This window comes from Amphiura filiformis, chromosome 7, assembly GCF_039555335.1.
Source record: "Amphiura filiformis chromosome 7, Afil_fr2py, whole genome shotgun sequence".
Lineage (NCBI taxonomy): Eukaryota > Metazoa > Echinodermata > Ophiuroidea > Amphilepidida > Amphiuridae > Amphiura > Amphiura filiformis.
The window spans coordinates 21,883,436-21,946,284 of record NC_092634.1 but is presented as its reverse complement, the minus strand read 5'-3'; the positions used below and the strand labels follow the sequence as shown (position 1 = coordinate 21,946,284).

Sequence of the window (62,849 nt, the reverse complement as noted above, 5' to 3'; positions counted from 1 at the left end):
GAGCAAGTTTAACAAATCTAGTTGAATCTTCCACCATAAAATTGCACGTCAAGTCTTCGAGTTCAGATGATTGAGTACAGATTGAGTTCAGTTGATTGGCTTGACCCATGTGGTCTCTATCTGTCTATCATACTAGTTATTGGTTATATATTAGCTGTCGAGGTCGCTAAAGAGTTCATACTAATTAATGTATCAGTCGAACTGCGTTTTCGACAAACAAATACATCGATCAACGCTTGTCGATATCTAGGGCTGGTGACGCTGTAAATAACTGGATTGATCACAGAATTAACCACACCCAAACCGCGGACAATCTGCAGCAGCACTGCGTGCTTATCAGTACTTAACTGAAACCCAATTTGTTGGTTGCTGAGATCAAAAATACCATCATTTATACGTGTAACGAAAAAAGGTAAATTACAAAGAAAAAACACGACAGCAGTGATAATTAGCAGAGAAGCTACTTTGTTACGAGCTTTTTGCGCAGAGTGGTCAAATTTCAGCGGCCCTTTCACACTTTCTGGTTGATCTGTGCTTAGTTCATTTTGCAATGTCCGATTTTGCAGTGTCTTGATGATTCTGAAATACATCAATGATGTTATGACGCTCGCAGCGAAAAATGGTATACCATGAAGAATGAGCGGGATAGATCTGAAGAATGGGTGAAAATATGTACAAGCACTGAAAATGGTTGGTGCGTCATGGAATTTAGTTTTGTCTGGCCACAGAATGCAGGTTGTGGATATTTTGCCTAAACGAAGTATGTGTATGATGGAACAAACCAACCCCGCTGACCAAGATAGAATCACCATTTTAATAGCGTGTTTTCTAGTTGCTGATATACGGTGTTCTAGAGGTTTGCAGATGGCTAAGTACCTCTCCTTGCTGACGAAGACAATCAGGAATACAGAAGTAAAATGAACGATGTACAATGTCCCAAGAGCGGTTATGCATCCAAAATCTGTCCAGTAAGGCCAACTTTTTATCTGAGGTGCAATTAGATATCTGATAAGTATGTCGTAAGCTTGAAATAAGATAAATAAAATATCGGCTATGGCAAGGTTCGCCAAGTATACATTAGTTATCGTACGCATACTAGGAATCCGTGCGACAACAGCAAGAAACGCACAGTTACCGGTAAGACCAAACATCAGGAGGAAAGGATATAATATTAACACAATAAGCTTTTCACTGTTGGTGTAGAAATACTTATCTTTGATGATGTCTTCAGACACAAATCGTAAATCCAGTATAGTCATGTTAATGCACAAGTCAGGCACCGTTAAGGAGTGTGTTCCATCTGTCATTTTCAAAAGTTTAATTAAAGGGTTAAGAAAAAAATTGAGCAAGTTTAACAAATCTAGTTGAATCTTCCACCATAAAATATCACGTCAACAAGTTCCAAAAAAAGCAAATCGTCTGTAGCCAGTCTAGCACGCGACATAAATACGTTCATGACGGAAACTCGGCAAAATAACATGTAGAGGGCGACAAACGACATATCGTTGGTTAGTGGGGCTAAGACCGTATTTAAGGCGCTGAAGTGGGGTGCTCGTTGCTGAAACTGCTGATCCGTAACGACAACCCGTCAGTACATCTATGGCAGGATTTAGGTTAAGAAAAAATAAATAGAGCAATGACGATTCCAAATTATAATGAATGTGTGTTGTGCTGTTTTTTACAAAAAGAGCACAACACACATGCTGATAAAAAAAATCATGCTGTTAATGCTGTTAACATGCTGTTAATGCTGTTTCAAAAACAGCATTTTTTGAAATGTTTTAAAAAAACATTTTAATTCCATTTGCAATGGAAAATACAACCTGGATGTGTTGTGTGCTTCGTTTGAACAAAGCATGAATATTTCAATTATAATGGATAATACAAAGTTACTGTTTTATGGGCTATGTTTTAAAACAAAGTACATACCGGGTGTCCCACTAAAAGGTTACATGTAGATTTTTGAAAATAATCTAAGTTAATGTTAACAAATATAAATATCCTTTTCATGACATAATCTATGTACCCTCTACTAGTACCCCTGTGAATGTCAAGTTCACAACTTACGTACTTAGCCCGCATTTCAGGCATTCCTGACCAAGCTCTTTACGTGACATAATGCAACACGAAGTTCATTATCGCCACCGTGGCGGGGCACTTGAGTAGGCCGAGCCATAGCATGGCAGATGTAGTAGGCTATTTTGATAAACAAAGAATAAAACTTGTTCAATTCTATTTCAGTCAAAAATGTAAAAACAAACAGCAGCGATTTCAAGTCAACAAAATCCAAGCAAGGTCTAAATTTATTTCACTATGTTAATAACAGGAGATACAGCGTGCAGAACTCCTTTCACCAAAAACGTGTTCTTCTTTAATGACCATCTTCCTTAATTTTTACCAACAAGAGTCAAGAAGAAAAACTGATTTATTTTCAGTGTACAATATTTAATTTTTCAATATTTTCTTTTGTGCAATAAGTTCAATAATGAAAAATAAGAGAAACATAAAATATAATAAAGAAAAGATCTCAAACAAAGGTGTGCTTATGTTCAACTTTTGTTGTGCGATATCTTGATGGTTAGCCACTCTGGACACCCCTGTCATCTTAGGCTCATAAGTTAAGTTGCTTATAAGATACGAAAATGAAACCTATCAAACAGTTACAAGAAGGATACATAAATAATATCTGAAAAAATCACATTGTTTTGTTCTACCATCACAAAATGCGGTTCATTTTCTACATGTAACCTTTTTATGGGACACCTTGTACATTACTATTTCACGGATTTGCTAAGTCTCGTGCAATGTCTTAAAACAAGGCTTTTAGATTCCAAATGTAATGGATTATAAGGCATGAAGATTTTAACTGTAATAGATAATACAAGCCTGCTGTGTTTTTTAATATACATTTGAAATGTCTTGGATCCACTATGTTTTCTACCATGTCTTGAAACAAAGCTTGCAGATTCCAAATGTAATGGAAATTTACAAAGCATGACGATTTCAATTATAATGGATAATACAAGCTCTCAGTGTTCTGTGCTATGTTTTAAAACAACGTACATAAATGTAGCTTAACTATTGCAAATGTAATGACTTACGAGACTTTTTGTGTTTATGCTATATTTAAAACAAAGCGTTATGATAATTGGTAATTTAAGACTTGGTCTGTTTTGTATATATGTTTTAAAAGAAGGTACTTAGATTGCAAATTTCACAGATTTGCTAAGCTTTTAGATTCCGAATATAATGAATCATTGAATACGTTTAAAATAAATCTAGGAGACGTTTTCCAAATGTAATGGATTTCAAGATTTGATGTGTGTTGTGCTAGGTTTTAAAACGAAGTTCCCAATATAATGGGTTCTTAAACACTTGAGAACGTTCCTGCAATCTCATTGGTTCTTACCCGTGTGATATGACACGATATCACACGGGTCCCCTTACGAAAATGGCACGCAGTTTTTGAACGCATGCAGCATGCAAGCAGCACGCGTGCCGCACCGCATGCAGCACGCGTGCAGTTGGTAGCGTGCGGATGCGTATATTTGGAACGAGGCACGCATGCAGGGAAGCGTGCAGATGCTTGCTGCATGCGTGCAGGTCATGAGCGTGTGCAGTTTGCATGCAGCATGCAAATCCATTAGCGTGCACTGCATGCGTGCAGCACGTACTGGCCATATATATGCGAGACAAAATCATGAAAAAAAAATCAAAAATAATGGTTAACAGTGTATACTGTCCTTACAATTAGTCTTACATAACCTGGCTATCCATTTCACAATGAACCAAAATTGCCTAGCTTAATTTTATACAAGTCACTTATCTAACTTAACCTACCTGATTTTGAACCTGGGACCTTCTGCATGGGAGTCTGATGCTTTACCATTTGAGCTATTGGGGTATACACATTTGATTAAGTGTTTTAAGTTAATATAAGCAATATTTTGATGACTAAACCGGCCAAAGTGCATCATTTTATGAATATTGATAACATTCACTATAAAAATGTTGAATTTTGTTTTGATTTTTTGTAGTGCCAATTAACTGTTGATTCATGAATGGCATACCAACATTGGCCCAATATTGCAATGCCAACTATCGAAAAAGAAATGGCATTCCAACATTGGGCCAATGATGCAATGCCTACTATTGAAACAGGAATGGAATTCCAACATTAATTGGCCCAATGTTGCAATATCAACTTTCGAAACAGGAATGACATTCCAACATCGGCCTAATGTTGCAATACCAACTATCGAAACAGGAATGGCATTCCAACATTGGCCCAGTGTTTCAATGCCAACTATCAAAACAGGAATGGCATTCCAACATTGGCCCAAAGTTGAAATGCCAACTATCGAAACAAGAATTTGCTTGCCCTCCCTCTAGACCTGCCAAAAATGCTTGCCCCCTCCCTGTTGGCCTGCCAAAATTGCTTGCCCCCCCCCTCCCTCTTGGTCTGCCAAAAATCTTGGTCTGAAGGTTGGTCCGAAGGCTAACTTATTTATTCATTGTAAACATTTAAATATTTTCACTTCTAGATCATTGCCAAATTGTGACTTGATGTCAGTTGTGTAAAGGTGAATTAGTCATTGAAAATCCTGCATGCATGCAGCATTTTACCTTTACTGCTTCTGGAAACCCTGTATGCGTGCAGCATTCTAACTTTGTGATCTGGAAATCCTGCATGCATGCAGCAATATGCGTGCAATTTGCATGCAGTCCTACAGTCCGCACACAAGTGTAGTCTGCACGTAATTTGCGTACAGATTGGTAGTCTGCACGCAGGTTCTGCAAGCAAATTGTGTGCGCGGTGGATATTTGTGTGCGGTGCCTGCATGCACACAGCTGGTTCGCACACATGAACACGCTACCAGCAGGCCTTGCTTGCATGCTGCACACATCTGCATGTGTGCTGCACACTGCCGCACGCGTGCTGCATGCTTCCGCACACATTTTTCATTGCTTGCATTTTCGTAAGGGTCGGCGCGTGTTCATCAACGCGATACGCGTGCTCGCTATTTGAACCAATCGGAGGCGCATAGCAACAATGGGACTGATCGATTTTAAGCCCAAGGTAGTTCCTTGTAAAATGTAGGATTTAATTTGATTAAAATTACTTTATTTTTATTTGAATTGAAGTGTTTAAGAATGAGAATAAAGGTATTGTTTTTAGCCGCTGTCGTGCATCTATCGTCTCATACGAGGGGCAGTCAGTATGTTTTAAGAGTTGACTCGTGACGTCATATGTGGATTGTTTTCATGGCATTTCTCAATGATTACATAAACACTGTACCTTTGTCTTTCAAACAACATATGTAAAAATTATATCATACACATGATTACGTAACAGTATTAGCATAAAATCAATCTACTAGGGACACTGCCAAATCACGCAAAAAGGCGGGCCTTTTAAATTACAGAAAAAACACGTGTTTACAATGTCCGAAAACAGCAAAAGTACAAGGTGCATATGGCTAGTTTTGGGCAGGAATAACCACTAGGTCCTCCGTTTGCATTTGGTAAAATATGAGACTTGCCATTAAACTTTGGTGGAAATGGGACGTCTGGAAACTTCAACAACTTTAGGGCTTGAATGGAAGCAAAATTATTCTGCAAAAATGGCGAAAATGAAAAAGCAGTTATTACAAATGACATTAATTATCTCCAAAATGAAACAGACTAAAATATAATGACTGGTCACGTGTGAGAGCTGGTACTCAGTGCGATGATAACTGGTGCAAATGAAACAACAATCTGCGCATGCGCAGGTTGGATGACCGATACAACATGGTGGAAATGCACGAAAATTGCTAAATTCCATGTAAATAGGGCCTAAAATATTACAAAATGCTATGAAAATTGTAATTTAAATATTCATATGAATTTTTATGGATGATCTCAACCTGAAATGAACAGAAAAGTTTTAAAAATAAATTTCTCATTCAAACGATGGCCTCTCTCTTTGTACCACTACTTTTTGTATAAATGTAACAATGGTACAATAACAGTTATATTTTAATCATGGATTCAAATATTCTCTAGGGAGACTCCCGTTTAAATGTTTGGAGATTAGTCAACAGAACTGGCAAAAAAATTAAAATTTTATATTTTTGGCAATATCAAGATTTTTAAAGAAAGAAAAGCCTTGTTTTTGTCAAAAATAAGACATATTTGACCACGCATTTTAAATAAACTAAAACCTTTACAGCCCAACAAACATGGTTTAATGAACTGGTAGTTTGTGTTCTATTACTGTTCCAAAAGGCAGTATTCTCCATTCTTTAATTCCCGAGAAAATATAGAAAATACAACAATACCTCATTTCAGCCTCTTATTTCCCTTAACAAAAACGCCTCGATTTCACCAGGTGACTCTAGACCATTGATTTTATGCTAATGCTGTTACGTAATCATGTGTGTGATAGACTTTTTACATGTGTTGTTTGAAAGACAAAGGTACAGTGTTTATGTAATCATTGAGAAATGCCATGAAAACGATCCACAAATGACGTCACGATTCAACTCTTAAAACATACTGACTGCCCCTCGTATAACACGGGCGACATCATTATTTTTGGCGTAAAACAACTCGGTTTCGCCTCGTTGTTTTACTTAAAATAATGATGTCGCCCATGTTATATGAGACGATAGATGCGCTCCAGTGGCTAAAACCAATACCTTTATTCTCTAAATGTTTTAATGCAAGACTTGCTGATTTCAATGACAATGGAAAATTCAAGCCTGATGTGTTTTGAGCATTGCTTTATATAAAAAAAAAGTCCTAAAATATCAATTATTTTAAAGCTTTTGTAATACCCGTAGCTACCAGTCCAGTCTCTACGTTGATGATGCTCCCATCATGTTCTTCATCATGTCCAGGGTGAAACAGGGACCAAGCTGCTGCATTACCAGGACCTAAAACAATGGAGGCATGGGCCAGGATATGGAACGTCCGTATTAGTGCTGCCAAATGTAAGACCACCACTATCTTCAATTGTAAGTTTTCCATCAAAACATCACCTTCTTGAATGAAAAAAAAACCCAAAACAGCGTGTATCTTCTCGGAGTCGTCTTGAGAAGCGATTAAATTTTATGAGCCTTTTTTATTTTACATGTAAAGTCTATGGGGGTGACGATTAGAAATGGACGGCAATATTGAAAAACCCTCATTTTGGGCCATTTTGGGCCTATTACAAAAACAAAAAATGCCCAATCAGTAAATTATTTTTCCCACCCAGTAAATGCAACCTGCCTATGGCCCCAAAATTCCCACCAGTGAATATGTTTGCCCAAACAAATATGGACACCATAGACGGTTGAGGAGAGGTGATGGGCCATTACGCTCGTCAGCACAGAAAATAAGTTTAGAGCTTTGTTTAGGAAAACGGTCCAGGTTCTTTGATTTGGCTCTATACAGGAGTGCATTGCCGTAGTCCAGACGCAAGAGAATGAGACAGCGAACGGCATGATGTGTCCTGATCACGATACGACTGATGTTCCTTAAGCGTAAGTTGGCAGAAGGAATAAGACTTTTGGTGTGCTTTTTCAGTATTTTGTGTTTAAATTTTGTTACATATATACTGGTTTGTAAATGGTTAAGCACAGTGCAAAAAAAACACTACGTTTCGGGTATTCACCCTTTGATTAGTGTGAGCAAATGATAAAAATAAGCATCGGTTTAATACTTGTAAGAAGTATTATTGACTTGACCGAATTGGGATTTACTCTCTATCTGTCTACGGTATCACAGTTATTAGTTATTTTGCCTTATATATTCGCTGACGATGACGCTAGAGAGTTCATACCAAATAATGCGTCAGTCAAGCTGCGTTTTCGACTCGACAGACAAACACATCGATCAACGCTTTTCGATATCTAGGGCTTGTAACACTGTTAATAACTAGATTTATAGCAGAATTAACAACAGTCAGACCGCGGACAATCTTCAGCAGCATCCCGTGCTTATCGGTGCTTAATTGAAACCCAATTTGTTGGCTGTTGAGATCAAGAATAGCATCATTCATACGAGTAACGAAATAAGGTAAATTACACAGAAAAAATGCGACAGCAGTGGTAATTAGCAGAGAAGCTACTATATTGCGAGTCTTTTGCGCAGGGTGATCAAAGTGCCGTGGATTTTTCCTACTTTCTTGATCTGTGCTTAGTTTATTTTGAGATGTCCGATTCTGCAATGTCTTGATGATTCTGAAATACATCAATGATGTTATAACGCTCGCAGCGAAAAATGGTATTGCCTGAAGAACGAAAGGAATAGATTTGAAGAATGGGTGAAAATATGTACATGAACTGACAATGGTCGGTGCGTCATGGAATTCAGTTTTGTCTGGCCACAGAATGCAGGTTTTGGATATTTTGCCTAAACGAATCATGTGCATGATGGAATAAACCAACCCCGCTGACCAAGATAGAATCACCATTTTAATAGCGTGTTTTCTAGTTGCTGAGACACGGTGTTCTAGAGGTTTGCAGATGGCTAAGTACCTCTCCTTGCTGACGAAGACAATCAGGAATACAGAAGTAAAATGAGCGATGTACAATGTCCCAAGAGCGGTTATGCATCCAAAATCTGTCCAATAAGGCACATTTTTTTTATCTTAGGTGAAATAAGATATCTGATAAGTATATCGTAAGCTTGAAATAAGATGAACAAAATATCGGCTACTGCAAGATTTGCCAAGTATAGGTTAGTTACTGTACGCATACTAGAAATCCGTGCGACAACAGTAAGAACCGCACAGTTACCGGTAAGCCCAAACATCAGGAGGAGAGGATATAATATTAAGACAATGAGCTGTTCACTCTTGGTGTAGAAATACTTATTTTTGAGGATGTCTTCAGCCACAAATCGTAAATCCATTGTAGTCATGTTAATGCACAAGTCAGACACCGTCAATGATTGTGTGTCATCTGTCATTTTCACAAGTTGTATTAAAGGATAATGCTTCAAAGTTAAAAATAGCTTTTAGGACTATTTTAGTCGAATTCTCCACTATAAAATAACACGTCTACTCTATAAATTCCAACACCCAAAACTTCTGTGGTCTATGAAGCAGTATGGGTTTTATCAAAGCAGATCTTCTGTAGCCAGTCAAGAACACAACGAAAATACAGTACGTTCGTGACTGAAACTGGTCAAAATTCCCACCAGTAAATATTTTTGCCCAAACAAATATGGACACCATAGAAGGTCCAGGAGAGGTGATGGGCTATTACGCTCGTCAGCACAGAAAATAAGTTTAGCGCTTTGTTTAGGAAAACGGTCCAAGTTCTTTGATTTAGCTCTATACAGGAGTGCATTGCCGTCGTCCAGACGCAAGAGAATGAGACAGCGAACGGCATGATGTGTCCTGATCACGATACGACTGATGTTCCTTAAGCGTAAGTTGGCAGAAGAAATAAGACTTTTGGTGTGCTTTTTCAGTATTTTGTGTTTAAATTTTGTTACATATAATACTGGTTTGTAAATGGTTAAGCACAGTGCAAAAGATTCATTTTAAGAATACTGATAAAAAAACACTACGTTTCGGGTATTCACCCTTTGATTAGTGTGAGCAAATGATAAAATAAGCATCGGTTTAATACTTGTAAGAAGTATTATTGGCTTGACCGAATTGGGATTTACTCTCTATCTGTCTACGGTATCACAGTTATTGGTTATTTTGCCTTATATATTCGCTGACGATGACGCTAGAGAGTTCATACCAAATAATGCGCCAGTCGAGCTGTGTTTTCGACAAACAAACACACCGATCAACGCTTGTCGGTATCTAGGGCTTGTAACGCTGTAAACAACTGGATTGATCACAGAATTAACCACAGTCAGACCGCGGACAATCTTCAGCAGCATTCCTTGCTTATCGGTATTTAACTGAAACCCAAGTTGTTGGTTGCTGAGATCAAAAATACCATCATTTATACGAGTAACGAAATAAGGTAAATTACAAAGAAAAAACACGACAGCAGTGGTAATTAGCAGAGAAGCTACTTTGTTGCGAGCTTTTTCCGCAGAGTGGTCAAAGCTCCGTGGATCTCTCCTACTCTCTACTTGATCTGTGCTTAGTTCATTTTGAGATGTCCGATATTGCAATGTCTTAATGATTCTCAAATACATCAATGATGTTACAACGCTCGCAACGAAAAATGGTATAGCTTGAAGAATGAACGGAATAGATTTGAAGAATGGGTGAAAATAAGTACAAGCATTAAGAATAGTCGGTGCGTCTTGGAATTTTGTTTTGTCTGGCCACATTATGCAGATTGTGGATATTTTACCTAAACGAAGCATGTGTATAATGGAACAAACCAACCCCGCTGACCAAGATAGAATAACCATCTTAATAGTGTGTTTCTTTGTTGCTGATACACGGTGTTCTAGAGGTTTGCAGATTGCTAAGTACCTCTCCTTGCTGACGAAGAAAATCAGGAATACAGAAGTAAAATGAGCGATGTACAATGTCCCAAAAGCGGCTGTGCATCCAAAATCTGTCCAGTAAGGGCTACTTTTTACCTTTGGTGAAATGAGATATTTGATAAATATATCGTAAGCTTGAATTAAGATGAATAATATATCGGCTACGGCAAGGTTCACCAAGTATACATTAGTTATAGTACGCATACTTGAAATCCGTGCGACAACAGCAAGAAACGCACAGTTACCGGTAAGACCAAACATCAGGAGGACAGGATATAATATTAAGACAATAAACTTTTCACTGTTGGTGTAGAAATACTTTTCTTTGATGATATCTTCAGACACAAATCGTAAATCCAGTATAGTCATGTTAATGCACATCTCAGGCACCATCAAGGAGTGAGTTTCAGCTGTCATTTTTACAAGTTGAATTTACAGATTGAAGCTAAAAATACAGCAATTTTTAAATTTTATTGTATTGTAAAAGTCGAATCTTCACCATAAATTAATAATACGTGTCGTTTACTCTTCACTTCCAACACCCGAGCTTGTGTGGTGGCAGAAACAAGGATTTTATACTGCAGCGATATAACTAATTGCTATTTTTGTTGTTTTAAACGGAATTGGTTGAGCATTGTTAATGCCTATCGCCGCGCCGGTCCTCTCCATTTTGAAAGGACAATGATCTTTTGTAACATCAAATCATTATTATTTTGCACTGAAAGCTAGAAATTGTTAGTCATTAATAAGGTGTGATATTCATTAATATTACGAAAGGAAGACATAACAAAGTATTGGCCGTTACCTATTAACTTATGTTATTCGTGGGGTAAGCATTAATAAGCTTTTTTCTCATAATTGTAGTTACAAAAACATTTCAGCGTTGACATTCTGCCTCATACGTAATGGACTTTCATTGAAATAAAGGAAACAAAAATAGCGTCAAAGTACAAGTTATTTCACCCGTTCATTTCAGCGTTAATATTCTTCTGCCTTATATCATACGTAATGGGCTTTCATTAAAACAAAAAGAGAAAACAAAATAGCGTCAAATTACATCCGGTTTGTAGATCTCTCGGTGTTTTGGTATGTTATGGAGGCATATACACAAAACAATTCACCATTTCGCTCCCTGGTGGTAATAGAGCAGACTTCATCAAGCACATAGTTTGTTAAGGACTCATAAGCATCAGTAAGGACATTTGGATCCCCACAGTCAAGGGGGAATTCAGACATGCGCTTTTGCAAAAGTTTGGTTAACTGTTCAGGTTTCATTTGACCAAATTGGCGTGAGCGAATAACCGAATTGGAGGTTTTGCACCAATAAAGCGCATTTTTGGCACTTACAACGTTCAGACCGCTTTTAAACCGCTGAGAACAGTGAGACTGCACTAGCTCTGGGTGATCGGCTAAAACAACACACGTCACAGAGCAAAAGTGCGTTTAAGAGTTTAGCTGTCGCAGACCATCTTAAGAACACAGGTCACATATTGGACTCCCCCAATATTACGATTGTTATGAAGAAGGAAAGCAAGTTCCTAAATCGGGAGATAAAGAAGTCCATAGCCATCATATAGGAGTAACAAGTCAAGCTCAACAGAGACAGGGCCGGGATCTTCCTAGAATTTACGACTGTCTTCTAGAAACACTAAAATCATCAAAGTATGAAGAAGACAGTCATTACTGCCTGAGGATGGTAACAGTTAGTTACAGAAAATATTAGCAGGTAAATATTTATTTATTTGCCATCAGTTTCCGTTGAAAGTTTTTACATTTTATTGGTTATATGTAAAAGAGTTTATCTAAAAGAGTTATTTGTGGTATTATTTTAACGGTCACAAAACAGTATATAAACTAACATTTCATTGTACGTATCAATAATGAAACAGTGTTATTTATGGGGTAATACAAAATGTGACGTGTCATGTCAAAAGGAGACACTTTTGGGCAGGTTATCAATTTTGAGGTTTTAACCTATCTTAAATATAGAGATATTTTGCTCCACAACACCGTTTTCCCCAATGAAATCGGACATTCCTAATCGAAGATATTGAGTTCAAAAGTTTTGGTATTATAAAATTGTAAATTGAGATATCGGCCTTTAAAAATATTATTGACAATGTTGAGAGTAGGAATTACCTTGAAAATGTCTAAAAAAGTACAAGATGCCAGTTATATTCCAGTCTGAAACTCTCGGACAATATTTTAAACATCAATAACATCACAAATTCGCAACAAACCAAAATTGTGAAAAGTCACCCTCGGGCAGATTTTTGGATATTTCTCCATTTACGATCCTGCCCAAAAGTGTCTCCTTTTGACATGACACGTCACAAATATGGCACCCAGGGTTACAAAAAAGTTCGAGTCTTTACTGGAACGTTAGTATGAAATGATTTATGATATTCTTATTAAAATAAAAGCGATTATATTATTCATCATTTGATCGCAAACAGCATTTGTAGCAGCACATACAAGCAGTCGTCTGGCCGCTCTTAATAAGTCGTATAGCAGTTTTACGAAAGGAAACATTTATGAAAAGATAAATACAGACATTGCACCAGCTATTACAAAGCGCCAACCATTGCACTAAGAACTCCAACCACTCTGGAGGACGCTGCATTCTGATTGTATTGATGAGTGTAGTACATACATATGGCATCCAGGTTATTGTAAATACTATTGTCACGGTGCAAAACATTAAAAGAGCTTTCCATTCTCTCATAGATCGCCTACATCTGTTGGTAATGCTTGAAAGGGAGGCTCTTCCACTAAGAGAAAGTCTATCGCTTAGAGATGATCTTCCAATTAGGGGTGGCCTTCTACCATGTCTACCAGGTGCAGATAGGGAGGAAAGATGAGTTATATTCATTGCTTGGTCATCAGTCACTGTCGGTAGCTGTTCGTTTGAAAAAGATACCGAATTGTCTACGCTACATCGTGGCGACATAGTTTGGAAAGCATCCATCGCACCGATTTGCTTAACGTGTTGACGACTTATGCATAATAATTTCGAGTACGTACATACCATTACCAACATTGGGATGAAATACAAAAAGACAACCAACATTGTTACTTTTATTAAGTATTTTTCATCTTCCATTAGAGCTATGCAAAGAGCTGATGTTTTGTCATATTCCACTTTTGTATCGATTGAACACAGCGTGATGATAACAAATGATAAAATCCACATTATTACGATCACGATTAAAGCTCGCGTTTTGGATACTAATGTAACATGATGAAGAGGCTTCGTGACCGCTAAACAACGATCTATCGTGAGCAAACACAAAGACATAACAGAACATACACAGAAAGAAATAGAAAATGTACAACTCATTTTACAAATTACTTGTCCGTAAGGCCACCTGTCCAAAATCGCAGGAACTATAGAAAGTGCTCCAATAAAACCAACAGACAAATCCGCAACAGCTAAGGACATCATAAGGACCTTTGTGCCTTCATGAAGCTCGGGTGTATGTTGCAAAACTCGAATGCAAAGAAAGTTGCCGCATATGGTGAAAATCGAGTAGAAAATGACGAAGATTATCCGTAGCACATAAACTGTCAGCTGCACTCTGTCATTATCTCCAAGATCTTGTGTGTCATTATGTTCAGAACGATAGTTAAAATTCTTTTCCATTTTGTTCTGTTGAGAAATATGTGATGATGCATACACAACTCCGTGGGAAAAATTTACACAGTGAAGCTCATTATGAAGCCCAAGACACTGAAATGCAGAATACCAGAATATTGCAAACCTTAAACCGTTGCAGCCTGGTCAATATCCAGAGCAATCGTAAAAGCTACCTCTGTCCAATAGGTACTCGTATTGTAGTGGATTTTGCTACAGTTACTTGCTTTGTTTTTGGGCAGTACTGAAGTGATGTTGGTTTTACATATTACAAGTATATAATGGCATAAGCGTATCCATCACGTATACAGTCATTCATCATTTGACTTGGAGTGTTTGCTTTCAAGGCACACTTGATTTATAGCATTCCATAAATGTAGGTGTAACGCGGAGTGGATTACTTCATGGTAATAGTCGGGCCATTATGGTTTTGCTAGTTAAAGTGATTTGTTTTTGCCGATTTTTACTTTTTGGTTGGGTGGTACAAATAATATTCGGGTCGGTGTAAAATTGTCACCCTTGGGCAATTCGAGAATTTCAAGGTACATGCAGTATTATCATCCAACTTAATTCATCTTATATTTTATGTACTATTGCATGACGATTACATACTAACACATTATTAATGTATAACGTTTTAACTATGTAATTTTCATATATATTAAAGGGGCATTTCGTAATCCACAGCCTCATCCCCCCACTTTTCTCAAAAATTGAGATTTTTATATCACTGAAAACCTCTGGCTACATAATGTTTATGTACAAAATATTTCTTGCAGATTAATTCGTTTTGCAAAGATATCGTGAAATTTGAATTTCGTTCTGGTGCACCAGAACGAAATTACAACACATTGTCTATGGAGCAGTGTAATACACATAATCATGCATAACTCGCAAACGCAAAATCGGAATCAACTGTGGATATGTACTGAAAAATGTCATAAAAAGAGGATGCTAGGATCACGAAATCCTCCTTTAATACAATATCAAATTACAAATACAAACTCATTTCTCTAATGAGATATCAATCAATCAATCAAATTTATTCATCCAACAATGCATGTTCAATATAAATATAAATATAAATATAAGCATATAAATACAGTGTAATACAAAAATATATACTAATCTGTATAGCACAAATTATACTATGCAACATGCATGTAATTGCAGATGTTAGGGCCTATACATATTAAATAAATATTATATGCAAAGTATACTGAGAATAAGATATAATAAACAAACATACTATTATAGTATATATTATGGTATATGATAATAATGACATGGTAATGATGGTATTGAAACAATAGTTATAAATAAGTTATGTCTAATTACTTGTAAATAGCTACACTGTTTTTGAATGTACATACAATGGAGGATGAGGACACTGCTAAACGACAATGAGAGGCAGTTGTCCTTACATGGGATAAATGCAGAACTCAGAACACGGTATAAAATAGAATGAATACTATTTATAGTACAGTTCAGTTCAATCAACAAAAGTTTAATGAGTGCAACATACTGCAGTTACTGTCCGTTTTCCTATACACAATACACAGTGCACTCACCATTGACGTGTGACCTCAACAAATGATGTATGTTGGGAGAATGGACACTTGCCTAGTTAACATCACTGTGTGAAAAATAACCAGCCAATATTTTATTTATTCTCCAAAACTTCTAGCAAATATATTTCTCTAACATGACCTAAAATTACAGCTAGGTTAGATGTTCAGAAATGGTCGCACTTTTGTAAAATATGAGTGAGGGCAAGGCATAGCTAGCCAACTCCCCGTGTTAATTGAATGGAGATTTGACCGAAAATATTGGTATCGGACCGCTCACTTCTGAAGGATGCCACAAAAAACGGTAAAAGCTACATTTAAATTATTCTAAATAGGTTCTAGAAAATAAAGTTTTGTAACATGTCCTAAATTTTTAGCTAATTTAGATGTTTGGAGAGGGTCGCACTTTTGTGTTTTAGGAAGGATATGTAAACGACAGATAACACCAAAAATATGAAGAAATTATTTCCAAACTGTGTTAAGTCAACAATCATTATGTTGCTCATTTTGAAGAATGCTGGTTAACAAAAAGCAGGTCTTTGTGTCATTTCGTGAACAATGGTACACATACCATTGTTTCCTTTCGTTTCCTTTATAATCGGTTACCCAACTGAAGCTGTAATACCAGCTTTATTGCGATGTCGCACATTGAAAACAGACACTTGTACACAACCAGAGAAGATCTGATTTAATCAGTTGAGCTGCTTCAATGAGTGTTATCTTGGTTTAATAGCTTTTAATGGGGTTTAAGTCCTGCAAAGGTCGAGATGAATTCTACTGTAGACATGACTGCATCATGATCATTGATGAAAACCATTGATGATGCTTGCATGTGTGGTGTCATATTCAGTTTTACCTGAATTAACACCATACTGTCAGTCTGTCAGATGAAGTTTGATTTTATACATATTTTGACACAAATAACTGATAGAAAGTCTGGTAACAGTATATATAACAGACAGTATTACATACAAAAAAATGCTAAAGTAATACAAGAGATACAAATTCGGTAGATGAGATGATCATGTTTTGGGGTTAATAACCAAAAGGGAGTAAGGGAGTAAGATGGTACAAGCACTAGGCTTCTGCCATTGGCACAGGTCAAAACTACACCGGACTATTATGGGGAATAGTCAAGCCAATGAAAATGAAAGCATGCATGTAAATATACATAAGTGCCAAGGACAGAAGGGAGGTACTTTATACTCACAGAACAACAGCTTCTTTGCTAGGTATCAATGCATTTAATAACATTAACATCCAATGGAGTTAACATAATATTAAGAAGACTAATATTAGGTATGTCACAGTGGCTGCGCAATAATTCTGCCACACTGTGCATGCAAGCATAACAGTGAATTAAAAAGCGCGCGCATCAAAGTCGGCTGATTTTAGGAAAACATCAATGTCAAAAATGAATTTCCTTAGTATGTTCCATTTATCCCAATTGTTTGAAATTTTAATATATGGTATGTGAAACCTTTCTGAAGCTACCATTGAATCCGACAAAATTAAATTTTGCTTTGTTCAAGAATTACTGCCTGTTTAATGGATTTTTTGACGATCGCTCATAAATCAGTAAATATAGGCCTATTGAAATAGTCTGATCTACCACCATTTAGCTAAAATACTAATCTTTCTTAGCATGTAAATTATTTCCGTCTACATTGAATGAAGCACTTGAGGAACACTAGTTAAAACATAATATTATCAAAGATATTCCACAGGGAGTAGTTTTCCAAACCACAATAGCTTTAAGCCATTGTGTGTGTCCAAGGCCATACTAGTTTTGTATACGCGCTAGAGTGAAATGGCAGTTCCTTTTACCATTTGCCCTCCTACGTTAATCCAGATAACAAAATGTTAATTTTAAGTCTCATTGCAAATGAATTTTTATTTTTACCTTTCGGATTTGGCTTTGAGTAATGGTGACACATACCATGTTGACAGTAAAAAAGAAAATTCTATTCCAGACACCATCAAAATGTCAAACTTTGTATTTTTTGTATTATTTTTAAGTAATTAACTGCAGTTTCTTTATTCAACATCATAGCAGGTTCATACTTGACAAATTTATGGTGAATGAATAGACTTTCATTAAATATTAAAAAACACCAAAATTACTCATGCCTAATTTACATAATAATATCATGAATACATAATTAGCTGTAATTAGCTAATTTGCATAATTAATTACTTTTTGTGTGTTTTTTGTTATCAATTGAAAGAACTTCGTATACATATGTGTGCAAAAAAACCCGCACCCTGATATCATGTACGGTTTTCCACTGGCATCAATTTTGCATATTAATTAGCTGAACATAGTAATTTTTTCAGCTTTAATTTGTCTGCAGATTGGCCGAAATTGCTAAAATAGTACATTTGGTTAATTTATTATAATTATTCAATGATAAATTTTTTAATTTTGTTTTCTTTAACGAAGTCGGGAAAGATAGGCATTTAACCTGTGATACTTAAATTAACGCTGCTTTTTCAAGCAAGCGTCCAAATAAACCGTCAAAATCTCGGAATGTGCCAATTTTGTCATTGCAGCCATTTTGTTATATGACTACTGTATTTTGTTATATGACTACTGTATAAAGCCCGTTTGTTATGGATCTGGACGCGTAAGGCATCTAAACGGCTGCAGGGTCATCATCTGGCATCCTGAACTTCTGAAACCTACTGATTGTGCAGGCACTGATTGCTTAAGGTTTTCAGTTATTTTACTGGTTTGTCAACAGTCAAGTTAGCTCAATCGATAAGGCGTTCGACTATGGTGCGAGACATTGCGGGTTCGAACCCTGACGGTGCCTAATACGCTCCCGTGGAAAAATTGAGTTAGCTTGAAATTCCCTGGACAAGGAACTTACTGCTATATATTTGTTTCGTTGCAACCCGTACAAAAGGTTATTTCTGGAATATCTAGGGTGTGCGCTGTTGAAGCAGCAAAGTTCCTGAATTGTTGTTAAATGGTTTATGGAATGATGTGGGGCCGTAGTGGTCAGCAACAACCTGTAAAGTGTGCTGAGGCTTGTGGGTCAAAGTCTAGGCGTAGTGCCTTACTATAAATCACTGCGCTTTTCTTTTCTTTTTCTTTTTTTTTTTTTTTTTTTTTTTTTTTTTTTTTTTGGCTTTTTTTTTGTATGGATACAAAGAAGGGTAGGGATTTATGACTAATGATTTAAACGATTTAAGCTTGCAGGGCTAAGAAAGAGACTAACATGTAAGTAGAAGATAGTGAGCATTGAAGATCCAGTATGACCGTGAAGTTGCGTACTAATACCATTATATAGTGAAAGGGGTGTAGTTTCATATTCAGCTGGGAGCTATGGAAGTAACAAATACGGAAGTATAAAGTACAAAATTAGATCTGCTTCAATTCTTCGAGTGGGTACAGTGAAGCGCTCACATGCCGCGAAGATGCAATCGAGTATTGCAGCGGCTTTTATTTATCTTCATTTAGCTTTCATGTTTGCCAGTTGTCATTCAGTAGCACATCTGCAACAGACTGACTCTTCTTGCAATACCATTTAGTAAGAAATGTATAGGTGAACAAGCCTTCTCTGTTGCAGGCCCATCACTTTGGAACTCACTTCCGCAGCATGTAAGAAATGCCGGTTCAATTGCAGTTTTCAAAAAACTCTTGAAAACTCATTTGTTTTAATCTGAATTTGTATTTTTGCTTTGTATTATATTTCATGTGGTATTATTTGTTGTATTTTGTATGGCGCCTTGATCATACTGGATATTTATTCATGTAATGATTTATAATGCCGCTTTGGTGGCCCAAGTGTATTTGTTCATTATTGAATAAAAAATTCGTATATGTATGTATGTATGTATATCTATGCTAGTTCCAAATATCTGGATTTTGATGAATTCTGGGGTGTAAGGGTTCAGCAAATCACTGTTATCAGCTGCTAACCCATTCAGGGCTTGAAATAAGGATTTAATATCCAGGAGCAATTTTGGGTGTTTTGTGTAAATATTGCCCCTGGTCTATACAAATACACACAGTTCTGTTTCAGAACCAGGGGCATTTTGCCTTTTAGCAGGAGTAAAATTTCAAACAATGACTTACTAAAGAAAACCAAAATGAACAGGACAAGTGAAGAAGTAAAAAGAAGGAGGTGGAAATGGATTGGCCATGTGCTAAGGATGGAAGATAATAGCCACTGCATGACAGCACTTTCCTGGGCTCCAGAAGGCAGAAGGAAATTTGGTCGCCCTAAGACAACATGGAGGCGGACAGTGGAAAAAAAGAAAGGAAGAGATTACGGTGGAGGTCATGGAGTGAAGCCAAGCCAGTAGCTAGAGAAAGGGACAGCTGGAGGAGGAGACTTGCAGCCTTATGGGCCACAGGGCCCGAAGAGGATAGGTAAGGTAAGGTAAATTTGCTCCTTGCTTCTGTTCATTTCAAGCCCTAAACCCATTTAAATAAATTTTAATTTCATCATCAGTCCAGTTGTATTCTTAAATAACATAAGTATATTTATTAAAACCATCATATTGTGACCCGAAGGTCAAATTACATGTCAATGTACAGAGTAAAAGCAAAGCATTCATTAAAATTGATATAAATATGAAAAAAGTATATAAAATAACATAAAATGGCAGACACAAGTAAATACTATAAATTCACACTATTATTGCACAATAAATATAAAATGTGCGTGCATGCAGGAAAACCTGAATAAACGGCGCCCTACTTGTTTAATGCATCAACAAAATAGGGATGGGGCTGTTTTTGAAGCGAGATGTTCTGAAACGCAGCTGGGAATAGTGATGCGCATTGCGGAGATTGCGAGCATGACACGCCTGTCTGGTAGGGGGAGAAGATCATTGGTACGCGATGAGTTGGCAAGCCCTTCGGCAAACCTGCGGCAATGGTTCTCTCTCCTATCAAACAGGGATTCAAGCTCGCAAGTCCGCAAGGCCTCAGCATAGGAGGTGAAATTTTGGCCCAGCGTAATCCTGCATGCACGACGTTGTAGCCTTTCCAGGGCACTACTCTGACCAGCAGAGAGTGAGGAGTGCCAGGCTACATCAGCATATTCTAAAAGAGGGCGAATGTAGCCTTTGTATACGGTGATCAACTCATCTTCATTAAAGCCAAATTTTTTCAGCATGCGCAGCATGTATAATTTTTGGTTTGCTTTAGATGTGATCTGAGAGATGTTCTTGTTCCAACGGAGATCATTTTGGATCCACACGCCTAAGATTTTTGCTTCATCGACAAAATTCAGGGGGATGCCAGAAATATTTAAATTAGAATGAGCAGGAGGGTCTGTTTTGAAGCAGATCTGGATGGCTTGACACTTGGAGGATTTAAGCTAAGCTTGTTGGTGTTAGTCCAGTCATTGAACTTAGTCAGTTCTTCCTGAAGCTTGCTTGGTTGTGGATGTGAGCGATTCTCTGCAAGTGTCAAGTCATCCACGTACTTCCAACATTTGATATCAGACTCCATGTTTTGGGCTGCATCATTAATCACCACTTGAAATCCAATGGGACCAAGTTTAGTTCCCTGGGGAAGAGCTCCATTGAGGACCCTATACTCAGAGAGAGTTTGGTTATAGCGCACACATTGGACACGGTTACTGACAAAGTCACACAACCATGGAACGATGGATCTGCGGACTCCAAGGCGGATAAACTTACTAATGAGGATATTGTGGTCAATCATATCGAACGCCTTTGAGAAGTCCGTCAGAACCACCGTTCCAATGTTGTTGACTTTGTCAGCACCTTGGTGAATTGAGTGAAGAAGGCTGACCAAATAGTGCGATGTGGATATGCCCTTAATATTACCATACTGTTGGGGGTCAATCTTTTCCTGAATATCCTCCAGCACCCAGTCAGTGATAAACCCTTCACTGATTTTGGAAAAACAGTCTGTTAAAGAAATGGGCCTGAGTTTGTCAGCCCTAGGAGGCTTTGATTTGGGGATTGGAACCACTATGGCTCTTTTTCCATTGAGTGGGCACAACACCTTCAGCGTAAGAGCTGTTCAGAATATTAGTCAAGGGGACACTCAATTCATATGCAAATTCCTTAATTAATTTGGGAGAGATACCATCTGGTCCACTGGCTTTGGTAGACTTGACCTTTTTGAGCTCAGCATAAACATCCCAAGGGTAGAGTGATGGTGATTGATCCGGGGCCGGTAGGTAGGCCTCAAGAGATCCAAGATCCAGCGGAGGTATGTTAGACGAGATGCTAACAAATTGGTCGTTAATTGTGTTGGCAATTGTACCATGATCATCATCACTTACCCCTGAAATAGGAATACTGAGCTCAGATTTGGTGTTCCTGGTCATTGATCTTATTTGTTGGTGCCACTTCCGTGGCTCAGTGGCTTGAAGATTTCTTACTCTATTTGCATAATAATCAACCTTAGATTTCTTAATTGCACGCTGGACCTTATTGCGTAACATTTTATAACGCTCTACATCATGTGCTGCAAATGCTTTCTGACGATCTTTTACAAGCGACTTGATTTTCTGAGTCATCCATGGTTTATTATTGCTATGGACTTTGAGTGTGGCAAGAGGAAAGTGTGAATCAATAGCATCATGCAGAGACCGGTAGAGTGCATTTGCTTTCAGCTGTGTGGTACTAGCAGTAAGAACATTGGACCAGTCATGACCTTGGATCCATAATCCAAATTCTCTGATCTGGGAGTCTTTCATAGGACGATGAGTCCTTTTGTCATTGCAATGTTTGGCAATGTGAAGCACTGTTGGTCTCCAAATAATACAAATATGATCACTCTTTCCTAATGCCGAAACTGGTATGGGATCTTTGAAATGTGAGCTAATATTGGTCATGATAAGATCTAGTGTGGCTTCACCACGAGTTGGAAATGTAACTAGTTGCTTGAGGTTACAGTTCTTAAGAACATTGTTCACATTCATTCTGTTAAAGTCCCCCATTATTGTGAATCCTATTTCGGGATATTTGGTATGAAGAAAATCCATGGATTCCAGCAGATGTTGATCGAGAAGATCCCGATGAGGCGAGTCGCGTGGAATATAGACGCCACACACAGCGATGACAGAGACATCTCTGGGGAGTCGTTTGGGTTTTAATAGGACCCATAAGCACTCTAGTTCATCTGGGACAGCAATTTCCTGGATCTTACTGGCAGCAATATTGGATTTGACGTAAATTGCCACACCGCCACCCCTTTTTTGGTTGCGAGATTTAGTAAAAAGTTCGTAGCCTTCAATTGATAGCATGGTGTCAGGAAGGTCTTTGTGAAACCATGATTCGGTGACAACGCCAACATCTATGTGTTCCTGATCTAATAAGAGTTCAAATTCGTCAAATTTATTTACTATTGACTGAGCGTTTGTTAGCGTAAAGGTGGGAAAGTCACTTCTTGGGCGTTCATGTGGGATTCCACGAGATGGGGTTTGAGGTAATTGCCTCAGATTGGACAAATTAGCACCTTTCTGAGGGGCTGCAGGAAATTGATGATGGGCATTATGATTAGGGTTCACGATGACCTGAATTTTTCTCTGCAGAAATTTTCCCGCACGGCAACCACGGCGTTTAGTTCTTTTATAGCGTTGAAGCTCATCAAGTTTGATTTTAAGATCTTGTGATGGGATCAGGAGGTCACTGTTCAAGTTTTGAGGGCACACGAGGAATACGAAATTCTCTCCATGTTTACAGAAAACAAGTCGAGTAGCAGGCCTACAGATTGATGAAGTTTCTGTATGTTCACCGTCTTAGCTTAGGCAAATTAAACAGTCATTTTGCACAGGGCTGACATTCGTGACACTTGGGCGGTGGCGCTCGTGTTGACTGGAAATAGTAATGTCAACCTTATATACAATGATGTGTTAATAGGCGTACATGATATAGCGATGCAAAGGTGAAGAATTCTGACAGGTCAGAATGACAAGGAATGATTGTCACCAAAGTACACACCTGCAATGGTTCAGCTTTTAGTTTATGGAATAACTGCTCCGGAAAAGTTGATGAAGTATATTCATTGCACGAAAACAACACAAACAGACGAAGAATTGAGTGAAAATAAATGTTGAATCGGGAACCGAATATAATACGACCGGCTGCAGCTAAAGAGCGCCACCATGATATATGATAGAATATAGCACTCAAATTCATTCAACATGAACATGCAATTTGTAAAAGGTAAAAGAAGTCCATAGAAGGTAAAGAAGTCCATATTTGTTTCGTTTAAAAGGTTATATTTGCAATCCATTAATCTTGCACGCAATATCGTGTAAATGGATTGAAGTGTCATCTATCATATGAAATACTTAAGGCAGGAACCCGTCACTTCAACTGAATCAGCTAGGTAAATAACCGCTCTTACACAGCCAGACTCCGTCGACGGGGTACCTTTGAGGATATTTATTTGGATGCAATACGTATTCATCTAATACGGGTATTTTATGGGTTAGTACATTGAAAATGGCATGCAGGCTACATTTTTGGACGCATGCTCTAAAAACATAAAAAATAATCTACCTCTGTAATTATTATAGTCCGGCAACAAAGCAAGTTTCAATGGTTTTGCCAGTTAAAAGTTTGCTGATTATTGCACTTTGGTACAAAGTAAGATTCCGGTGGGTGTAAAATTATTACCCTTGCACAATTGGTGAATTCCCAGATCAAAGTTTAAAAATTCAAAACTGATCAATTTTTTTGTCAACAAAAGCTACCCCATAAATTGGGCTATTCCAGAAAATAGATGCACACCCCCTATAGAGGAGTTCGGATATCCGGACTTTTTGTCCAGTCGTGACTGTTGGAAATCCAGACTTTTAAAGTGTCCAAAAGCAAAAAAATCCGGCAGAAAAATAGTTTAAAATCAGAAATCCTCACTATGAGAGCTCATTTTCAACATTTCCGTGATTTTTCCTTTATTTGATTGGATTTCCAAGCTTTTTCCAGTAACATTGGCAACTGGAAATCCAGTCGTTTTCAGAAAGCAAACTTGGAAATCCGGACATTTCTTTGATTGAAAATTTACTTCTCTATAGGGGGTGTGCACTTATTTTCTGGAATAGCCCAATATTCCTTTGGTCGCACAGAATTGACGGAAGGAACTGATGATGGCATTGGCAATTGCCAAAGCCATCAATGATTCTTTTACATCAGTAACCCAGAGTACATAAGAGCATAATTACCGCAAAAGAGCCACCTCTGATGGAAGCTTTCCCAATGTATCACCAACTCATAAAAGATTACAGCTGCAATCAAAATAAATACATGTATCGAACAATAAAGAATTTGTCTGTGAATTCAGTAATCCAATAGCTGCGATATTCAAAAGTTTTCTTAAGGAAGAAAATGTTGAAAGATGTCAATACAGACTTCCTGTGATCTCAATTATGAGACCTATCGCCTCAAACCTGAATTGCCAAAGTTGTTCGAGGGTCTTCTCGACAAGACTGTGTTCCTGATGACATTCAGTGTGATATTGATCGATAAGACGGCAGTCTGGGGGATTCTTCTGATCGTATTGCTTAATTCTTGGTACAAGGAGTATTCAAATAAAAGCAAGTCATATTGTTGTTTCTACTGTCAGCAACAGAACTAATGGAGCTGTTGGAAACTGACAGAAAGAATCCTGAAGAGCCTGGTTTACTACATGTAGACAGGGTCGAGAATGAAGTTGTAACCGACCTACTTCTTCCAAATAGAGCCGATGGAAGTATGTTGATGATCTGATTGCTGATAAAACAAGATCTCCAAAGACGATGCTCAGAGTCAGATCACAGAAGACGCTCACGATCTTGACAATTGGGCCAAGGAAACTACCTGTATCTGAAATCAAAGAAATGTAAGCAAATGCAATTTTGTTTCAAACTTGATGGTCCTATACCATCTGCACTTTTAAAGTTGTATTAGCACCCTTGAGATGGTAAAAAAACCGAGGTTTTGGGATATAGATCCAAAGCAGTATAAAATGGGACAAACCAGTGAATATTATTTTGTACGACCCAAAGAGTAGAAATCGGCAAAAACAAAATACTTTAAATAGCAAAACCATCATGGCCGGACTACACTGTGAAGTCATCCATTCCGCGTTACATAATTATTATGGAATGCTACAATACAAGTGTGTCTTGAAAGCAAACACTCTATAGTCAAATGATGAATGACTATTACGTGACGGATAAGCTTATGCCATAACACACTTGTAATATGTAGAACAAACATCACTTCAATGCTGCCCCAAAACAAAGCAAGTAACGCTATCAAGACTAACTCGATCAACTACAATACGAGTACCTATTGGACAGAGGTAGCTTTTACGATTGCTCTGAATATTGACCAGGCTGCAACGGTCTTATAAGGTTTGGTATATAATTCTGATATTCTGCGTATCTAAGTGACCAGTGTCTTGGGTTTCATGACGAGCTTCGCTATGTAAATTTCTCCCACGGAGTTGTGCATAGATCATCACATATTTCACAACAGAACAAAATGGATAAGAATTTTAATTATCGTTCAGAAGAACTTGGAGATAATGACAGAGTGCATCTGACGGTTTATGTGCTGCGCATAATCTTCGTCATTTTCTACTCGATTTTCACCATATGCGGAAATTTTCTTTGCATTCAAGTTTTGCAACATACACCCGAGCTTCATGGAGGCACAAAGGTATTTATGATGTCCTTAGCTGTTGCAGATATATCTGTTGGATTCATTGGAGCACTTTCTATAGTTCCCGCGATTTTAGACAGGTGGCCTTACGGACAAGTAATTTGTAAAATGAGTTGTACATTTTCTATTTCTTTCTGTGTATGTTCTGTTATGTCTTTGTGTTTGCTCACGATAGATCGTTGTTTGGCGGTCACGAAGCCTCTTCATCATGTAACATTAGTATCCAAAACACGAGCTTTAATCGTGATTGTAATAATGTGGATTTTATCATTTGTCATCATCACACTGTGTTCTATCAATATAGAAGTGGAATATGGCAAAACATCAGCTCTTTGCATAGCTCTAATGGAAGATGAAAAATACTTAATAAAAGTAACAGTGTTGGTTGTCTTTTTGTATTTCATCCCAATGTTGGTAATGGTATGTACATACTCCAAATTATTATGTATAAGTCGTCAACACGCTAAGCAAATCGGCGCGATGAATGCGGTTCAAACTTTGTCGCCACGATGTAGCGTAGACAATTCGGTATCTTTTTCAAACGAACAGCTACCGACAGTCACTGATGACCAAACAATGAATATTACTCATCTGTCCTCCGTATCTACACCTGATAGAAGGCCACCCCTAATTGGAAGATCAGCGATAGACTTTCTCTTAGTGGAAGAGCCTCCCTTTCAAGCATTACCAACAGATGTAGGCGATCTATGAGAGAATGGAAAGCTCTCTTAATGTTTTGCACCGTGACAATAGTATTTACAATAACCTGGATGCCATATGTATGTACTACACTCATCAATACAATCAGAATGCAGAGTCCTCCAGGGTGGGTGGAGTTCTTAGTGCAATGGTTGGCGCTTTGTAACAGCTGGTGCAATGTTTGTATTTATCTTTTTATGAATGTTTCTTTTCGTAAAACTGCTATACGACTTATTAAGAGCGGCCAGACGACTGCTTGTATGTGCTGCAGCTGTTACAAATGCTGTTTGCGATCAGATGATGAATAATATAATCGCTTTTATTACACTTACTCATCGTACTGGGGGATTGGAATGCTAAGATTGGCAAAATGAAGGAGAAAACTGGGTGTATAGGCCAATATGGACTTGGGATCAGAAATGAACGTGGAGACAGACTAGAGGAATTTTGTGAAGCTAATAACCTAGTCATTGGGAACACGTTATTTCAGCATCATCCACGGAGACTGTGGACTTGGATGAGCCCAGGAGATAGAACAAGAAACCAGATCGATTACATCATGGTCAGGAAGAGGTGGAGAACATCACTCCAAAATGTCAGGACACGACCAGGCGCTGACTGTGGTAGTGACCATCAGCTACTTGTAGCCAAAGTAAAACTAAAACTGAGAGCTAAGAGAGACAATACACCACCTACCAGGTATGATGTTGACAACATTCCCACTCAATATTCAGTAGATGTGAAGAACAGGTTTGATGAGTTACTGAAAGTTAATGAAGAGGAGCAGACCCCAAATGAATTGTGGGAAGACATGAAAGAAGCAGTCCAGAGCACAGCAAAGAAGTACATCCCTAGAAAGATGAAACGGAAACAGCCGTGGATCTCTCTCAGCAGACCTTAAACCTAGCTGATGACAGGAAGAGAGCAAAGGCAGATGGAGGAAAGGAAGAATGGGCACGCTTAAACAAAGAGGTCTCCAAAAGTGTTAAGAAGGACAAAAGAAACTACATCGAAAGGAAGTGTGTGGAAATGGAAAGATGTAAGGGTGACTCAAAAATAGCTTTTGGTATTGCCAAAGAACTTACCAAGAAGTGGACCCCCAGGATGGATGTTATAAATGATGAGAAAGGTAACACTCTTACCGAAAGTGTAGACATCAAAAGGCGATGGGTTCAGTATAGTTCCCAGCTGTTTGAGGCACAAGATGACAAGGTGTATGTACAGTGTGAAATGAGTGAGGAAGAACCTCCACCATTGAGATCTGAAGTTGAGCTTGCCATGGAACAAATGAAAAATGCTAATACACCTGGCATTGATAATGTAGCTTCTGAGTTGTGGAAGGCAACTGGGAAAGAAGGGATAGACCTAATGTGGCGTCTATGTGGTATCATCTGGAAAAAGAAGAAATGGCCGAGAGACTGGTGCAGGGCAGTATTTATTCCACTGCCAAAGAAGGGAAATTTGAAAGAGTGTGCCAATCACCGGACCATCAGCCTGATTTGTCATGCAAGTAAAGTGCTTCTGAAGATCATCATCAAGAGAATGAAGAACAAAATGGAGCAGGAAATATCTGATGAGCAGGCAGGATTTCGTGAAGGAAGGGGTACTAGGGACCAAATTGTCAATATCAGGAATGTGATTGAGAAATGCAGAGAGCATAGACTTCCTCTTTACATGTGCTTCATAGATTACAGTAAAGCTTTTGACTGTGTTAGCCACCCTCAGATGTGGGAAACTATGAAAAAGATGGGTTTTCCAAGTCATCTTGTGGATCTGATCAGCTGCTTATATGAAGACCAAGAATCGGCAGTCAGAACAAGTAGTGGAGACACAGATTGGTTCAAGATTGGAAGAGGCTTACGACAGGGCTGTGTGCTATCACCAAACCTATTTAACATCTACTCTGAAGACATAATGAGAACAGCTTTGGAGGGGTTTGAAGGTGGAGTGAAGTTTGGCGGTACAAGAATTACTAACCTGAGGTACGCCGATGATACCACTCTTATTTGTAGCAGCAGAGTAGAGCTGATTGATCTTTTGAAGCGCATCAAAGAGGCCAGTGAAGAAAAACACCTTCTCCTGAACACAAAGAAGACAAAAATAATGGTTGTAGACAGAGAGAGCAAAAGTGATGAGTTTGTGATAGATGGACAACAGATTGAGGAGGTGAAGCAATTTGAATATCTGGGTTCAATGATTAACAACAGTGGTGACAGCACAACTGAAATTAAGAGAAGACTGGCTATTGCAAGGACAACTGTGCAGGGCATGTCAAGCATATGGAAAAGCAGAGGCCTATCCATTGACCTCAAGGTACGCCTACTTCGTGCAACTGTGTTTTCCATTGCCACTTATGGATGCGAGTCTTGGGCTATGACCAAGAATGATAGGAAAAGAGTAGATGCTTTTGAGATGTGGTGTTACAGGAGGCTTCTACGAGTGACATGGAAAGACAGGAGAACAAATTCCTGGATCCTTGACAAGATTGGTACAAGTCTAACCATCAGAAGCGGCATAATGGAGAGAAAGCTGAAGTACTTTGGCCATATTGTCAGGAAACATGGAGGTGTAGAAAAACAGATTTTGCAAGGGGCCATGGAAGGCAAACGAGGAAGAGGACGTCCACCAACATCTTGGACTAATGACGTGAAGCTGGTTTCTAACCAGGGAATGCAAGGTGCAACACACTTGGCATCGGATCGAGTGAGATGGCGTACTCTTGTGAAGACCACAGCAGCGCTACACAGCGCCACCTGACACAGAGAGAGAGAGATTATAATAAGATTATCATAAATGAAAGGGCATAGCGTTTGAACCTGCCCTAGGAAAGATATCAAGTAAAGTTTTTCTGTTAGCCAAGATGTTACATATTCCACTGCATATCACATTTACACCATGACCCCTTATTTTTGTCTGAAAAGCAAAAATGCAATTGCTAATCATGGAAGACGATTTTACGCAATGTGAGCTTGATATGCGCGAAAATGTCAGAAGTGGCCCAACTCGTTTTCTGGACGATTTTGTTAATTGAGCATAGCGTTACTGGTTCCATTGCATATAACATTGTTGCCATGTATATTTTTTTATTGCCACAGTCTGTAAATATTTTACTGCCATTTTGTGGTCATAAAATTCCTATAAAGTAAGAGTTACGAATGCAACTGAATGGACGAAATCCATCGTTACCTATTGTTTGAACTATGAGGGTTAAAAACATATGGATGGAATTTATGGAAATTATTCACCAATGTGATTTGTTCCAAATATTATTTTGCATAGATTTTGTTACCATATTTGTGTGAAAGAAAGATGTATGTATATAACTATATAAATAAACATATAACAAAATATAAATTTAGAATAGAGTATTGGTGATCGTTATACAATTTCATATTCTTAATAATTTTGTGGTAGCCTAAGCCCTATGGTGATGTATATTCCGTTTTTTAAACCATTTGAGTAAATTAAACTCGGAACTAAATTGGAACTAGTAGTCTTTATATAATAAAATATTATTTAATGTATGACAAAACCAAAATGATTCTGAGCCCAGCTGTGGGCAAAGTTGTATACTTTTATCACATTCAAAGTTGATGCAGCTGAGCAGAATAATCACACGATTATACAGCGTTTGAAAATAAATATGTCCTGTCCTAATGTAGAAGGTGTTCCACACTGAAATGATAATTGAAGAGTAGTACCACTCAAGCACTTCTGTTCTACTCGCTTCTGTTCCTTATGTACAATGGGAAGAAAAGACAGTTTCAATTCATGGATCGTATTGGTGGCGGTTTCATTTTCAGAATTCTTTTCCATCGGCTCTATTAAAATGTTTGGTGCAATCTTACCGGCGTTGAGGGAGCAACTCTGGATACAGACATGGGTTGCTGGTTCTGCTATATCACTCATGGTAGCATGGGGATTTACATTGGGTAAGTTGGTATACTGCCCCCTAAAAGTATCATTACAGTCCAAACAAGATAAAACAAAGGCAATTTCTTAAAGACCCTTAAAACTTGATTACCAAAATAAAGTAGCCGATAGGTGGACAATTTTATTCTACGTATTTTTATACTTATTGGGCAAGATGCGATTTTCCACAACTTATACCAATTTGAATGAGTGAGCATCTTTTCTCTCTCCACACGAGATTGTGAATACAGCACATGATCGTTAAACTGGCTCAATGTAAAAGGCGGCGGGAACGGAGGAAATATTCACATTTGGCACATTCTCCGATAAAGTGTTCAAAAAGCCAAATCTGTGTCGCCCATAGTTTCAAGTCGTATTCAGACTTGTTTCGTCAGAAAGAAATGACTTTTATTAATATAACTAATACTTAGGAGTTGCTTTCTAAAATATGTGGGACTAGAGGTTGTAACATGCCTAGAAAGTATAAAACAATAAAGCTGATTATGCATATCCATTGTTTTCCTCCATGTCGCCAGCCAAGGTGCGTTCCGTATAATGTGTCCCTGTTCGCTATACATGCGCGCATAATAATGGATTATAGGTACTTTTCATTAGCTGGTATCATACCCTAATTATAAAGTATAAAACATCACAACGCAGGTTATTAAATTTTTCCAACAGGTCTTTGCAATTTTTGAGACTATGTCGCCAATATTGTTCACAGATACGTTACCATATTTCTAATGGATAGCAATCTGTCAAAATAACTAGCTATATGAATGTTCTCATATGTGATGGATCAAGCAGGCTCCATAGTTTTATTATTATGTGGTACATAACACAATGGTTTCAAAGTAAAAAAATCAGGTCTATTAATGGCAAAAAATCCTGACGTTACGTTCATGTCGTCACAGATACGTTACCTAAATTCTACTCCCCACGGAAAAAACGCTGTGATAAATGAAGCCAAATACCATACCAGACTTTAGTACATTGGGTGATGACTGATCAAGTATGAGTATTAAGTCGGAAAGTTTTTACACTTGCACGATTAAGACAAAAGTGTGAAAGGGCTTCACAGATACGTTACCACTGATACGTTACCACCAATGCGTACAAGTAATATTGCTCAAAAATGAAGTATTGTTGAAAAATCACCCATGCATTGTTTTGTGCTCTGAAACTATTAAAGTTTACTATTCTGAATGATTTTCATGAATTCTTCGTGGTTGGAATTTTGCAATTACCGAGACCAAACTTGAACGCTTTATCGGAGAATGAGCCATTTGTCTGTTTTGAAACTCTACCTTTGGTCATGCAAATGGGTATAACTTGGGGGTGTTAGATAAAATCGCATCGGTCCAATAAGATATCAACTGGTTTTAATTTTGTAATTTAGTTTAATTGTCTTTAAGAAATCACTTTTTAAGGGACCGGATAGCAACTTTTGCACAGTATTTTTTTTGTGGGACATGAGACCACATCAGACATATCGAATTGCATTCTGAATACGAGGAATTTATAATGAGAAACCGATGATCATTTGAAAAGCTTGGCTTTTTTTTTTTAAAGATACACATTTTTCCCTAAAATACCAATTTATAGGTCTTTTTTTCCTCCCAGCTAACACTTTAAGTAAACATCGTTAGATTTATAAAACTATGAAAATTTTTTAATAATTTGCCATAAAATTTGTATTATATCACGAATTTCACAAATTCAAACTTACTAGTATTTGATATCAGAAGGACATTCAGAGTGCAATTCAATATGTCTGATTAGCTCTCGTGTCCCGCAAAAATACTGTGCAAAGGTGGGTGACAGAGCCCTTAAAGGAGTATTTCTTGATCCTAGCATCCTCTATTTATGACATTTGTCAGTAGAGCTTTTACGATTGCTCTGGATATTGACCCGGCTGCAACGGTCTTATAAGGTTTGGTATATAATTCTGATATTCTGAATTTCTAAGTGACCAGTGTCTTGGGTTTCATGACGAGCTTCACTGTGTAAATTTCTCCCACGGAGTTGTGCATACATCATCACATATTTCACAACAGAACAAAATGAATAAGAATTTTAACTATCGTTCAGAACATAATGACACACAAGAACTTGGAGATAATGACAGAGTGCAGCTGACGGTTTATGTGCTGCGGATAATCTTCGTCATTTTCTACTCGATTTTCACCATATGCGGCAATTTTCTTTGCATTAGAGTTTTGCAACATACACCCGAGCTTCATGGAGGCACAAAGATATTCATGATGTCCTTAGCTGTTGCAGATATATCTGTTGGATTCATTGGAGCACTTTCTATAGTTCCCGCGATTTTAGACAGGTGGCCTTACGGACAAGTAATTTGTAAAATGAGTTGTACATTTTCTATTTCTTTCTGTGTATGATCTGTTATGTCTTTGTGTTTGCTCACGATAGATCGTTGTTTGGCGGTCACGAAGCCTCTTCATCATGTAACATTAGTATCTAAAACACGAGCTTTAATCGTGATTGTAATAATGTGGATTTTATCATTTGTCATCATCACACTGTGTTCTATCGATATAGACAGTCCTGTATTCACTATTTATAAATAGCTATTTATATATCATCATGGGGTACATGGGCCACCCCTCATTGGAAGATCATCTCTAAGTGATAGACTTTCTCTTAGTGGAAGAGCTTCCCTTTTAAGCATTACCAACAGATGTAGGCGATCTATGAGAGAATGGAAAGCTCTCTTAATGTTTTGCACCGTGACACTGGTATTTACAATAACCTGGATGCCATATGTATGTACTACACTCATCAATACAATCAGAATGCAGAGTCCTCCAGGGTGGGCGGAGTTCTTAGTGCAATGGTTGGCGCTTTGTAACAGCTGGTGCAATGTCTGTATTTATCTTTTTATGAATGTTTCCTTTCGTAAAACTGCTATACGACTTATAATAATAATCTAAGTCTTTAATTGAAAACAAAGTATGCTTGGTACATATAACAACAATATACACTAAAATCACACAATCAGTTTTACTCTATCGGTACTTAACCAGCGGTCTTCTTGTTGGTGATTCTAGAGTTCTTGCAATGTTCTGGACGACTGATGTAATATATCCTTATTCACTTGTCCTGCGAAAATCAGCTTGCATTTATAAATCCTTGCGTATAAAATCCTCATACGAAAATGATGATGCTTCCTCCAATCTCCTTTGCGCTGCTATCTCCACAAATATATCTCCTTGCGCTGCTTTCTCCACAAATATATCTCCTTGCGCTGCTTTCTCCAAAAATGGTGTTTCTTTCACCAACACTCTTTTCCCAGGGAACAGGTTTCTTTAACACAGCTCCGCTGTTTTTTGACAGATGCGTGGCCTTCACAAACCCAGCAAACTCCAGCAATTTGACAGAAGAACTTTTAATCCTTTGATGAGGAAGAGCACTTTTGTGTGCTCGCTGTCTTCTTTGTTGCTGTATTAAAATTAGCTCAATTATTGGCTATATAAACTGGTTAAAATGTACTTCTTTTTTGAAGCACGAAGACCATCACACACATGTGGAGTTTCTCAATCTCCCACGGCATTCTGTAAAGTCCCAACAAAAGCCTCCAGCTTTTTATATCAGTACTCATGCAAAAAAACCCATCATCTATTAATAAACCATTACTTCAATCACATTTTCACAACATTGCTGCAATCTTGGGATTTCCCAATATTAATTATACACATTCACCTTTCACATTACATCACTTCCTGGGGGTTTCTGACTATGGTGCAATATACTGAACTGGGGATTTCCAAGTTCCAAACATAGATCTGACTTTGTTTACAATAATTTGGGGGAATACCAAAATGACTTTACAGACCATTGTCTTGCACGTACAAGGGGGTTTCCCATCTCATGAAATACTTTCAGCTTGTAAACAAAGTTAAATAATTAAATTAAATCAATTACTCAGGGCACATCACAAGAGCGACCAGACTACTGCTTGTATGTGCTGTTACAAATGCTGTTTGCGATCAAATGATTAATAATATAATCGCTTTGAGGGGTATGAAGGAAATCCCTCCCATCTTTACATGGGATGATACCATCTTATCCCATCTTTGTCTATTCCATGCTTGCCTATTGGTTTGCTAGTTTAAAATATAGTAAACCAGGAACTTGTCGCTATGTGTGCATTGGAGCAAGATGGGAGCCAGCTAGCCAGCTCCCATGCAATTTTCATGGTATAGAGGTTATCCGTGTTCTATAAGCTGCATATCCTATCAACGACTGCTATACCTTGTTTAGGACTTTCAAACCTGCATGAGCAACCATGACTGTTTCAAAATAGCCCGCCAAAGTCATGCAGGTAACTCCGAAGTCACACATGAGTAAAGTGGATCTACCAAAAAACGTTTTAAAACGTAAAAAGTGGCCAAAGTTTAAAAATCTTTCCTGTGTGGCTTTTCACCCTTTTTAAACTTGGTCCCATTTGGTTAAGTAGTAATAACATGAAGAATGAGTCCTAATTTTTACATGTAACAATGTACTCCTTTGGGCCACTTTTTACGTGGTCTTAAAAACAGCAATCTATCAACACGCGATTTTCAAAATTCCCGCGCCGAAACTTACTAGAGCAATGACGTCATGGTTATTTGTGCTTATTTGTCGTCAGGCTTCATTGAATTATTAGGACCTCATTGCTCTAGACAATTTCGGTGCGGGAATTTTGAATATCGCGTGTTGAGAGATGGCTGTTTTTATTCGTTTTTATAGTTAATATGACTTTGTTTTAAATAAAACCATGTGATTCGTGCTTGATAATTATTTTTCTAACATATAAGACATAATGTTGTGATTGCCGGACACTTCCTTTAAGACAAGCCACGCGCTGGGTCTTTCGATCAACTTATTATGCGTGTTTGGTCAAGTGAGGATAATAAAGCAGCAAGTCATACACGGTGTGGTAATGGTGAGGATGTTGCCAATTTTGACGACTTCTGACTTTTTGTAAGCCCAAAATGAATCAATAAAATCGTGTATAAGATATTTGCGGAGATATTTGGGCGGGATTACAACAATTTAGAAAATAAATGGGCACTTCTTTGTTGGGTATTAAAGATTCTATAGAATTTAAATATGATATATTTTCGATGGTAAATATATTTTCACTTTCAAAGTTAGTAGTTTTCATAATTGCAATTTGTTAATATTATATAAAAAGCACATTATAAATATATAATTGTAAGAGTATGGGATCATTTTGAAAATTAATAATTGCGAAACGCCGGTAGAGATCAGCAATAAATGTGTATTTCAGGCATTGCCGCGATTCCTGCAGTAGTTTTTATGAATAGAACACAATAGCGGATACAATAGCGAATTCAATAGAACTCTACATGTATTACGGGTAAATAAACCTCGTCGCGCTGCTAAATTTCACTTTCTTATTTTTCATTAACTAACCGTTATTTCATTAACTGACCGTTATTTTTAAAACTTTGGAAAACCTCAACCAAGGTTTTTAATAACCTCTATTATAACACTATGCAACATTAGGCATTCGTCCTTGCATAAACACTCATTATTTGCGCTTGGTTAAACACCTTACAATTTATAAATAATTAAAATGCCATTGAATAAGCCTCTTAAAAGTATTTTTCAGTTTCTGAATATATATTGGGGTAATAGTTTATATACATGGTGTATCGAAATGATTGGTACCGGGATATGTGACATTTTCAAAAATATATCAAAAAAATCAATTGCTAATTAATTGCTAATTAATATAATTTTTGTACTATAAGGTGCACATGTTAATGTATTGATCTACTAATCTGAAGATAATAGGTTGATGCATCTGGAAGCTACTGTCAGTTAAACAAAGATCGTCGTAATCATAGTTAGTTTTACTTACACAACACAAGATGAATATAGGTTCACTGCTTGAACTACTAGTATTTATTGCATACATGCTCTCAATCAATATCTCATTTCAGTCTACATAGCGTATAATTGCTTTACATGTACTCTGCCTTACGACTATGGCAGGGTGAGGTAGAAACCCCATCTTGAATGAACTTAACACCTGGGATGGATCCATTCTGTAACTGCCCAGATCAAAATTTGAAACATTGTAAGTAGCTGTAAGTTATAGCATGTTTGCATGGGATACTCCTTGCACTTGGAAACTGTCTTCTAGATCTTATCTGCAGTTCTCCATGGCTCAATGTCAATCAGTAATTCTTCACTATGAAACCACGTTGACGTGTGGAATACTATGGAACCGTAACTCTTACCAGGTCTAACCTAACAGACACTGTCTGCAGTCTATAACCATTCTGCCACACCATCTCAATGCATCTTATGCTACAATTTAAATTACCGTCCTAAAAGGCATTACTCACAACCAATAAATATTGATTAGATCATTTATATACATTATGAATTAAGAAATAGGCAAAGAAAAAAATTAAACATTTCAAGATTTCAACATATCATTCATTCTCACTTGAAAAGTATTTGTAGTAAAATAGAGCTTTGAAATTGGTGCGCTACTGATCCAGCGTTGCGCCGAAGATTGTGAAAACACCTACTTGTCTTTAGAATCATGTAACTTCTGAACAAAATGCGCTAGCTTAATGATATAAAATTCGTAGAGAGGATAAAACGACTACAATTTCAAATATTAAAACAATTAACCCCAGACTGGTACAAAAATAGTTTAAAAAATTCTGCAAATATGAGAAGTCGTCGGTACCAATCATTTTGATACACCCTGTATTATATGGTATGGTATTTTAAAACATTAAGATTTCTAAAGGATAAAGTTTTATGTTTATCAGAGCTTTCAATCCTAATAATTTTGCTTGTAGAATACACTATGTAGGTTTATAATATGTATGTTGTCAACATTTAATGAAACATGATAATAGATTCCATTAACCTGTTAAATTGTGTCAACATCCTTCATACCCCTTATTGAAATAAGATTATCATCAATGAAAAGGTTCCAGTGAAGACTCGAACATCTTTGTAATAGTTAGGTCAAAAACTTCAATTTGGTGACCACTCTCTGGCTAGTAAGGTTTGACGATTGATTCGACTTCTATGGACCATTTAGAAAAAAAATAGCCCCATGTCCCTCGCGAAAATCCCGGCGTTTTTCGCTAGAGGCCAAAATCCAAAATGGCCTCCGCCACCATTTTGAAAATTTAAGTTTTGAACCAGAGGACCTAAAATCGTGTACAAAGACACTTTTTTGGATAAGTCGACCACAAGGATTTCAAATATGACATTTCTTTGACATTACGACCTCATTTTTACCCAGAAATCCAAGATGGTGGCCGCCGGCGCCATCTTGAAAAAATAAGTTTTGGCCCAGAGTACCTAAAATCTTGTACAAAGACACTTTTTCCGGTAAGTCGACCCCAAGAAATCCGAATCTGACATTAATTTGACGTTATAACATAATTTTTGCCCAGAAATCCAAGATGGCCCCTATTTGGTAGAGCGTAAATGTGATTTTTGAATGAAAGCAGTCCAAACCCCAAATAAGGCGCCTTAACCTAAATGAGGAACATAAACCTAAGATAAGGCATCTAAGCCCCACATAATTTGCCTTAATTCTAGATAAGGGTCGTTAACCCCAGATAAGGGTCGTAAACCTCAGATATGGCAGTCTTAACCACAGATAAGGCGCCGTAACCCCAGATAAGGGACGTGCACCTCAGATAAAGCAGTTCCAACCCCAAATAAGGCGCCTTAACCCTAAATAAGGAACATAAACCTAAGATAAGAGAAGTTAACCCCAGACAGCGCCTTATCTGGGTTTAGACTGCCATATCTGAGTTTACGTCTCTTATCTGGGGTTAAGGCGTCTTATCTTGGACCCTTATCTAGAGTTAAGGCACCTTATGTGGGGTTTAGATGCCTTATCTGGGGTTTATGTACCTTATTTAGGGTTAAGGCGCCTTATTTGGGGTTTGAACTGCTTTATCGGGGTCTACGTCGCTTATCTGGGGTTACGGCGCATTGTCTTGGGTTTAGATGCCTTATCTGGGTTTAGACTGCGATATGCTAAGGTTAAGGCATCTTAGGGACCGTTCATTATTTCTACCGGAGGGGGGGCCGGGAGCAGACAGAAAGTCACTGCCGAAAACTATATGACCCCCCCTTCTCCGATAATAAAAACCATATGACCCCCCTCCGAGCTACATGAAAATCATATGACCCCCCCACCACCAACCAAAATAGAAAGTATTGCTGCATGCTGCAGAGGAGTGGGGTCTTTGTAATTTTGGTTACAGGGATGTGCCACACAGACCTTTGAATGCCCCGGGTTTGAATGCTGACTTTCTCGCATCTGTACCATTTTTCATCACCATGTAGCAGTGATGTCAGTGTGCATTTCATTTATATTATAGGCACAGCTTCAAGTAGCTAGTGGAGTAGTGGACACTTAAAGCGCTGAAGTATGCACATGCGCAATGACGCGCAATAGATGCGCACATGGATCAGCTGCCTCAACGCATCACGTCACATATCAGACTGACAAATTATGCCTTTAAAAGGAATAAAAAGTAGAATAAAAAGTAGTGACATCTTACCATAAATCAATGATGTACAGTGGCATAGATTTCTTTTTTGACATGGGGCGGTATTACACGCAAATCGATAGAGAAAAAATTAATTGTGCACATTTCAAATCACATTATTAAGTATTATTGAGTATCGATTCGCGTGTAACACCTTTATTTTGACAAACTAAAAAATATTGTCACGTGTTCCCATGTAATAGCATGGTAATATTCGTATTGCGCGGACTTGGATGTCGACCTTTTCGCATGATACATCACGATTACATCGCAAACCGCTGGCGGCGCCCTTATTGTGAATAGCGAGAATTAGATCCATGTAAAATGTGAAATGATTATCTAAAAATGTCAAAATAGATCTCAAATTTGATTCAAAATTTGTTGTCATAATGATGATGATGATGATGTTATTTTTCTATATATGTATTTGAATACATTGCCCAAGTTTACTGTCATGGTGGTTTAGGCGAGTCTTTGTAGTTTAACTAGGGTATGGAAATGACACCTGTGTGGGGTGGGGTTTGATAGTAAAAGAACAAAGAAGAGTCTGACCACAGCATTACTGTGCAGCAGGTTGCAATTCTCTATTACGAAAATGGCAGTGTACATGTATATTTATGAAATATGGTTTCAGCAAATTTGTATTGTACATTTGGCAAATTAGAAGCAAAATCTAGAATTTTTCTCCATTTTTTGGAATGTTTTACCCAATGACCCATTTTTTCAAAATGTTATAATAAATTACTTACTTTTGGTGCAAATTTATGTCAATTCACACCGTGGCAGGTGAAAAACAGGTGAGGCCCGACTTAAGTCCGGACTAGGAGGACCAAAGTGTCAGCCGACATGCAAAGCGCAAATTTAATGGTCAGGGGTCATGGGGCAATGTTCCAGATGGGGGTCCAGGGGGCGAAGCCCCCGGAAGCTCTAGGATTTTTGAGATGCAAAACCATCTGACCCCCCTTTCAATAACTAAAAAACCAGCTGCCCCCCCTTTTTAGCCTGACAAAAACCATCTGACCCCCTATGTATTCTCCCCCCCCCCCTCCGGTGGAAATAATGAACGGTCCCTTAGCCACAGGTAAGGAACGTAAACCCAGGATAAGGCCGTCTAACCACAGATAAGGCGCCTTATCTCTAGATAAGGGATGTAAACCCAAGATAAGGCAGTTTAAACCCCATATAAGGGACATGAACCCCAGATAAGGCGGAAATGACACACTTATGCTTCTGCTCTCATTCAAAAATCACATTTACGCTCTACCAAATGGGGGCCATCTTTGATTTCTGGGCAAAAATTATGTTATAACGTCAAATTAATGTCACATTCGGATTTCTTGGGGTCGACTTACCGGAAAAAGTGTCTTTGTACACGATTTTAGGTACTCTGGTTCAAAACTTATTTTTTCAAGATGGCGCCGGCGGCCACCATCTTGGATTTCTGGGTAAAAATGAGGTCGTAATGTCAAAATAATGTCAAATTTGAAATCCTTGTGGTCGACTTATCCAAAAAAAAGTGTCTTTGTACACGATTTTAGGTCCTCTTGTTCAAAACTAAATTTTTCAAGATGGTGCTGGCCACCATCTTGGATTTCTGGGTGAAAATGATGCCGTAATGTCAAACTAATGTCAGAATCGGAATCCTTGTACTCGACATATCCGAAAAGGTGTCTTTGTGTGCATGATTATAGTTGCTGTGGTTCAAAACTTAAATTTTCAAAATGGTGGCGGCGGCCATTTTGGATTTTGGCCTCTAGCGAAAAATGCCGCCAGGGACATGGGGGCTATTTTTTTTTTTTTTTTTCTATAGAAGTCGAATCAATCGTCAAGCCTTTCTAGCCAGAGAGTGGTCACCAAATTGAAGTTTTTGACCTAACTATAATCACACAATTACATAGCGTTTGAAAATAATTAATGTACAAAGTGTGCTCACACTGAAATGAGAATTGAAGAGTAGTTCCACTCAAGCACTTCTGTTCCACTCGCTTCTGTTCCTTATGTACAATGGGAAGAAAAGACAGTTTCAATTCATGGATCGTATTGGTAGCGGTTTCGTTTTCAGAATTCTTTTCCATCGGCTCTATTAAAATGTTTGGTGTAATCTTACCGGCGTTGGAGGAGCAACTCTCGATACAGACATGGGTTGCTGGTTCTGCTATATCACTCATGGTAGCATGGGGATTTACATTGGGTAAGTTGATATACTGCGCCCTAAATGTATTATTACAAAATTAAACAAAGGCGATTTCTTAAAGACAAAAATTAATTACCAAAATAAAGTACCCGATAGGTGGAAAATTTTATTCTATATGTGTATTTTGATACCTTATTGGGCATGCGATTTAATATCCACATCTTATACCAATTTGAATGAGAGAGCATTTTGAAAATGACGAATTTACAGAAACTTTTCTCTCCCCACGCGAGTTTGTGAATACAGCACATGATCGTTAATCTGTTTCAATGTAATGAGCCTATTAGAAAAGGCGGCGGGATAGAATCGCCCTGAACAGTGGACTTCGAGTACATATATAAATGTGCTTTTATAAATGCGCACGTGACATCTACAAGTCGTCATACCGTGTTCAACGATGTAAGGTACCCGGATGTACACAAATTCCACACGCAAAAGTATAGGCGAAAATGACAGGTTACAAGGAAAATTGTTTTTGCAAAATAGTGGCATTGATTGCAAAGGGCAAAAAAATTTGAACGAAACATACACTCTTTATTTAGATTTTCCATTACGGACAAAAAATAATGACGGAAAAGCTAGATATAGCTGATTTAAAAACTTGTATTTCAGTATTTCCTGCTAAATGGGCGTGGCAATTGGCCATATTGATGACGAAATGTGATTCTTACTGGCATTAAGGTCAGAACTGAGTAGCTGCCGATGATGTTATTTGATCATTTTTGCACGTGATGATTACGGGAACTTAGGGGGCTGTCATTTTCTTCGGGAGGAATGGGTCATGGATTTATTTATTTGATGCACGGGAACTTAGGGGGCTGTCATTTTCTTCGGGAGGAATGGGTCATGGATTTATATATTTGGGAGTCAAGATAAGTATTTCCACCCCCCCCCTCCCGTAGTGCCGCCACTGAACATAACCCTGACCCTAATTTTAACTCTAATTTTAACGTAAATTGACGAAACTATAACTTTAGTCCTTTTCGGAATAATGACCCTCCCGAACTTAATAGGCTAGATGTCCCCGCCCGACCTCCTCAACCCCAACTTACTCATTCGCTCGCTCACATTCAATTAAGTATCAAAATGGACAAAAAAACAAATTCAAAATGTGTTTTTAAGCACCTTTTTGTGTCCCCATGCTAAATCGGTAATCCTTTGACGTACAATTTAGAGTATAAATACGTAGATGACTGTACATGATCTAATCATCCCGGCTGGAAGATGTTGAGGAAGACTCGTATACTATATATCACGCTCATACGTTATATGACAATTTGACGTACAATCACGTATGTTATGCATGGTCTATTCTTCTAGTACGGTCGTCATACACATTATTGTCATGGTATTATATATTGTAATTGTATACGTCAATTTGGTTCAGTTTGGTTCAAACGGCTTATAAAGTTTTAATTTACACGAAAGGGGAAACTTAACAAAAAAACCAATTAATTTATGAGTGTAAAAGGGGGAGGGTGGGTTTTGCCTAGCCGAAAGGGGGAACAAATAATATTGATAAAATTATAAGTAAGGCTAAGAAAAAAAGAAACTCTGTTCTACGGGCGGACGGACCTTTCAAGTAGGGTCGGTCGGTCGGTTTTTTGTTGTTGAAATAACCCAAAATCTGTAAATAATTTGCAATTTGAGAAAATAAATAAACATTTATTTGTACGGAAAAAAATTATTTCTCAATTTGTTCAAAATCTGGGTCGGTCGGGCCAGTAGAACAGGGTTTTCTTAAGTACATAAGTACATAAGTAATAATAAATAAATAAATAAATAAATAAATAAATAAATAGATAAATAAATAAATAAATAAATAAATAAATAAATAAATAAATAAATAAATAAATAAATAAATAAATAAATAAATAAATAAATAAATAAATAAATAAATAAAAATAAATAAAAATTAGTTATGTTTGTACATGGGGGGTGCTGTGCAATAATCATGATCCTTCGATATCCATGCTTTATCCTTGCAAATTTATAGCATCGAACCTCCAGCCAATGTTCCTTGCCAGTGCTAGCCACGAAACAAGGTCACAACTGTAGCCACTCCCTCAATGGTCGTCATTTCAGTGATTGACAGTGATGTAATGCAAATATGGCGCTGGCCATCTGGTCACGTGCGCATTTATAAAAGCGCATTTATATATATAACCGAAGTCTACTGCTGAAGGAGGAAATATCCACATTTATCTGGTTTGAAACTCTACCTTTGGTCATGCAAATGGGTATAACTTGGAGGGGGTAGATAAAGTCGCATCGGTCCAATCAGGTATCAACAGTTTTTAGTTGTGTAATTTAGATGCATTGTCTTTAAGAAATCACTTTTGTTTTAAGTGATCTTGTAACAACATTTGCACAGTATTTTTGTGGGGCATATATGGAAAGGTTTCTATACAAAAACGATTCTCTTATTATAAACCATCATGCGCACAGTTTCCACCTCGATACACCTGAGCACACATTTTCGTCTAATAACTATCAAGCAAGCAGTGAATTGTCTGCGCAGTCTTTGATTACAATACACGGTTGAGTGCATAGCAATGTAAGAGCTGTGGAGCTTCTAGCTTTGATTGATTTTTGTCGAAACCCCAAGTGTTCCCTTCATCCAATCAGAATTTTTTTTAATCAAACGAAAGCTAACACATCCCCTAAAAATACTTTTCGTCACAAGGTTAACATATAACACAATTCAATGTTATAGCAAGGCGAATATGGAAAATCCTTTGAAAATTACCTATCCAAGCACATTTTTGAACAAAATGTAGGTTTTAAAAGACAAAACCTCAAGTGTTCCTTAAAATATTTTTAAATTTTATGTCATTAAATGAAAAAGCACAATTATATCGTCCATACTAACGTCACTAGAATGAGCAATGGCCAATTCTCTTTAAATTGCAAATCTTGTGCAAAAAGTTTCTATTTTCGCCTGTTTTGTCATACGGTTGTAAATTCCATGAAGAGCGTTTACAAATTGATATGTGAGAGCACATCAGACATGTCGAAATAATTTTTGAATTTTTGAAATTGGCGATATAATACACATTCTATGGCAAATTATTATTATTATTCATATTTTAAAGTCCTCGAAGTAAAATTTATAAATCTAATGATATGTACTTAAATTGTATATAGCTGGGAGGTAAAGCCGACGATCATTTGAAAATATTGACCTACTGTATTGAAGATATACATTTCCTCACAATACATATTTTTTAGGTCTTTTGGGGAACAAATGTATATCTTTAGAACTTGTTAACGCGTTTCAATCAAAAGAGGATATTTGTCATCTACGTCACGATAATAACCAGGGCGCAGTATAATGCACAATTTTTCGGGGATATATCGGAATTCCGAAACTGAACTGGAAATAGTACTGGTTAACAAAGTTCCTTGTATCTGATCCAGAAAGTTTACTTACTTGTGTACGTTTCAACAACACCTGTTGTCTTTATCAACACTTGATTGGTAGTGACTGCTGCTGACAACCGACGCTATAAGTAGTTCCAGCGTTGATCTTAGAGTTGCCAGTTGGATAAAGGAGGCTATAGAAATAAGAAAGAGGAGGGGCACCACCATGAACAGAGATGAAGGACAGTACCAACTATCTCACATATATGATGACTTTCTGAAACAGGGACCTAAAAAATCCCTTGGCGGAAAATCAACTGGCAACTCTAAGATCAACGCTGGAACTACTTCTAGTGTTGATAAAGACAACAGGTGTTGTTGAAACGTACACAAGTAAGTGAACTTTCTGGATCAGATACAAGGAACTTTGTTAACCAGTTTACTATACCGATCCTGATGAATCTGTTCAATCATGGAAATAGTACTATATTAACCTATAGTAACCCAAGTCTGGACTCCCACTGCTAATCCAACTAACGAGAAATAACCTAACGTTCTAAGTACTTTTCGGATAATGGACAATTTCGGCTAAAAGAATAAAGAGAGAAGATGAACCAAAAAGCTGTTTGTTTTTGTCGGGATTCTCTTGTATTAACCTTGTACCAAGCAGTAGGTCGGGGACCGGTAGCCACCAGTATGTCGCTGACCGGCCAACGAAACCGTGCGTATAATCACTTCAGGTGATTGCGTCGCCGCATCAGATGGGATGCATACTCGTACACGTGGGTATATATCGTAGTATTTGAATTAACTGGAAGTGTTAGTAAAATCTCAAATTTACATTTCTGTGCATTCATTCTCATTCCAACAGAAAATAATCACAACCATGAAAAAGCATTCGGGTTTCGGGTCAATATTAAAACTAACATTGTATGAAATATTAATGGTAGTCATATATTCCCAATCCTTAAAAAGATAAGTTTGCGTCTGACGTCAGGGCAAAGGCGCGATGGGATTGGTTGCTGACCTGCGCAGTACAGCATTTTTGGTCTGGTTGACAGGACGTCATACGCAAACTAGTCTTTTTATTTAGGTCTTCATTTATACCGCTTCATTCCAATAATTTCAGGCTTGATGACACAAACATTGGTTGGCAGAGTGGGACCTCGAGCTGTAGCTGTGATGTGCGGTGTAGTCTATAACGTCGGTTTCCTAATTTGCGCAGGTGCCACTAATGGATATGTTATATCGCTTGGTCTTCTGTTGACAGGTAATTTGACTTTATGATAACATTATGAAAGATGGACCGATAATTTAACATGCCTCTTGGTTTGGCTACGTATATTGCGTACGCGCTATCACCGATTTGACCATAAACTGTTTTAAATTAAATAGCGACGACGTTATCAAGTCGCAACGCACAATAATGAAGAATGTCTCGAAGGAAATCAAAGTGAGGAAGCCTTCTTTCACGGAATGCAAGTATAAACCTTCCACGGCAAAAATGAAACAAGGACGCCCTCTGTTGTTAGAATAACACGGCACTCCTCGAGCTCGGCGAATTGCCTGAATCACTTCACTTGTGAGATAGGGACGGTTAGGTGGTACTACACCCCCAGATAAATTTGCATTTTTTCTCAAAAATAACTACATACTATGGTAACAACAGTTATGTATATTAAAGTGGCAACGAATCCAATTACTTCACTGAAATTTCGGTGGTTCAAGACAAGTGATTCATTTATATATGTTAAGAAATGAGGTACATTCTAGCGGTACCTCTTTTCTTATCATAAATAACGTACCGATTTTCTTGAGTCACTGACCCAGTGTAGTAATTGTATTCCTTGCCCCTATAATATACGTAACTTTTGTTACCAGTGTGCTATTATTTTTTAGAGAAAAATGCAAAAATAGTCAAAAGGGGTGTAGTACCACCTTAAATAGTAAATTGTTATTTGGCACACTGTCTTATTGATAACGAATCATGCATGTCACGAAATCGAAATATTAAACTATCTTTTATAAAATGCTCTCTTTATCAGGTTTCACCTTCGTTCAGAATATCGTTATGTTGGGAATTGTACCAGAATATTTTGACCGACATTACAATACTGCTGTTAGTATTTATTGTTGTGCAACTGCCGTAGGAATTATAATCATGCCTCTCATAACACAATGGTTTCTTCTGACGTACGGCTGGCGTGGCACTTTGGTTCTCGTGTGTGGAATTGGTGCTCATTCTATTCCATTGAGTGGTTTATTACGATCTCCGAGACACCTAAAATGGGCAAAACAGAAAATGATCCATTGCTGAGAATCCCGAAAAAATGATCAGGATGATAAAAATAACTCATGTCTATCAAATATGAGCAAAGTCCTGAAAAGAGTCATCTCGGGACCAACGTTGCTGAATACGTCATTCATTGCCAAACTTTTGGTACCTGCATTTTCATATGGCTACGTATTCGACGGTTGGATGATATATATCGTTTCCTATACTGTTGCTAATGGAGCATCAACTAAAGAATCTGCAATTATAGCAAGCTGTGGTGGAATTGGCGTGCTTTTAATCAGAATGATCCTACCAATTCTGAACAATGTAGCAACAGCTAGACAAATTATTCACGCGTCATCCATTTTGGTAGCCTTATCTTTGATATCCATTACTTTCATAAAAAGCATTGTAGGAATGAGTTTGGCATCGTTTGGCTTTGGAATCGGTGAAGGTGCTCTTGGAGCTGAAATTTATATCCTAAGTAAAGATGTCGCTGATGAAGATCACTACTTCACTGTGTATGCTCTTTTACATGTTTCAAATGGTCTTGGTCTCGTTTGCAGTGGGTTCCTTACAGGTAAGGCAAAGTTTTGCATTGAGTACTTAATATTCTAGTCAAAATGATTTATATCTTTCTCATCCAGCAGTACAAATGTAATATTAGGTTTTCTCGCTTAATAAAACCTCTAGTTTCAATGTCTCTTTAATGGACGTTTATATTTTTAATCAATCCAAAATTGATGCAAACAAATCATTTTGATGCAGGGTCAAGGTGACGGAGGAGGATAAGAGAAAAAGGAAGAGTTGGAAGAAAGAGAGGACGAAAAAGATGAAGGAGAAAGAGGTGGAGAAGGATTAACATTAACCAATACTAATGTTTTATATCGCAGGATTTGTTTATGACGCTACACAGAGTTTCTCTATATCTTTCGGTATGTTAGCTGGGATGGCCTTGATTACATCTTTATCAATTGAGATAGAAAAGGTTTGGACAGCTGCTACGTCGCACCATCAGGATGGTGAAAGTTCATAAGGACGCTGCCGGGTCGAATAGTTACGGGTGCAGCCCGTCACTCAGAAGACCCGGTAGTCAGAAGACCCGCTATTCAGAAAACCCATTATTCAAAAGGCCCGCTAGTCAGAATTTTCTGAGTAAAAGGCCTTCTGCATAATGGACTTTCTGAATAGTGGGCTTTTTGTTGTATTTTATGTAAAAGTCCCGCTACTCAGAATTTTTTTTCTAACCAGCGGGTTTTCTGGCTAGCGGGCCACTATTCAGACTTACGACTAGTGGGCTGTTTTAATCATTTGGAAGAACTCGGTTAGCCTTAACCCTAACCCTAACTCTAGCCCTAACCCTAATCCTAGCCCTAACCCTAATCCTAGCCCTAACCCTAAACGGTTGTCTGAATAGAGGGTGTGATTCTGCAAAGGGCCCGTTAATCAGAAGGATTCTGGTTCCCGCGTTTGGTACCAAAAAACGGGAACATGTCAAATCGGTGGAAAAAAAATGGAAAAACAGATTTACCAGGGCAAACAGGAAAGCATCTGAATCCCGGGGGGGTACTCAAATTTTTTGGGTAGGGTGTGCCTCCGAAGATTTTGAAGTAGGACCCATGGCTATACCACTTCAAACCTGATTTTTACTACCGATGCATATACCAACATAGAAACGACACCCATGACTATACCAGTTGAAAAGACAAAAATACCACCCATTGATATACCAACCCATATACTGACCCATCCATATACCACTATACGTTTAGAATACCGTAACAAATTTTCACATCATTTGTTTTATTTCTTGTTTACTGTATTTTGTATTCTATTTATCAAGGGTCTATCATTTATTAATTATTATTATTTTGTTTGTTAGGGGTGGTGCAATAATTATGTGTACCCCGGGGTGGTGAATTATAGGGGGGCAAAGATTTTTGGCAGACCAAAAGGGGGGGGAATTTTGGCAGAACATTTTGAGAATTCACAACCCCGGGGCACACATAATTGTTGCACCACCCCTTATTTTGTAATGAATACAAATCCAAAATATATTTATTGTTGTTTTGTTTTCTCAGTTTCTTTCATCTATGTTCGTTTGTCTTGTAGGGGCCAATATTTAGCCTAGTTTGTAACAAATATTGTGTAGGGAAAGATGATTCTTGCACTTATTTATTTTTAATTTTATTTAACAACATACAAAAACCACGAAAACAGTGGTGCAGCCAGTGCCCCCCCCCCCCCATACCCTGCATGGTGAAAGAAGAACGAAAAAAGAAATTTTGAACATCAACATGAATTTTTTATTTACCGGTATATTTTTTTTGTACGGTACCTTTTTCCGTCCCACTCATGATTTATTGAAATTTTAAACGAATTTAATATTCACGCATTTCTGTTCAATGCACTTGCAATTATCATTGAATTATCGAACCAAAACAACATCAATTTGACCCATGCATATCGATCGTGTGTGATCTTGACACTTTTGGCAGTGCTGTCGCGTGTCATGTCAGCTGAATTCGGCACCAAAAATATAACTCAACTTTACACTAAAAACTTACCCGATTGTTGATAAAACCTATTTATATGATTCGATGCATTTAAAAATCGGCAGTTAATTTACTCAAATTTTGCGATCCCGAGTTCGAGAGGCAAAACTGACTTAAAAAAACAGCGATGAAAAAATTGCTGTTGCAACTTCGATACCGATAGTATTTCAGTGATTTATCAAAATTGGCTGGAGTAAACAAGTAGTGCTGGGCTCGCATATACTACACCGGAAGAGTGTCGCCATCTGTTTGCAATGACAACTCAACGTTTGCTAATCGGACTATCAATTGATTTGCCCAGCTCTGAATTTATGATTCTGATTTGCCTTATTTGGATTGCAATGTACCTTATTTGGACACGCTCAGACAATTTATTTTCGTGAAATTCATGCAAGTGAGTTTAAAGATTTTCGACCCATTGATATACCAAAATCTGATTTAGACCCCATTTCAATACCAATTTCAACTTACTACCCATGCGTATACCACACAAACGGAAAAAATAAGGGGTCATTGAGATACCAAGCGGCCGAAAATGCGACCCATGTTTGCGGCACGTCCCTGTATGGCCATTTGTACTGAGTACCCCCCGGATCTGAATCATAATTTCTCACTTCTGCATTAGCTGATCACGTAGCTCAAAATAACCATGTTATAGGCTGGGAGGATAGCTCTATTCTTACAACTGAAAATGACAAGAATACAAGATGGGTCAAGGAATCCATCTGGATCAGGAGGCGGGGCACCCAATCTATGAACAGAGTTGATGGCACAGTCAAATTAAGCCACCTTTATGATGTATTGATCACTGGTGATGAGAGTGTTACTTCAATCAATACCAACAAGAAGTCAACTGGCAACAACTCAAGCAGATCAGTGCATCATCTGGCTGATGACAAGAGCAGACCTTAGCTCTTGAAACGTCCCAAACAGTAAGTGTTTCAATTGGACTTGCATAGAAGAAATGTTTAATAAATAAGGTATCCATATTCATCCACGAAGTTGAGGAAGAAATCAGCCTAGATGCCTGCTTAAGGGGAAGTCTTTTGTGCCTAATTATAGAGGGCCAGGGGATTCACTCTATCATTATAAAGAAATATTTGAAGAAATCAAAGAACCCCAGGAATAAAAATTGTAGTGTAATTCATGCCAGACACAATTTCTTGAATTTTTGTAATCGATCAAAAACCAAACATTTTATACCAATTTTGAATTTAGCCTCTCTCCCTTTTGAAGCCGCGTCCCGGGCGATGCTTCCCTATTTAATTTCACCGAATTGACTTACATACGATTTGGTCATATGCCCCAACTTTTGTTGCTACACCATTCATAATACATGCGATAATCGAGCTCTATACGACCGGGTGCATATGTAGGTTAGGCGCATGTACACTCTGTATTTGTTATGAATTTGTTTTGTATGGCAGTACATGACTGAGAAAGAGATTACACATAGTTAGTCTTTCTAACAGTCTGTGCAAGGATTCGCCGGTTTGTACTATGTATGAACTGTCTGAAGTGAAGGCCAATAGCCTCAATGCCTTATCGGCAATCTCGCGGGCCATAGGCCTATAGTAATTTAAATCGTGAAACCGTAGAGCGATCTGTTGGGCAGCATAGATATTGAATAAAATTGAATCCCATCACATCAATTCAAAGCGAGTACACCTGAGATGTCGTTATTTGACGTCACGCCGAATTGCAATGCGCAGTAACGATGTTCGACAACCGATGTGCGCGTCGGCGCAGATGGGCGTGACGTAAAATGACGACATCTCAGGTGTACTCGCAAAGGCGTATGGGATTTACCGAAATGGTCAATTGGTTTTTTTTACAATCTATAAGGGGAAGGAAAAATAGAAGACAGCTTTTCGTCACATCTCACACTTTTTAATAACCTCTCTGACTTATCATACACCTTTATCGCTTAGATGGAGTACGCAAATGGTAACGTTTCCAAATACATCTGTGGAATCGGATGTAAAATAATAATTTTTAACAATCGATAAGAGGAACGAAGAATAAAAGACCGTTTCTCATCAAGATGAACTGTCAAAGTTTACACTTATCAGATTTCACACCTTTTAAAAACCTCGCTGACTTAGAAAATATGTATTCAAGTGGCGAATTGGAGTTATTGTATAACGTTATCGTAATGTGTATATAATCTAAATATGACTGTAGTGTAACGCAATGTAATGATTTAAATATAATGCAATGTAATGTCAATTATTTTATAAATATAATAAGTGTAATGTATAGCAAATATAACGTGATTCTATGTAATGTAACTATATAACGTAATGTTAATTTTTGCATGTAATATGGTCAGTGGCGGCGCTACGGGGAGGGGACAAGGGGGCATTTCCCCCCCAATATTTTTCTCCCCCCCCCCCAGTTTGCCACCCTCCCTTACTTGAGGCAAACCCACAAAATCACACAAATTTGTTGTTGATTTTGCCCCCTCTCGAAATTCACATTGCCCCCATGCCCCCACCACTGAATATGGTGCAAAAATGTCGTGTAGTGTGATTATATTTATTTGTTTAGAGTGCATATGGTACGAGTCGTTAAAGACTCGAGGCCAAAAAACCTTTTACCTAAATTCACTTCAGAAAAGAAAAGAAAAGAAAAGAAAAGAAAAGAAAAGAAAAGAAAAGAAAAGAAAAGAAAAGAAAAGAAAAGAAAAGAAAAGAAAAGAAAAGAAAAGAAAAGAAAAGAAAAGAAAAGAAAAGAAAAGAAAAGAAAAGAAAAGAAAAGAAAAGAAAAGAAAAGAAAAGAAAAGAAAAGAAAAGAAGAAAAGAAAAGAAAAATATGAAAAGAAAGAATATGAAAAGAAAGAATATGAAGAGAAAAATGTTTTCCCCGCCCGGGATTTGACCCAACGACCCCCCGTACCGGCCTCAGGTGTCAACCAGCAAAATGTGTGAGCGTTTCCCGGCCAACGTTTTTGTAGTTTGACAGGATTACGCAATCGGATCGCGTAGGATGAATGGTCGTGCAGTCGCTTCGTGCCAGGCAGCGAGGGGCATGATATACAGAGACGCCAAAACCGCTCAGCCGTATGGCACTTTCCATACACTCGGAACATGGAAGTGAATTTTGCAGCTGCCGTGATCACTTGTACACGCGCACCGTTCAATTTGCACACTGAGTGATTGGAGCCCAGCCAACACGGGGAATTTTAAAACCGTTACGGCGACTCTCACCCATTAATAATAAAAATTTGTATTGTATTTAATTAATACAAATTAGAGGTTAGTTGTTACTTTGTGGGGTTCATTATCGAACCCCAATGGTTTTAGCTTGTATCTATAGTATTTATTAACATACTTGTTTAGTTTGTGATATTGTCAGCGTTTCAAAATAAATCAATTACACGACCGACAAAGGAAAATTCCTGAATTTAGTAAATTCGTGCCGCATACCACCTACTTCTAGTAGCGTTATTGTTACAGTTTCTTTCTTAACACAACCCAAGCCAAAAACTAATGTATTTTGAGTAAATAGCATTCACAGTTCCACACACAACCCACCAAAAGCAAAACATATTGAAGAAAACTACTATTTTTTGTTTACATTTGAATTATTTGTATTTTATGCTGTCCTAATTGTATATATATTGGCGTCTTCGAAATTGTAAAAATAAACACTGCGCTGTTTTGTGACGCTTTCGAGGCTGCCGTCCTCCATGAGAGCCTGTAGATCATCCTCTAATCTCTCTCGAAAGTCACTGTATCGGTCCGATACATTGAAGATGATCAGCCCACCTGAACAAAAAAAAAAAAAAAAGTACACATAGATGAGTCAATTTAAGTACTAAAATGGGCGCACCTAGACAAAAATGGATCACCAATGTTTTTGCTTGCTAGTGACTCAAAGCATCCTCCTGAACAACACATCTAAAATTATTATCTAAAAAGGACAAAAAAGAGCATAGGGGAAACAATGTCAATTTGCATATTTTCAAAATGGCCGCTAATGCAGGCCTCAAATTTCAAAATCGGTTGAATATGGATAAAAATCATCTTATTGTATTGTTCTCATTATTAGGATTCAGACAAAATATAGTTTGACATATCTCTGAAGTATAGTTCTTGAGTTATAGGCATAAAGGTCAAATTTTGGTCTCCATGATTATGTACAGGGCCAGGGTAAAAAATAAATAAAAAATGCTCCGATTTCGCTCAAAGTGGTCTCTTATTGTTCCGCTTGAAACCAAATTTAACCAAAGAATACTTTGCCATATCTCACGTATTTTGTTACCTGGGTAACAGGGAAAGAAATTCAAAGCCCATTTAATCATGTTAATCTTGATATATTTTGTGATGTTACCCAGGTAACAAAATACCTGAGATATGGCAAACTATTATTCTCTGTTTAAAATTTTGTCCCAAGTGGAACAATTTGAGACCACTTTGAACAAAATCGGAGCATTTAATTATTTTTTTAGCCCTTTACATAATGATGGAGACCAAAATTTGACATTTGACCTTCATGTCTATAACTCAAGAACTATACTTCAGAGGTAGGTCAAACTATACTTTTTTCTGAATCCTAATAATGAGAGGAATACAATAAGATGATTTGTGACCATCCAGCACAACTGAGCCCGGAAGTCGCCAAACATCATTTATGAGATATTCAACCAAAATATTCTGCTTTAAATTAGCTTTAAAATGATGTATATCATGTCTATAGTACTTGACATTTAAGTAGTGAAAAATCAATAAAACAGTCAATAAATCCTTTCTTTCCTATTGTTTATTGTTAAGTTCAATGGAGTATATCTCAATAGTGGCACTAGAGATATCCGGGCTCAGTTGTGGTGGATGGTCACATTTAAGCTATACATTGCACATCGTCATCATCCCTGTATCTTCGTGTTAAAAATTGCCGTGATAGTACAGCGAATCCTCTCGTTTTTTAACAGCTACGCATCGCGATTTTGTTCGAGATAGGCCGAGCGACTCAGGCTAAGCATACCATGACTATCATATGAGATACCACAGCGTTTCTATATTCTACACATTATTACGATTTGTGCATGCTCTAGTACCCCATATGATGTTTCTATTACCAGGGTTTTGTTTCCAGTACACTCACTCGAAAAGCAGTACACTAATTAGCGGGGCCTTGCAGCTTGCTGTGGATATATTTTACTGCATTTTTAAAGTAAAAAATTTGAAATCCAAAGTAAAAATTGACATATATTTAATTTTGAGAATGACAATTATACTTTATAGGTATAAAGGAACGCGTTTAGCCCATTCAGTTAAGTTCCAGGTGCACGTCCTATAACACAATGCATATGTAAACTTTCTTTATCTGTGTCAATAATAGAATATTGATTTCAACAGAGTATTGAGCTGTATGGAAAAAAATATTTATAATACAGGGTGTTGACACTGTGCATTGGAGATAGGGCAAACTATACTTTGTCTGAATCCTTAAATTGAGAGGAATACAATAAAATGATTTTTATCAATTTTCCACCAATTTTGAAATTTAAGGCCTGTATTAGCGGCCATTTTGGAAATATGCAAATTGACATTTTTCCCATATGCCCTTTTTTGCCCTTTTTAGATATGTTGTTCAGGAGGGTGTTTAGAGTCATTAGCAAGCAAAAACATATTGGCGTTACATTTGTGTCTAGTTCATACGTAAATTAACTCGTCTAACATTGAAAAACGTTTTGGACCGTACATGTAGCCCATCAAATACAGGGTGCCCCATAAAACACCAACGAATATGGTGATATTTTGTAATGTGTTTTCAATAATGATTCAGTGTCCATAGTATGTGAAAGCTACATCTTTTAGTTATTATTTGTAATACACCAGAGCGCATTTGATAAAACAATTTTGAAGATATGATTTTGGTTGACTTCAAGTCATACTGTACTGTTTAATTGCATAGTGCACCACTTGTGGAGCCTTGCGTGTGTCCGTTGTGGCTCTATTTGTCAAATTGTTCTCAAATATCAAAACCTTTTTGTAAAAATTGAGACGTGTACATTACACATGTCACAGGAAATTTCAAAATATGCATATAATTATTTGTCTCCTGCGCAGACCTTACAATACACAGGTGACAATGCATATAATTATTTGTCTCCTGCGCAGACCTTACAATACACAGGTGACAATGGGCTATTCCAGAAAATAGATGCACACCCCCTATAGAGGAGTTTGGATTTCCGGACTTTTTGTCCAGTCGTGATTGTTGGATATCCAGACTTTTAAAATGTCCAAAGGTGAAAAAATCCACCAGAAAAATAATTCAAAATCTGAAATCATCAATTTGAGAGCTCATTTTGGACAAATCCGTGAATTTTCATTCATTTCATTGCATTTCCAAGATTTTTTCAGTAACATTGGTAACCGGAGTTCCAGTCGTTTCCAGAAAGCAAACTTGGAAATCCAGTCATTTCTTTTACTGATAACTTACTCCTCTATAGGGGGTGTACACTTATTTTCTGGAATAGCCCAATACATAAAAACCCTATAATGCCCCCTATAGTCACATTTGGGAAACCAGTGTTCTGGTGTGTTGACAAATAATTTTGGCACATTCCTCTATAGTCACATCATAACTTTTGATATTTGAACAAACTTTTTCAACGTAGCGCCACCTATACCTGAGGCGCGAGGAATTAAAACAAACATTGCTACTACGACGAATAACAAAATATGAGGAGGGAATGCCTCGTAACAAGAAAGAGCAATGTTTACTTCGTTTTGTGCTATACATATTTTGAAGCTTATTTGTACAGTGCAGGTACATGTAATCAAAATTAAAATTCTATTTTCTGATGGAAATGTTTCAATATTGTGTAAAGTTACTTTTTGGCTTTAATTTTAAGTAAACGGAACTCAATGCAGCCGAGTGACAGGTACAATATTTAATTTGTATTACATTTGTTTTATTATAGTGTGTAGTAATAAGCAACTACATCCAAAGATATGGGGTTTAAATTAATTTTAACAGAAATCATATTTGGTCAATTCTTAAAATTGTTCGCGTGATTTATTTATTTATTTATTTATTTATTTATTTATTTATTTATTTATTTATTTATTTATTTATTTATTTATTTATTTATTTATTTATTTATTTATTTATTTATTTATTTATTTATTTATTTATTTATTAACCATATTTAAGCAGGGTAACCTACTCAACAAATATTACAATGTTGATTTTCAGTAGGGCCCTGAGACAAACATATAAAAGCATTAAATACACGTAGATTATACATTATTAAAAACCATTTTCAGTAAGGCCCTGAGACAAACATATAAAAGCATTAAATACACGTAGATTATACATTATTAAAAACCATAAAAATTGAGCTTACATAAATATTACAGAGCATTAAAATACCTTATATAAATATTATACAGCATGAAAACCAAGTTTTGACATGTATGAGCTGCAGAATTAGTTGTGCTACAATTTCAGGTCTTCTTTGAGTTTCTTTTTGAATTGCATTAGTGAGTTGACTTAACGAATATCTTTCAAAATAACATTCCATCATCTTGATTGTATATTGGACGTTTAATTCACAATATTGTTAAGCATGTATGTTAGCGGGGCATAACTGAATTGTAATCTCATAAACCTATCCAACTATAGAAAATAACATTCCATCATCTTGATTGCGCATTGGACGTTGAATTCACAATATTGTTAAGCATGTATGTTAGCGGGGCATAACTGAATTGTAATCTCATACACCTATCCAACTATAGAAAATAACATTCCATCATCTTGATTGCGCATTGGACGTTGAATTCACAATATTGTTAAGCATTTATGTTAGCGGAGCATAACTGAATTGTAATCTCATAAACCTATCCAACTATAGAAAATAACATTCCAGCAAAAATAAGGTTGAACGAAACGTAACTCAGGCGAACGGAAAACTTTAATTTACAATGGTATTACAAAGGATAAGGTAAGTTTTGTGAGATCTTCTACAGCGTAAATCTCAAGACATGTTACAAACAACGGAAATATTATTGAAATTGATATGCCAGTCAAAGCAGAATTATTACTCAATGTATTTTGGCCCATCCCATCTTGTGCATTTAATCATGTGTACATGCAAAGATATATCGATTTTTCAATCATTAAATAACTTGATTTTTTTTTAATTGTAGGTATCGGTCCAGTCCAGGTAGTTTTCAGTGACTAGTTTTCAGGTGCTACTTTTGTTGTGCCAGAGAGCGCCACCTGTTGTTCATACACAGCAAACAAGTTACGGGAGTCATGTTGTTGAATTTCTGGTCACTTGATTCAGTGACCAGTCTTTCACTGGGCGGTCACTTACAGTAATGGATGGCGGATACCTTCAAAATACACCTAAGATAATATGCCTAACCTTAGACGTCTAAGATGCAATCTTAGACTAAGATGCAATCTTAGACGCCTAAGAATTCGGCGGTAGACTTAAATCAACGAATGACAGGACTAGAAATCCCAAACAACCAATCATCTTAGGCGTATTCAATTATTGACCAATGAAATCTTGGATTTTACACGCCTAAGATTTTTCTTAGACGTCCAAGATTGACCATTTGACCATGACTAGTGATGGACGGTATCGCAAATTCGATCAAAACGTACGACGGACACTGTAGAGAAGCTCTCACTAGCGCCTGTTGTTGTTAGTCAGACCCTGTAGATGATGCTACAGGCTGTGTTGGCATGGTTGGCTGTCATGTTATTTGGTCAAACTGATCTAGTCCGACGAGTAGGACCTGTTTTTTTTCTTAGTTAATACCAACTATAATCTAACTCTGATCGCTCAAGAAAGATTAACCACAAAAATCCACTAACCGCGCCTCCCGAAAATCTTGCATCTTAGACGTGTAAGGTTAGGCGTATTATCTTAGGCGTATTTTGAAGGTGTCCGCCATCTATATACAGTGACATCTTCAAAAACAAGGATCAACGGTAACAAAAAACTGATCTGAAACACATCATCCTGAAATGTAAAATTCAAGATCCATTCTACTACAAACTTGTTAGGCTGAATGTCTTCCTTGATTTTTAATGCCTGAAACGACAGGTTCATGACCCAAAATTACCACTCAAATGTGTTTTTGTCAATTTGAGGCTACTGGAGATATGTATTGCACAAATATGATGTCAGGTGTGTACCGGAAGTTGTTAACTATACAATTACATTGAATTTTGGGTTATTTGTAGCTCAAGAGGTGTCAAAATAACACAAATTTTACGTTACATGGGTGGTATCTAGTATTGTAGATGGCGCTGTGTGATATTCTGCTGAATACCACGACCAAACTGGTCACTGAAAACAGACACGGACGGACAATAGAGTGGTTATAGTTCCCGTGGTTAAAAGTGCTTTGAATTCTTGCTTTGAATTAGTGTTTTATAGCCTATTATTTTAATACATTTTAGATATTTGTGCCTATAATAGCAAACTTCGCTCGCGCTGGCTGCCGTATTTGGATTGCGCGCTACCATATTTGCACATATTGTGATACGCACTTTTGTTATTGGTCGTCTTGTTTTAGCCTGATCGATTTTTGGAAAGGGAAGATGTAAAAATCATCTATTTTTATAAACTTTTGAGCAAAATTTGGTGTAATTTTGCAAGGTGAAGAGATTAAAGTGACGGTTATGAATGAGGTATATGAATGAGGTATTATGAATGAGGAATATCCCTAGGGGCTACGCCCCTCAGGATATTCCTCGGTTCCAAAGGCAAAATGTTTAGATTTTTCACAATGCCCTCCAAATAACCGATGCGCAGTTATTAACCTCTAAATAAATACAGATAGGGTCTGTTAGATTCTTGTAAATCACCAAAGTGGAACAAATAATATTTTATACAAAACAATTTCAACATGCTAGGACATGATTAAAATGTGCTTACAAACTATTTCAAACAAATTTAATTTAACAATTGACAATGATTGGCATTAACATGCTGATATGTCTACTCAACAGTCTCGATGTCGCTAGCCAAATATTTAGATTATAATAGAAACAATTATCTATAGTTTCTATACCAGATTTTCAACTACAGCTTCTGTGTTATATCTGCAAAAGAAGTTGAACTGCATTTAAATATTGGGTTTTACCTTATTTTTTACTACAAATATTACACTTCAATTAGTTTGCATTTATATTTCTGTTGTTAACAAAGGCCTGTGTCTAGGAACATTTCGTCGCTGTTTTGGCATAGTTTCATATGACGATTTTTGGGCAAAATGAGTTATATAAACTTTCAAAATCTATGAATGAAACTCTATATATTCACAAAGTTTTTGAGACCCAAATGTAATTAGTTAATGAGATACCAGTATGGCACTAATTAGTATGATACGACATGTTTTTAATGTAACAGCCCCCCCCCCCCCAAATCAACATTCTGTGTTTTGGCATACAGTCGTATCATAGTCGTATCATGGTACGTCGCCATAGGTCACCGTGTAACTGCAGTTTCCTATTGTTTTGGCATACTGTCGTATCACATGGCGTATCATATATTTTTACATAGGTTGTTAAATTGTGCATATTTTGGCATACTGCCGTATGAGTTTGCAGATTAATTACTTCTAATTAGTGAATGAATAAAAAGTTTGTATTAAGTTGAGAACAAAGACAAATATATTATTGATTATATTCTTTGATAATAATAAACATATTTTACTTTGGTGCTCTCCAGTGGGTCTTCAAAAATTGGAAAAACTTTAAATGCGATTTTCTCAAAACGGCATTTTTCGTCATACGACAGTATGCCAAAACAGCGACGATTTATTTTGTCACGTCATAATATTACCTGTTATCCCCCCCCCCCTATTTTAGCGTGATGGGCTATTCCATTTGAAAACCATACATCCCCTATGGAAGGCATGACCATAATCACCCATTCATGTAACATCACTTGAAATCCACACCACCCCTGTGGAAGATTAAGGTCATGTTTTCCATATGGGGTGTATGAATTTCAACCGGAACAGCCCAATCTAGAACCGATGCATTTTAGACGGACTAGAATCACAATATACATCTATGCTTGAAATAAATCAATTAAGGGTTGTTTTACCTGGTTTAAGAATTCGTACGAATTCTGAGAAATGTGCCCCTTCAATGTGACCTTCCAATACAGAACCAGTGCTGACCAGACAGTCATAGGAATCTATTCCAAGAAACAAGATCAAGACACGCTCTAAAGGTTAGCAAATTTTTTAAACTGTTGCGATTTGGTAGTTCACAGCATCTTGCGAATGGTAGGGAGCTTTGGCAAAAACTGCATTGATGTAGAAGAATTTTGTAGGCCCTGTGGTTCTGAAAAAGGGCTAAAACAATATCCCTTTTGTAAAACGTGCATAACTCATTAACAACAATAAATCAAGCAAGTTTTCAAATGTATATGATTTGTAGAATGAAATTTTGCAAAACATCAAAGTGTTATTTGTCAATAATATATTGATTTAAATAATGGAAATCGATTTTGGTTACTTGACCCGATTAGTGTTAGATTTGACATTGATTTAGTCAAATTTGACATAATTTCTGGTCAAATTAGACTAGAAATCTAGTGACATCTGATCTACAATAAGCCAAAACATTAAGGTACCAGTTGTGTTCACCCCTCTATATCGTAAATAAAACATGTTAAAACAAGCAGCCAATACATGTACTCTTTAGCTCTGAATTAAAACCTTATTCGTTGAAATTGGTTGAGAATTGAAGAAACGGCGATCTAAAACCTAATAAAGAAACGAAATCAAAAGTTGCACTTTGTGTTCTAATCAATAAAAGCACGATTCTAGTTTTAACGTGCTAATCAATGGAAGCACGGCGTTTAATAGTTCTCTTGATCGCGAATGCTTTATATAGCCTACAATAGGCATCTTCCTTTGGTATTTGGATTGTCGTGGTTTTTTATTTCTAGAACAATTTCAACAAATGATGTCTTAAATTCGAGCTAAAAGATGCCGCTATTGGCTGCCGGTTTCAATAATATGACATATCTGTCTTTGTTTAGGATATACAGGGTGAACATAACTGGTACCTTAAATTATTGGCGTACTGTATTATACTAGGAATCTAGTCCTATTCGACTAAACATTTTAAAGAGTGTATTATATAGATATGATTTTCTAACCTGAGGTCTCAAGGATTTTCTGAGTATCCTTGCTAGGTCTGAGGTTCCTGGAGGTATGAAAATATACAAAATAGCGGGACCAGATTGCTATAAAACATACCCCAGTTTTCGCTGGGAGTTTGGTTGAAATTTTCAGCCCCGCCCTTTTTTTTTTTTTTTTTTTTTTTTTTGTTTTTGCATCAGGTTCCCTGTTTAAGTATTTGTCCCTTATGTATAGAAACCTGTGAAAGCCAAATCAAACGTACGGGTTAGAACATTTTGATATATGATTTGTCCATTTGAAACATCTTTTCATACGGCACGCTGTATTGGGTTCTTTGTTGTTTCAGGACAACTCTTAAGGATCTTTGGTCACCTGTTTTAGTTCTCTAAAGAGGCCGTGGAACCTGTAATGCTTTTTCATAAGTTTTTTGAATTTTCAGGAACATTTTGAGGATTTAGATGTGACGGTTCTCCCAGGAATACACTTTGAACCCTTTTGGAACCTTTTCGAGTTCATTCTGGGATAAAGTATCAGCCTCTTGGCCCATTCCATCTGACAGGTACCTCCACCAGAGAAAAGAAACCATGATATTAAACTTTGCTTACTATTTGGAATGTTCGATTGTTTTACAGGATCTAACGCTTCCTTGTAGATGTTCTTGTACACGTTTCGTGGCAACTTCTTTAACATTTCTTCAGATGGCTCCAATGCATCGATATTCTCAAAACCCAATTTGGTGACCTTATAATAAGAATATTTGAATCAATCAGCGATGTAGACATGAAGAATTATTATTATTATTATTATTATTATTATTATTATTATTATTATTATTATTATTATTATTAGCGTTAT

The 62,849-nt window shown here is 37.3% G+C and overlaps 3 protein-coding genes across 3 annotated transcripts in view; all 3 read right to left on the bottom strand.

The window, feature by feature from the left end:
• Window positions 1-12,868: 12,868 nt before the first annotated feature.
• Window positions 12,869-14,080, bottom strand: LOC140157712 (trace amine-associated receptor 8b-like). Its single transcript, XM_072180954.1, has one exon. It carries the CDS (start codon window positions 14,078-14,080, stop codon window positions 12,869-12,871), a length of 1,212 nt encoding a protein of 403 aa, XP_072037055.1.
• A 6,825-nt stretch (window positions 14,081-20,905) lies between these two features.
• On the bottom strand, window positions 20,906-30,894 carry LOC140157711 (uncharacterized). The gene is made up of 4 exons (XM_072180953.1): window positions 30,834-30,894; window positions 25,303-25,443; window positions 21,716-23,104; window positions 20,906-21,645 (listed from the first exon to the last, which is right to left on the bottom strand). Exons 1-4 carry the CDS (start codon window positions 30,892-30,894, stop codon window positions 20,906-20,908), a joined length of 2,331 nt encoding a protein of 776 aa, XP_072037054.1.
• Window positions 30,895-53,290: 22,396 nt separating this feature from the next.
• The window catches only part of LOC140156308 (methyltransferase-like protein 27), a 22,752-nt gene continuing 13,193 nt past the window's right edge, over window positions 53,291-62,849 (bottom strand). Inside the window, exons 4-5 of the mRNA XM_072179288.1 lie at window positions 60,947-61,039; window positions 53,291-53,627 (exon numbers count right to left, since the gene is read on the bottom strand). Coding sequence (XP_072035389.1) covers window positions 53,455-53,627; window positions 60,947-61,039 — 266 coding nt within the window. The 3' untranslated portion in view covers window positions 53,291-53,454. The remainder of the gene's footprint in view (window positions 53,628-60,946; window positions 61,040-62,849) is intronic.

Excerpts from the sequence above, each read along its gene's own strand:
- LOC140157711 (XM_072180953.1), bottom strand. The coding sequence starts at position 30,894 with ATGAGTGATATAGCAGAACCAGCAACCCATGTCTGTATCCAGAGTTGC. Across the intron at positions 25,444-30,833 it reads GAGTTGCTCCCTCAACGCCG|ATACAGGTAGTTTCCTTGGC; the intron begins GTAAGATTGCAC and ends CTTTGATTTCAG. Across the intron at positions 21,646-21,715 it reads CAAAGCCAGTGGACCAGATG|CTCTTACGCTGAAGGTGTTG; the intron begins GTATCTCTCCCA and ends TATTCTGAACAG.
- LOC140157712 (XM_072180954.1), bottom strand. The coding sequence starts at position 14,080 with ATGGAAAAGAATTTTAACTATCGTTCTGAACATAATGACACACAAGAT.